At 57.6% G+C, this 68,520-nt stretch overlaps 2 protein-coding genes across 4 annotated transcripts; both read right to left on the bottom strand.

Moving 5' to 3' along the window:
- Positions 1-16,287: 16,287 nt before the first annotated feature.
- Positions 16,288-23,354, bottom strand: SLC22A6 (solute carrier family 22 member 6). 2 transcript variants are annotated; one of them, XM_036295902.1, is made up of 10 exons: positions 22,694-23,354; positions 22,292-22,395; positions 21,960-22,114; positions 20,688-20,856; positions 20,074-20,197; positions 19,827-19,942; positions 18,732-18,946; positions 18,497-18,605; positions 16,800-17,003; positions 16,288-16,532 (listed from the first exon to the last, which is right to left on the bottom strand). In XM_036295902.1, the coding sequence occupies exons 1-10, from the start codon at positions 23,060-23,062 to the stop codon at positions 16,442-16,444; spliced, it is 1,656 nt and encodes a 551-aa protein (XP_036151795.1). In that variant the 5' UTR covers positions 23,063-23,354; the 3' UTR covers positions 16,288-16,441. The 2 variants fall into 2 exon arrangements, 1 of the variants encoding a protein (XP_036151795.1); XR_004965552.1 differs by lacking the exon at positions 16,288-16,532 and adding an exon at positions 17,764-18,323 and having other exon boundaries at positions 16,898-17,003.
- Positions 23,355-31,776: 8,422 nt separating this feature from the next.
- On the bottom strand, positions 31,777-53,165 carry SLC22A8 (solute carrier family 22 member 8). Of its 2 annotated transcripts, XM_036295884.1 has the most exons (11): positions 53,033-53,165; positions 51,977-52,335; positions 40,523-40,626; positions 39,828-39,982; positions 39,188-39,356; positions 37,340-37,463; positions 37,016-37,134; positions 35,833-36,047; positions 34,632-34,740; positions 34,269-34,472; positions 31,777-34,186 (listed from the first exon to the last, which is right to left on the bottom strand). In XM_036295884.1, exons 2-11 carry the CDS (start codon positions 52,310-52,312, stop codon positions 34,087-34,089), a joined length of 1,635 nt encoding a protein of 544 aa, XP_036151777.1. In that variant the 5' UTR covers positions 52,313-52,335; positions 53,033-53,165; the 3' UTR covers positions 31,777-34,086. The 2 variants fall into 2 exon arrangements, with proteins under 2 accessions (XP_036151777.1, XP_036151778.1); XM_036295885.1 differs by lacking the exons at positions 51,977-52,335; positions 53,033-53,165 and adding an exon at positions 45,019-45,109.
- Between the last annotated feature and the right edge of the window lie 15,355 nt (positions 53,166-68,520).

Below are 68,520 nucleotides of genomic sequence, written 5' to 3'. Positions count from 1 at the left end.
TGGGTCCTGGAGACCTCCCGGGGAGCTGGCCACGAGGAGAGAGGGGGAGGCCACTGCTGGGCCACGCTGAAGCCCTGGGTGGAAGGCAGGCAGGCAGGACCGGGTCATCCATTACCCCCAGAAGGTAGATGGGGAGTCCGAGCAGCAGAGGTGTGACTGATGTGTGGTGGGTGAGTGTCCCCACGCGGGCCCTTAGCTCCAAGCCCAGGGCTCTGGAGTCCGATGCGGGGTTGGGACCTGCCCCACCACTTCCCCTCTGCCCATTCCCCACCAAGCACCCCTCTCAATGTTGATGCCCCCGGGTGACCGGGGGCTGGAGCCCCGTGGCCAGTGGAGCCAGAAACTGGAGTCCCTGGGGCTTGGCCAGCAGCCATGGGGTGTCAGTGGTGGGTGCACGTGGCAGCCACATGTGGGGGCATCTTTGCTGCCCAAAGCCTGCCCAGCCCGCGCCCGCAGCCAGGCCCCCTCCCTTCTGCGGTCAGGGGGATGCTGCGGCCTGGAGAGGCCTCTGAGCGCCCGGTCCATCCCCATCGGCCAGCGGGGCGGGGTGGGTTCGAACTCAGCCCGGCCCTGCCCCCGGGTGCGGGCTCGGGCTGCCCCCTGCCGGCGGCCCGGGTTGCGGCGGGGCTGCGAGCCCTGGTGCGCGTCCACGTGGCCGAGTGTGGGGGTGTCAGGCCTCCACGCTCAGTATCCATTTCCGAGTCTGAATCAGGCTCCTTGGCCCCCTCCCCCCAACCTCCTTGGACTCCCTTCTCTCTTCTCCCCCCGCCTCTGCACACGTCCCTGTAGAAATAAAAACACTTATTTTGTAGGCGGGAGAGGAGGGCGTCCAGCTCCCCCTCCCCCCGCCTCGGGAGCGCCCCTCTCGGTCCCCAGCGTCCACTTTCCAGTCCTGCAGCCCCGGGGGCAGGGATGACCCCCGCCCCCACCAGCCCAGGTCTCCGCCTAGGTCCCAAGACCAGACGGGGAAACTGAGGCAGGCAGCGCGGAGGGAGGCAGGGCCGCGAGCAGCTCTCCCCCCCAGCTCTCACCGCCCCCGCACCCGCGCCGCATTTAGCCGCGGGGAGGCTGGGAACATTGTCTTTATTTTAAGCCGCCGAGTGCCGCACGAACGCGGCTGCCTGCGACAAAGGGCCTCGAAAAGCAGCGGCAGGAGGCGCACGTGGGGGTCCGCCCCCCGTCCCCCACCGCGCGCCCCCGGCCGCCCTGACCCCGGCCAGTTCCGGCGGCTCCCCGGGCGGTGGGCCCCGGGCTGGCGCCGGGCACCGGGGTCCCCGCTCCGCCCGGCGGCTGAGGGTTCACGCCTCCCGCCCCCGCGCGGCCCGGCCCCTCTCTCCGCCTCCCCACCGCGGAGGGGTGTGCGGGGTGGGGGCGGGGGTAGAAGCTGCCCCGGGAGCGAATCCCGGTCTGTCCCTCCCTCTGGAACCGCCCTGGGCAGGTCCGTGGCCTGTGGTCTCCAGGTCTCAGCTCTGCGTGCTGCCGGGGCGCGGGGAACCCCGCGGCGCTGCCGGGGGGCGAGGCTGCACGTGGCGCTGGCGTTTGCTCGATGAGAGCCATGGCGGTGGTTATTGTCACCGGCACCGAGCACTCACCCGGTGCCCGGCGCTGGTGTGTCTTCCACAACAGCTGGGGGGGGGAGGGGGCTCTATTATTCCCATTTTACTGACGCGTCCATTTGCAGGGCTCCCGCAGGGTGCGGTCGGGTGCCCCGCGCCACCTGGAGCTGGGGTCGGGATGGCTGCAGTTCCAGGACGGCAGGACCCCCCGGGGACAGCGTTTTAACCTGCGGGGATCCTGGCCGAAGGCCGCGAGGGGGTGAAGGAAGCGCGCGCGCCCGCGCTGGGAGCCCGCAGCCCCGCAGTGGAAGGGCGCACCCTCGCTTGAACCCGCGTCAAAGGTCAAGCCCAGATCCTCTTGCCACGTCTCAGCGCTGCTTCCTCGGTCCTGGGAGCCGAAGGCCCCGGTGGGCGACCCTCCTCGCCCCACCGACCCCTGCGCCCAGCTGGGTGGTCCCCGGTCTCGCGCGGGAAGCGGTGTGAGTGGTTCTCACCTGCCGTCCAGGTGGCCGCCTTCAGAGCCAGGGAGGGAGGCAGCTGGCCATCCCGTGGGCATCCTTCCTGGCCGCCCTCCTCCCATTGCTGTAGGCCCTCGGCCTCGCACCCCCTCTCCCCGCCCCCACGGTGGGGACCCCCGGGAGAGACTGTTTGATTTAAAACAAGACGCTAAAATCCAGGCCATAGAAACGCTCCCCACGTATCCGGCGCTTTGCCTCCCCTGGCGAGGCTGTGCTAGGATCCTGGGGTGGGGGTGGGGGGGAATGGGGGGGCTGGAGGGGGCAGGTGCCGCACCGCTCCCCTCCCTGAGGACAGGGGGTTAGGCGGCCCGGAGCCGGGTGCCGGCGGGGCCTGGCCGGAGGAGCGCTCGGGTTCTCACGGCGGGTGGTGAGTGCGGGGAACAGGCAGCGCCTCCTGGACGGTGGGACCGGCGGCGGCGCGGAGCTGCGTCCCACAGGGAGTCCCTGCGCTTCCTGTCCCGCGGCGAGGGCAGGATCTCGGGGGTGGGACGCACCGGGGACTTGCGACGGGACGGAGGAAAGGGTCGCTCTCCTCTGTGCCATGGAGGCAGGTCTCTGTGGCCCCAAACAGCCCGAAACATCGGATTAACGGCGTCGACTTTGCTTCCCGCGGCCATTGAACAGGGGGTCCCAGAGTTTCAGGGCCCAGGGCGAGGCCCGACGTGACACTGCCGGAGGGCAGTCAGGGGGATGGAGGGAGCTTCGGGCGGATGCGGGGCCTGAGGTCGCGATTGCAGGCTTCGCCCGGACCCTGTCTCCTGGCCGGAGGCTGCGCGCCCAGGGAGGGACGGGGTAGGAGGGCCGATTCCGGGGTCCCCTGACTCCGGACCCGCTTAGCCTGCTTCCTTTCCTCCGAACAGCCCTTCCCCGGACTCCCGTGGGCGTGCACGCCTTGTCCTCAAGCCCCCGCCGAGGTGGAGACCGCAGCTCCAAGCCCACGACGGGGAGGAGCGGGCCGGCGGGGCGAGTGGAGCGTAAGCCCGATCCTTCTCCCATCTGCCCCCCGGGGGACCCTCGCCCCGCCAGGGGCTGCAAGTCCGGGGTGGCTGGGGCTGCCCCTCGCCTCTCGGGACTGCGAGGTCGCCAGCAGCCGCGCCTGTGCTCGCGGTGGTCCGCGCGGGCTGTTCGCGTTCGCGCCCGGGGTACCCACGGCCCACGGCCTCCGCACCTGCCGCCGCGCCCCCTGGTGGCCGTCCAGCTCCCTGCCCGGAGGGGCGTGGCCAGAGGCCAGGTGCCTGGGCTGGTGTGTGTGTGTGGGGGGGGGGGGGGGGGGCAAGCGTCCATTTTCCTCCGCAGATATGAGAATAGTGCACATTCCTGCAAGTTCTCATTTAATCCTCATCACTCCACGATGTAGGCACGATTATTATTATGTTTAAAAAATATTTTTATTGATTGCAAAGGGAGAGGGAAAGAGAGAAACATCAAGCAAAGAGGATTGGCTGCCTCCTGCACGCCCCTTGCTGGGGATCAAGCCAACCTGGGCATGTGCCCTTGACTGTAATCGAAACCGCAGGTCCAGGCTCTATCCACTGAGCAAACCGGTTAGGGCTGTAGGCACGATTATGATACCCATATTTTTTTTTAAAATATATTTTATTGATTTTTTTACAGAGAGGAAGGGAGAGAGATAGAGAGTCAGAAACATCGATGAGAGAGAAACATCGATCAGTTGCCTCCTGCACACCCCCCACTGGGGAAGTGCCCGCAACCAAGGTACATGCCCTTGACCGGAATCAAACCCGGGACCTTTCAGCCCGCAGGCCAATGCTCTATCCACCGAGCCAAACCGGTTTCGGCGATACCCATATTTTTTAAAAAATATATATTTTATTGATTTTTTACAGAGAAGAAGGGAGAGAGATAGAGAGTTAGAAACATCGATGAGAGAGAAACATCGACCAGCTGCCTCCTGCACATCTCCTACTGGGGATGTGCCCGCCACCCAGGTACATGCCCTTGACCGGAATCGAACCTGGGACCTTTCAGTCCGCAGGCCGACGCTCTATCCACTGAGCCAAACCGGTTTCGGCTATGATACCCATTTTACAGATAGAAAACTGAGGCCCAGAGAGGTTAGGGCCGCCCCTTGACTCCTTCACAGTTTGTAGATGTTGCCCCCAGCTTGGAGCCTAACCAGCTGAGACCCCTCTGAGCCGGTTATGAGACAAGGGGTATCCTGGGAATTTGCTAGGCTGTCCCTTGTATTCAACAAACACAACTGTATGTGGGCCTGTTCGGTGTTTTATGGGTTTACCTAATTTAATTTTTGTGATAACCCGAAGTAGGGAGAGTTGGTAGCCCTGTTTTATAGATGAGGAACTTGAGGCCCTGCGAGGTTTAATAGTCTGTCCAAGGTCACATGGCTGGGAGGGGCCAGCGCGGGGCCAGTTGACTCCTGATCAACATCAGTGCATTCACATCACCCCCCTTCATGGCTGGACTGTGGGGGAGGGGGGAATCGGCCTTTCTGCCGGGTCTAAGGCCCCCTCCCCGGGCCCCTGGCGCCTCCTGCCAGCCTGACCGGGGCAGGGACTGATGGGTTTGAGACCTCGGAGGCCGCCTGTTTAGTCTGCCCCGGGGCACTCGCTTGATTAACTGCACAATCGAGTTAGGGCCCAGCTCTGCTGCTGAGGCGGGAGGGGGAGGCGCTGGCGCCTGCGGCTAGTCCTGCCTGGGGTGGGGGAGGGCAATCCGGGTTTGATTGAAGCTGGAGCCTTCTGAGGAGTCGGAGAAGGGAGGAGAAGGGACTGTGGCAACCAGCAGCCAGCGGGCGGAGGTAGCTGGTGGGCCTCGGGGCGGGGACCAACCTTCCCTGCCCTTCTTGCCCTTTCTTCCCTTTCCACAGAGGACAGGAGGCTCAGAAATGGAGGGGCTGGGTGCGTATTAGAGGGGGCCCCTTGAAATTCTCCTAAAGGTGACCTCCCGGAAGAAAACGCCCCAATGCAGGGAGGATGCCAGGCTGGGTCTTAGGTCTCAGGCCGCCTCCCTTCTGGGGTGAGTGTGTATCTCTGTTTCTTACCAGGCTTGTGGGCATCTCCCTGAGCACGCGCCCAGCCTGCTCCAGCTTTCCTGCCACCAGCAGCCAGTGGGGAGACTGCAAACCACCTGGGGTCGGGGGAGATGGGGCCAGAGCCCAGCCCCAGCTCAGCCCCCCTCATGGGGATCCTTTGCTTCCTTGGCCGACCATTCGGGGTGAGGCTTCCAGAGTTTGCAATCAATAGACTTTGTTTAAAAACCACAGTGCAGCCAAAACCGGTTTGGCTCAGTGGATAGAGCGTCGGCTTGCGGACTGAGGGGTCCCGGGTTCGATTCCGGTCAAGGGCATGTATCTGGGTTGCGGGCACGTCCCCAGTGGGAGATGTGCAGGAGGCAGCTGATCGATGTTTCTCTCTCATCGATGTTTCTAACTCTCTGTCTCTCTCCCTTCCTCTCTGTAAAAAATCAATAATAAAATATATTAAAAAAAAAAAAAAAAAAAAACCCACAGTGCAGCCTATCATATGTCCTACTTCCTGCAGAGAACGCAGCCCCATCCTGGGAACTGTCTGGAGTCTGTGCCCAGCCCTGTGCTTGACACTGGGAAGGGAAGAGAGGAAACCAGCTCCCAGAAGCCGTGGGGTTGATAAGTGAGTTTAGTTGAAGGAACAAGATGCTCTTGGGAAAGGCACCGAGGCAGACCAGAGCCCGTGCACTTCTGAGCAGGAAAAAAGGTGACAAAAGATAGAGGGATGGTCGGTGAGAACTGGTCTTAGTGGGTAGGGTGTCGGCCTGGCTGGGGAGGGTGATCTGGTTCCAGAGGAGCTGAGTATGTCAGGGCACCAGACTGTTTGAGTCAAATTGGAGGCCCAGCCTAAAACCTGGTCGGGGAGAAGGAGCCGTGGCCTCACTCCCAGCCTCGTCTACCCGTCTATAAATGGAGTGGGGATAGATGCAAAGATGGACTAGGGCAGTGGTTCTCAACCTTCTGGCCCTTTAAATACAGTTCCTCATGTTGTGACCCAACCATAAAATTATTTTCGTTGCTACTTCATAACTGTAATGTTGCTACTGTTATGAATCGTCATGTAAATATCTGATACGCAGGATGGTCTTAGGCGACCCCTGTGAAAGGGTCGTTCGACCGCCAAAGGGGTCGCGACCCACAGGTTGAGAACTGCTGGGCTAGAGGGTTACAAAGGAATCTCCTGGCTCGGATGTTCTGTGATGATGGGCTGACAGATGTGGGAGGAAAAGAAGGGTGGATCTAGAAATGAAGACCAGGACCAAGGGTTCTGTTGGGCCTGTGGGGGCACATTTTTTGATGCTACTATAAATGGTATTGTCTCTCTCTCTCTTTTTAAAATACATATATTTTTATTGATTTTTTTATTGAATCCCTCTGAGATTCGTCAGTCTGTTCCATGTTCCCATGCCTCTGGTTCTGTTATTCATCAGTTTATTTTGTTCATTAGATTCCTGTTCATTTATTCTGATTTTTAGGTTCAATTGTTGATAGATATGCATTTATTGCCATTTTATTGTTCATATTATTTTATCTCTTTTTCTTCCTCCTCCTCTTCTTAAAGAATACCCTTCAACATTTCATGTGATACTGGTTTGGTGGTGATGAACCCCTTTAGCTTTTTCTTGTCTGTGCTCCTTTGTAGTAACTAACTGCTTTTCTTTTCTTTTTAAAAAATTTTAATTACTTTTATTGATTTCAGAGAGGAAGGGAGAGGGTGAGAGAGAGAGATAGAAACATCAATGATGAGAGAGAATCATTGATCGGCTGCCTCCTGCACACCCCCCCACTGGGGATCGAGCCTGCAACCTGGGCATGTGCCCCTGACCAGAATCGAACTTGGGACCCCCCAGTCCATAGGCTGAAGCTCTATCCACTGAGCAAAACTGGCTAGGGCAGTAACTAACTGCTTTTCTCTTGCTGCTTTTAAGATTCTCTCTTTGTCTTCAGCCCTTGGCATTGTAATTATGATGTGTCTTGGTGTGGGCCTCTTTGGGTTTCTCTTGTTTGGACTGTCTGCACTTCCTGGACTTTAAGTCTATTTCTTTCACCAGGGAGGGGAAGTTTCCTGTCGTATTTCTTCAAATAGTTCTTCAATATCTTTTTTTTTTTTTAATATATTTTATTGATTTTTTTTACAGAGAGGAAGGGAGAGAGATAGAGAGTTAGAAACATCGATGAGAGAGAAACATCGATCAGCTGCCTCCTGCACATCTCCCACTGGGGATGTGCCCGCAACCCAGGTACATGCCCTTGACCGGAATCAAACCCGGGACCTTTCAGTCCGCAGGCCGACGCTCTATCCAGTGAGCCAAACCGGTTTCGGCAATATCTTTTTTTTTTTTAAATATATTTTATTGATTTTTTACAGAGAGGAAGGGAGAGGGACAGAGAGTTAGAAACATTGATGAGAGAGAAACATCGATCAGCTGCCTCTTGCACACTCCCCACTGGGGATGTGCCCGCAACCAAGGTACATGCCCTTGACTGGAATCGAACCTGGGACCCTTGAGCCCGCAGGCCGAAGCTCTATCCACTGAGCCAAACCGGTTAGGGCAGTTCTTCAATATCTTGCTCTCTCTCTTCCCCTTCTGGCACCCCCTTAATTTGAATGTTGGTGCACTTGAAGTTGTCTCAGAGGCTCCACACACTATTTTTCATATTTTTGGATTCTTTTTGCTCTTCTGATTGTTTTTTTTAATAATTTTTATTGATTTCAGAGAGGAAGGGAAAGGGAGAGAGAAATACAAACATCAATGATGAGAGAGAGTTATTGATTGGCTACCTCCTGCACGCTCCACCCTGGGGATTGAGCCTGAAACCCGGGCATATGCTCTGACTGGGAATTGAATTGTGATCTCCTGGTTCATAGGTTGACACTCAACCACTGAGCCACACCAGCCAGGATGATTGATTGATTGATTGATTGATTTATTTATTTATTTATTTTTGCTTCCTCATATTCCAAATTATTGATTTGATTCTTGGAATCCTCTGCTCTACTGTTGAATCCCTGTAAATTGTTCTTTGTTCCAGTTAGTGTATGCTTAATTTCTGACTGGTCCCTTTTCATGTCTTTAAAATTCTCACTATGATCCTTGAGAGTCTCACTAAGTTCCTTGACACCCTCTTTGAGTCCCTTGAAGCTCTCATGAAGGCCCCTGAGCAACCATACAACCATTGTTTTGAACTTTGTATCCAGGAGTTTGCTTGCTTCCATTTCACTTATCTCTCTTGCTGGAAATTCCCTCCCTTTCTTTCACTTGTGACATGTTTCTTTGTCTCCGCGTTTTGGCTGCTTCCCTGTGTTTGTTTCTATGTATTAGGCAGAGCTGCCACGTCTCCTGGAGTTGGTAGAGTGGCCAGGTGTAGCAGGTGTCCTGTAGGGCCCAGTGGCTCAGCCTCCCTCGTCACCTGAGCTGGGCACTCTGGCTGAGTCCCTGTGTGGGCTGTGTGCACAGTGTTGTAGTTGAGCCTTGACTGCTGTTGGCCTCACTGGGAGGAGTTGACCACGAGGCCAGTTGGCTGTGAGGACCAGCTGCGACTACAGTGGGAGAGCGGCTGTGCAGGAGACACCCCTATGGAGCAGGACTTGCTTCCGTGGGGCTTTGGTGCTCACTGAGTCTGCCCCTCGAGTGTGTCTTGCTTGTGGATGTGCAGAGTTGAAATCTGGTGTGGTCTGAAGCTGTCCACCGGGTGCACTGGCTCTAGGGCCTCCTAGGAGGTGCAAAGTCAGCCACTGCCTGGGGCCACCTGGCAGGAGCTATCGAGTGATCTGCAGACGGCTGCTACTTGTATTGGGCTTGGAAGTGCCCAGCACTGGGACCCTGGGCGGAGGGTCTGGTGTGGGACTGATATCCTTCCCAATTAAAAACATGACACATGTATTTTTAAACAGCCTGTTCCATGCCACTGCCCCCTGCCCCCCACCAGTCTCGATGTGCTTTCTTCTTTATGTCTGTGGTTGTAGAACTTCCATTCAGCCAGCTTTCAGGCGGTTCTGAATGATGGTTATTCTGTATTTTAGTTATAAGTTCGATGTGGTTGTGGGAGGCGGTGTGTACCTGCATTTACCTGTGCCGCCATCTTGGTTTTCCTCTTGAGTGAATTTTTAAAGTGTCATTTCTCTTGTTAACCAAAAAAAGAAAAAGGGGTTAGAATGACCAAGACGATTACTGACTGTCCCCTAAGATGTGTTAATATAGATCCAAATGAATTCATTCTTCAAGTGTAGTTACTTGATAGTCTTGATTTGGTTGGAGAGAAATCCTTGTTTTTGAATAAATTTATCACTCTGTGGATGCACACACCAAATGGTGTAAAATTTGGGTTGTCAGCATTTGAACACTGTTTTCCAAAGAGCGATGGACTTCATTGTTGTTTTGTTCAAAGAGCTGTTCTTCTGTAATTCTGTGTGTTGTCTAATATACCTTTTTTTTTTTTTAAATATATTTTATTGATTTTTTACAGAGAGGAAGGGAGAGAGATAGAAAGTTAGAAACATCGATGAGAGAGAAACATCAATCAGCTGCCTCCTGCACTTCTCCCACTGGGGATATGCCCGCAACCCAGGTACATGCCCTTGACCGGAATCGAACCTGGGACCTTTCAGTCCACAGGCCGACGCTCTATCCACTGAGCCAAACCGGTTTCAGCAATACCTTTTAAAAATGTTTTAAAATTTATTGATTTTAAAGCGAGAGAGGAGGGGAGGGAGAGGGAGAAGCACTGATTTCTGTTGTTCCACTTATTTATTTATACATTCATTGGTTGATTCTTTCATGTGCCCTGACTGGGGATGGAACCCATAATCTTGTCATATCGGGACAATGCTCTAACCAATTGAGCCACCCAGCCAGGACTATAGCTTTTATTTGAAAACCAGAGGCCCAGTGCACGAAATCCGTGCATGTGTGTGTGTGTGGGGGATGGTCCCTCAGCCCAGCCTGCACTCTCTCGCAATCCGGGATCCCTCAGGGGATGTCTGACTGCCAGTTGGACATTCCTCTCGCAATCCGGGACTGCTGGCTCCTAACCACTTGCCTGCCTGCCTGATACCCCTAACTGCTTGCCTGCCTGCCTGATTGCCCCTGACCACTCTGCCTGCCTCCCTGATTGCCACTGACCGCATCTGCCTAGGCCTCCACCACTGTGGCTTCGTCCAGAAGGACATCCGGAATCACGTCTGGAAGGTTGTATAGCTGTCTGGTCTAATCAGCATATTACACTTTTATTATTATAGATGATTCTGGGGCTGCGTCAGACTGAGAATAGTAACAGTACTTTGATGGAAATATGTGAATGAAATGATATGTACGTGGGAAATGCTGAGGTGAGTGGGTTAAGGATATTGTAGACAGGAATGGAGGAATGGAAAGATAAGAAGCGGGGGGCGGGGGTTAGAAAGAGGTAAGAAAGGGCAGTGCAAAGAGAACAAAATCTGTGCGGTCTCATGATGAAGTCCGTATATGGTCCAGGTTGGAAATTGATCGAGGAATGCAGAGCACTCACAGTCTGCATGGTCTGCTCTCAGGCCCTGCCATCTGCCAACGCAAAGGCCGCCTGGGGCCTGTACCGCCGCCTGTGTTCTCTTCACGTGCACCTGGAGCCCCCGGGGATCGAACATGTCTGTGTGCTCCTGGGCCGCGTGGGTAGAGGATTAATTTATTACTAACAGGAACCAAGGTCTAGGAATAGAATTTGAGGGAGACTGAGAGAATCACTGCCTAACACAGCCCTGCCTGGCTAACGTGATAAAGGCGACGATAAAAGACAGATGTTATGAGCCTGGCCTGGCAGGGGGGGGGGGGGGGGGTAGAAAAAGAGAAAAAGAGAAAACAGATGGCAGCAGGACCAGAAAGCAGAGAGGTGAGATGGTAGCTCTTCCTCATCTGCCCAACAGGAAGGAGGAGGAGACTCAGGCTGGGTCATTCATAATAACCCCTGCCCGCCCTGCCCTGCAGTCATTGGACCAAGGGGTAGGCACATGACCCAAGCCAGGCACATGACAAGGTAGGCACATGACCCATTTCCTGGAATTTCTCAAATTTTAGAGCTGAGAGACAGAAAGCTCCCTTCTCTCTGGTGAAGGAGTTAGTAGGAGTGAGCCCACAATGGTCAGTGGCCGCCTCTGGAAGGATCATGTGTACAGTAGACATGCCCAGCACGCAAAGAAAAGCAGAGATGAGACCCAGCAAGGGTCCCGAGGACACCCCGGCCCTGGTGCCTGTGCGCGGTCCCTAGCGCCATTTCCACCGCTGTTCGTCTGGTGGTTTGGGTATGGGAGCCTTTATACATTCTTTTTATGCTCAAATTAGCTTGAGCTGATTATAGTCACTTGCAAATCAGAGTCCTGACGAATATAGTGCAGATGGAAGCTGCTAGTTACTGCTCAGGACATTTTAATCCTGAGAAAAAAGGGGAAGAGCTCGGGCAGGAGGGGTTGAATGATAACCTCGTTTGCCTGTTATAGTGATTTATTTTTCGCGTTGCATTCAGAGCGCAGAGGGATCCCTATGGGATTTGGGGCCGTTTTCCTTCCAAGGGGCGAGCTGGGACTTGCCTTTCCCAGGTGACCTGTGCTGTGGTGCCAACTGGACACAGCCACCTGGCCTGGGGGTGGGGGTGGGGGGGGGTGTCTTCATTGTGACCAAGCTTCTTGCTTCAGGAGCCCCCGTTCACTTGTGGGCTGTTGCATTTGCCTCACAAGCCAGAAGCCAGCTTCACGCTGGGTTCTGCACGGGAGCTGCCTGTGATCCTGCAGCCACAGGCTTTGGCATCATGGGTCCACGGAAGAGGAGTCCTGGCTGTGCTTATAAAACAGGCCTGTTGGTGTCGCGTGCCCATGTGTGGCGGCGGGTGGCCCTACGATGGTCCCGGGACATCCACAGTGCCTGTGGGAAGACGGTTGGGTTATTCTTGGCATCTCCGTACAGCTCAGGGAATGGAATAACCATGCATCTGGCCTTGTCTGTCATTAAAACAAACAACAAACAAAATGAGGAGGAGATCACCACCACGTCTGTAGTTAGAAGGAAATACAAGGTAATTGCTCACCCAGATTCTTTGCTCTAGTCAGTGGTCGCCAACCTTTCGGACCTCACGGACCACCATGGTCCGCGGACCACCGCTTGGCGACCGCTGCAGATGGCAAGAAGTCTGAGCTTTTGGATCCCGCTGCCTGCCATTTGAACAGAAAAGCAATAGCCAGGTTGATGGTTCCTGAAATATACTTGACCCTGGGAGGCAGAGTGTTAAGTTTTAAGAAGGGAAATGGGAAAGCAGATTTGCAAGGACTGGTGACATTCAGGTCAAGGTGGGTGGCTGCAGATGTCTCAGAGCTTGGCTGAGGCTCGAAAGTAATGAAGAAAGTCCCCCACACTAGGCATGAAGAAGGCATGAAGAGGCATGAAGAAGACATGAAGAGGCATGACAAAGGCATGATGAGGCATGAAGAAGGCATGGAGGGGCTGGCATGTGAAACCTGCCTTGGAAGGAGGAGGGCTAACCATGCTTCGACACCTGCTTCTGTCTTGGGTTTCCCTGGGGGGAGCATGGCTTGACTCTGATCAGTTCCAGAGGAGATGCTGCGTCAGGCAAGTTTGGGGGCCGTGGCTGACCACAGCCCTGACTGAGCGCAAGGGCCACGTGAGCCCACTCTGCCGCCCCTTCGCATGAGGAGTAGATGCAGCCCGGCCATGGGAGCCAGTTGTGGGAGGGGACGGGCTCATCCCCGTGTTGTGCTGAGCCAATCAGAGACTTTTCTAAGAATCGAAGATTCACAGAAACATTCTGGCTGCTGGGGGCCCTACACCTGAGCTGGGACGGTGGTCCTCTGCGCTGAGCACCCGGATGAAGGGGTTGAGAGGAGACAGGAGAGGAGTCAGTGTGTAGAGTTGCTGCTTGTGCTCTGGTTCCTGGTTCCAGTTTCCGTGAGGCCTGAACACACCCGTCTCCTGTCCTTGGATCCCCGGAGACCTCTGTATCCAGGCAGGGGCACCCCCTTTTCCCGTGAGCCTCATTGAGGGAGCTTCTCTTTCTTGCAACCAAAAGACCATGGACTAGAACAGATGCTCAGGACGCGATGATGCGACAGCTACAAGTGCAGATTTCAGCCGGGTGAGCCACTCAGCCGGCCGGGGTGGTCCTGCCGCTGGGTGTGTGTGTTTGGGTCGGGGGGCATTCAATCACTAGAGATGAAAGGACCCCCATAACCCTGTCCTCTTTCCTGTCCCCACCCACCCCCTTGGCTGCTCGCCATCTGCTGGTCCCAGCTGCTGTGGCTATTTCTAGACGAAGTCAGGAAACTGTTTTGTCTCTAGGACTCTGAGCCCAGAATCCCCTGCTCAGGAATGCCCCACAGCCCCCGCCACCTGCACACCTCCTCCCCCCCCCCCGCCCCTGTGCCCCCCTCCCCCCTCCCTCCCCCAGGGAAGCTACGGGGACACACTCACCCCCTGGGACAGTGTCTGACTGGTGGGGGGAAAGGGAGAGGGCAGCTCTCTGCAGGGGCTCCCACGTCTCTTCAACCCCAACCACTGCTCTCTCACATTCTGGGCAAAGCTCTTCACGGCTCCAGGGCCTTCCCACGTCCAGGCAAACTCAGATCAGGGTCACAGGTCTGGTGTGTGTTTGGGGATGGGAAGGTGGGGACGCAGGGGACGGAAGGGGCGGGGCAGGAGGCCCGGGCAGCCTCACCTGGTCACAGTGGTGGAAGTGGAGGTGTGGACACCAGGCTTAGGTGCCTACACTTCACGTAACCCTCAGCACAGGGCGGCAGAGTGGGCTGCTGTGGCCCTTGCCCATCAGTCAGGGCTGTGCAGCGAAGGCACCCTGAGCAGGGCTCTGTGGCTCCGTGCAGTTGGGAAAGGGCAGCCCCCAGGGCGGGAGGTGGAGCGGAGGCAGGACTCAGGCCGCCCCTGCCTGTCCCGGGGCAGCCAGGCCTCCAGCTCCCCCGTCCTGCTGAGTTGGCGCTGGCGGCGGGCAGCAGGGGTGGTGGGGACGGCTCTGCAGGGTGCTGTGGGAGGCCATTGGGACAGTGGAGGGAACACCAAGTTACCTGGACCTGCTGGAAGCGGCCGATGTCCCCCAACGGCCGCAGGGGGCCATTGCAGGCCATGGGGCAGGACCTCGCGGGAACGCCGGGCCGAGGCCTCCTGCTCCCACACACTGTCCCTTCTGTGGTGCAGGGGGAGGCGCAGGGCTGCCCCTGGGGCTCCCCCATGGGGTCCTGCGTAGCCCTGGGCCTCCTGAGGGCCCGTAGTCGTTTTTGTAACGACTCCTTAAAGGGATCCAGTTAAACAATGACTTGAGAGTAAGACATTCAAGGCGTCAGACTCCCTGGGTTAATGGTTTGTCCAGGGGCTCTAAAGGGCAGGTTGAGCTGACCGGGGGGAGGAGCCTGGGAAGGAGGGACACGCTCGATGCCCCGTGCTTGGCGTTGGCGTCCCCTCACTCGGTCAGAGCAGGCGACCCCTCCTTGGAGAAGATGGGAAGGTGCTCAGGTCAGGACAGGAGGCGCAGCTGTGTGAGCATGAAGCCTGGACCGAGTTCCCTTTTCTCAGTGACTCCGAGCCGCGCGGAGCGGGGAGAGACTGTGAGGAGGCCGCACGGAAAGGAGATGCTGGTCGCGCTCGTACCCCCATCCACTGCCCGCGTGGACCCAGAGCTGGGGCCTCCTTCCCCATGATGGTGCCCTCTACCAGCCACGCCCAGTTTCTCTCCTTCCCAGACCACAGGCAGACAGGCTTCCACGCTCTTCTTTAGGAGGCTGTGTTGGGGTCACACCATCAACAGGTCCAGGGAAACCCAGGTATTCTGACACCTTGGCCCCTGTTATGCACTGAATTCTGTCTCTCCCCTCCCCCCGGCCCCCAGTCATTTATTGAAGCCGTAACCCCCATGTGACTGTCTTGGGAGAGAGGGCCTTTAAGGAGGTTAATTAACGTTCAGGGAGGTCATAGGGTACGGTCCCAACCCAACGTGCCTGGTGTCTTTAGAAGCAGACGCCCTTTAGACACACAAGGGACATCAGAGAGGTGTGTGCTCACAGGCAAGGCCACGCGGGGACACAGTGAGGCGGCCGCCTGCAAGCCAAGGAGCGAGGCCTCAGGAGACACCAGACCTGCCGGCACCTTGACTGTGGACTTCCAGAGACTCCAGAGACGAGCTGAAGCCGCCCGTCTGTCGTGTTTTGTTACGGCTGCTCAGGTAGACTAATACAGCCCCCAAGGGTGCCACTTACACCCCTCGTGTGGCACAATTCCAGCCGAGAAGCAGGGCAGGAAGCCCGCTGGGGGGAGGTGGCTTTTGGGAAAGGCAGTCTTGCTCTTGGAAAGAGCGGTGTATGAAGAGTGACTGCCCTCGTCCGCCTGTGCTGCTGCCGCTGTGTGAGGAGGGGGTACCCGTAACCTTTGCCCTCACGGGGGTTGGGGGGGGGGGCGGTGGCTGCCCTGTTGAGGACGGAAGGGTAGCGGGTTGGAAGGAACCTAGATCCACGATGTTGGGCCTGAGTCACAGAAGCCTATACGTCCTCCTCTTTGCAACACGACCTTGTGTCTTGGTCTTAGTTCGGGCTGCCCCAACAAGAGACTGTAAGTGGGGTGACTTATCCATGACAGAAATCTATTCTCACAGTTCCGGAGGCTGCGCATCTGAGATCCTGGTGCCGGTGCGGCCAGGTTCTGCTGAGAGCCCTCTTCTGCTTACAGATGGCTAGCTTTTCATGTTTTTTTTTTTTTCTCCATTGATTTTCAGCCAGAGTGGAAAGGAGGGAGGAGGAGGGAAGAGAGAGAGAAACATTGATGCGGGAGAGACACATTGAGTGGTTGCCTCCCGCATGCACCCCAATGGGGGCCGGGGATCGAGCCAGCAACTGGGGTATGTGCCTTTGACTGGGAATCGAGCCCTCAACCCTTTGGTCTGTGGGCCGATGCTCTAACCACTGAGAACCCCCAGCCAGGGCTACTTTCTTTTTTTTAAAAGATTGGTTTGAGAGAGAGAGAAGCACCGATTTGCTGTTCCACGTATTGATGCATTCCCTGGCTGGTTCTTGGATGTGCCCTGACTGGGAATCGAACCCAAGACCTTGGTGTAAGGGGTCGTGCTCTAACCGACGGAGCAGGCCAGGGTGCTGGACGGTGTTACCTTCGGGCTGGAAGCTGGCTGATGGGGAGTGGCTGTTGCCTTTGAGATGAGACAGGCCAAGGGAGACGCTGCCCACAGAACCCTTTTAATGATGTGGTCTCGGTGGAATCTGGGAGGGGCCACCCTGAGCCACCGCCCCTGCTCCCTCCTTGTGCGGGTGGCCCAGGCCCTGCAGGATGGGTGCTCCCTGTGGGCTCTGTAGGGCCCGTTCTCCGTGCTCAGAGTCCATTCTTCTCTTGCGCCGAGGCCTGGAGCGGGACCATCTGCTTCTGCTGCTCTTGCTGCTGGCGCTGCGGTTTCCCTCTCCTCCTGGGGGGCAGGAGAGCGGTGCCCTCGGTATGCAGCCTGCAGCCAGGGCTGGGGCTCTCCGCTTAGCTGTGCCCAGCTACCAGCTCTCTGCCTCAAACACCTCCCCTCCCTGGAGACCCAGAAAGGACCCCAGGAGATAGCACACTGGGGAGACAGGGACGAAGAGCCGTGGCCTGGAAAAGGAGGCCTGGGTTTGAGCCTCAGCGCCACCCGGCCTGCGTGTGGGACCTGGCGTAGGTCCCTGCGCCTCTCTGGGCGGGAGCCCACCTGTCCTCCAAGTCTTGCACCGTGTCCGGCAGGGGATGGCCCAGTGTCTCCGGCAGGAGGGCGGCGACGGTGCTGGCGACCACGGGGACAGTGCCGTAGATGAAGAGAGGCATGGAGGGGAAGAGCTCGGCAGTCATGCTCACCAGGGGGCTCGCGATGCTGCCCACACGGGCCATGGTGCTGCCCATCCCCAGGCCTGTCTGCCTGTGGGGCCCACGGGGGGAGGGGCTGGTTAGTGTCTGGCATAAATGTGGAGGTGCTCCAGCACCCCTCGGTGCCTCCTCCATCCCCCATTTCATTAGCAACAAGCAGAAGCCGAAGTAACCGCTTGAGCTAAAGCTGACCCCCCCATTTCATTAGCAAACCAATTTGGCATTTGTTTTCGAGGTGAGAAGGAGGAGGAGGGGGAGAAGGGAGAAGGGAGAAGGGAGAAGAAGAAGAAGAAGAAGAAGGAGAAGAAGAAGTTGGGAAGGGCCCTGGCAGAAGAAGGGGAAGGGAAGGGGGAGGGGTAGGGGTAGGGGGAGGGGAAGGAGGAGGAGGAGAAGGAGAAGTGGTTGGGTCGGGTTCTGGCCTTAGAATCAGGAGATTGGTTTTGCCTCTGCCCTTAACCTGCTGTGTGACCTCGGCCAGTCCCTTCTCCTTTCTGGGCCTATGTTTCCGTGACAGTCAAATCCGACAGCCGAGTTGGGCCAACTGATCTCAGATCACCTGTGGGATTTCTGAGTTGTCCCAGCCCCACACAGACTGACCTATCAGATTAGAATCCCCAGGGGAAGGGTCTGGACTGTGCAGGTTAAGAATAGGTTAAGAACATTCTCTACGAGAGCAGAGGTTAAGCACATCGACTCAGGCGACTCACATCCAAGCTTTGTCACTTACAAGCTGTGTGACCCTGGGCAAGTCACCTAACGTCTCTGTGGCTCAGTTTTTTCATTTGTCGGGTGGGAATAATCATAGTACCTACCTGATGGGATTGTTATGAGGATTAAACGCGTTGATATTGGCAGAAGGTTTAAGACAGCGCCTGGCACATAGTAAGTGGCCTCTATGATTATTCTTTCCCCCGAAATCCCACGAGGGCTCCGTACAGTCCCAGGACCCCTCAGGGTTCCCCAAGTGGCTTCGGGGAGCCTGACGTTGCTTTGACATCTCATGTGAATTTTGCATCCCATTCTGAAAACAGACACGTGTTTCTTGCTTCTCAATTTGGAAATCCTCCCTTGGCCAAGCCTGGGCACTGGGAAAGCAGTGCTGTGTTCACCCCGACGGCTGGTGTGCGAGGTCCCACCACCAGCAAGTGCGGCTCCTGTGATGGGGAGGTGGTGGTCTTTGGCTTCAGACGGACCACCTGGCTTCTGGGTGGAATTTAGATTTGGTGTCGGATTCTAACTTGTGCTTTGAAGATCAAGGGGCGACTTCAGTTCATTGCCTTTGAGACGCATCTTCTTGGCTCCCCACCTTGTCTCAGCTGGGCCACCTTCCGAGGTCTTTGAAGGTTGGGAAGGGCTGAGCGGGTAGTCAGTCCTGTGTCAGCCAGGGACCAAGTGTGTATCCAGTGGCTGCTATGTACCTTGTGCTGGTGGGTGCTGGGAAGGACTTTTGGGCTGGGCATATGGACCATGCTCTGGGGTATGACCTGTGTATGCAGGAAATATTTTACCCCAGGATCCCCCCTCCCCCACTGGACTCCCACTCACCGGATCATTGTGGGGTACAGCTCCCCAGTGTATAGAAAGATGCAGCTGAAGGAGGCAGCCAGGCAGCCCTTGCCCAGCACAGCAAGGGAGGTTCGGACCGTGGACTGATCTAGAGAGAAAGGAGGGGTGTCAGCGGGATCTGGGGAGCGGGGGCTGGGAGGATGTGGCCTCGCTCCCTGGTGAGAAGTTGAGTCGTGTGGGGAGGAGGCCAGGGACGAAGGACCAAGGTGCTCACCCTGGGGTATCACCCCGTTGGCCAGGATGCAGATGCCCGCCAGCAGCAGGGCGGCTATCTGGGCCGGCCGCCGGCCCAGGTGGTTGATGGCCACGAAGCCCACAAACTTGGCAGGCAGGTCCACGGCTCCGAAGATGACCTGGATGAGGTAGATGCTCACCCCGAAGCCCTGCAGGTCCATGACCAGCCCGTAGTAGGCGAAGCTGGTGGCGAACCTGGCGGGGAGGGGGGAGGGGTGTGGAGTTTGTGAAGAAGGCTTCAAGGTGGGGTGCTCATTCCAAATAGGGGTGAGCTGCACCGAGTACCCTGCTCAAGGAGCTGGAATCTGCCTGGGCTCATCCTTCTTCAGACGTGAGTCTCCAGTTTAAATTTTGGGGGACTCCTGCCACACCCCAGATCATTTTTACCGGGTGGCTTTGTGGGATTCACATAGTTTCCATCTTTATCCTATGTATTGAAACTGGGCTGAGGCGGGGCACAGGCGAAGATCCAAGCCATGTCTTTAGGGCGAAGGTGTTGGGAGAGGCAGTGGCCTTCTGGGACCTGTCCATGAGGCTGGAATGGCTGCTGTTTCTTCTTAAGATGTCCAAAGCCCACACCGTGCAGCACAGGTTATTGGATAAAACACGCCACCTAGAGCAGCGGTCGCCAGCCTGTGGTCCGTGAGGTCTGAAAGGTTGGCGACCGCTGCCCTAGAGGAAATCCAGAACGGGTGACAAAGAGTTCATTGGTGGGGGTGCTCCGTTTGACAACGCCTTTGTGAACTGATGTGGGGTGTCTGGGGCGATGGGATCGGGAGGGGAGCTGTGAGAAGGGTGGTGGGGAATGTTGCAGTGGGAGCGGAAGACGCTGGCTGAAGTCGGCCGTAGCCACAAGGTGCGTTTGGAGACCAGCTGTCGGCCTCTGTGGCCTGTGCCCGTGCTTCTGGCCAAGGCCGGTACAGCCTCCCATGTTTTGCCAGCCAGACTGGTCTCTGCCCTCGCAGCAGGTCCGGTGCCCCTCCTCCCCCTGCCCGCCCCCCCCCCCCCCCCCGCATGCACTGTCTCCCTGGTCAGCGGTCAGCTGCGTGCCCCTGGGCCTGCCCGCCGGGCCTACCAGAGCACGGAGAGGCAGAGGAAGAGGCGGCGCAGGGCGGGGTGGCGCAGCAGCTCCAGGGCCGAGGCCGAGCCTGGGCCCATGGTCAACTCCTTCTGCAGACTGGACCGGAGGCCCTGCCAGGACGGGAGGGCTCAGGGCCTGGGCTCCCCAAGGAGCTCCTCCCTGCCCAGCCCCTTACTCAGGGAAGCCCTCTGGGTCCTGAGATCTGGGTTCTAGGCTTGGGGGTGGAGCCTGGGGGTCTCACCTCCATATTTAGCTTGGCCCCTTCTTCCCGCTTCCTGTTGATCTGGGCCACTCTCTGCAGGGCCTTCAGGGTGAGGTCCAGCCTCCCGGAGGAGGCGTACCAGCGGGCTGATTCGATGAAGAACCTGGCGGGGGTGGGTAGGTGTTGGCATCGCTCTAGTTCCAGGCGTCTGGGCTGGCGGGGGTGAGGTGAGCTTCCTAGGGGCCTGCGTGGGGTTCACTTAAGTCTGGGAACCCAGGGGCTTTGTCAAGGCCATCTGTCCGGGACCACAAGCTGGGGCTCGGCGAGGACTCATTGTGCGGCAGGAAGTCAGTTCTTGGGTGCTGGGGAGAGGGAGCCGCATGGGCAGGCTGGCGCCTGGAGGGGGGTGGGGGTGGGGGTGGAGGGGGGGCGGGGAGCCGGGGAAAGCTAAGACCTGGACGCTCTGGGCCAGATCCTGCCCCCACAGCCCCTTCCCTGGCTGTCAGGCTGAGGCATGGCCTGGCTTTGACCTTTTGTCTCTGACCTGCTCTGATTCTGTGGGGTGGGTGTTCGGCATGATCTGGGGGGTGTCTTGTCCCTGGCAGTCCTCTGGGCTTCGGGGGTGCCCCCGCCCCACCCTGGGCCCCACGCACCAGGAGTAGACGAAGGAGACAAAGAAGGGCACGGAGACCAGCAGCTGCAGGTAGCGCCAGTGGGGCACGGCGTAGGCCGCGCCCGCCAGGATGAACTGGCCCAGGCTGAAGACGTAGCCGGCCAGCGTGCTCACGTACGCCCGCGTGTGGATGGGCATCCACTCCATGTCTGGAAAGAGGGTTAGAGCAGCGTGTGTCACTTCCCGACTGCCAGGGGGCGGGGCCTGGGCAGGCAGGACCCTCTGCAGGCACACCTCGGTCTGGCCCCGGCTCAGGGAAGATGCGTCAGAGGAGGGCGGGTGCCGTGCGGGGGAGGGGGGAGACCAGTGGAGGTAGGGGTGGGGGTGGGGGTCCCCAGGAATTGTCCCCTCCTCTCCTCTGCTGGGCGATGGCTCCGCCCTGCGCTACAGTCCTGGCTGGGGCCTCCTTTCCCTCAGGGGGTGCCTGACCACTCAGTGCAGCCTCAGCAGCAGCGGCTCCCCTGGTTCTGCCAGCCTGGCCGGACCTCAGCCTCGGTGGCCAGAGCTGGGAGGAGCCGAGGCTTCCCTCTGCCCTGGGGAGCGGGTGGGAGTGAGGGCAGCCCTGGGTGATGGAAGGCCCCGCCCTTTGCTGGGCTTGGGGGCTGCCCTCTCCAGGTGTCCTGCCCCAGCCCTAGCCGAGTCCTGGCTAATTCCTTCCGTTCAGAGAACCCTAAACCCTTAGATTCCCTTCTGGGCTGGAGGGGCGACCTCGGGTAAGTCCCCTCCCTCCTCCCTGGCCTCAGGCTCCTCCTCTGGGAACCACGGGATGGGAGACAGGGCTATGGCCGGCCACACTCAGTCCATAAATGTCTGTTCTACATGAGGCCACCTCGCCCTGTCAATAATACTGGGATGAGTTGCCACATTGGGAAATTGGGATATTTTACATAATAAAAGGGGGTGGGGAGGCCTGTGTGTGTGGGGAGGACACCCCCGGGCTGGGGCCCTCTGGATGGTGTGACTCCTCTGGGTACAGTCCTCCCGGCTCCCTGAGGCCTCCTGCGTCTGGTCTGCTGCAGTCATCACGGGGCGGGACGGGGCGGGACCTGCCGGTGCCTAACAATGGCGTTCGCAAGCCCATGTCTGAATGGGGGGTCAGGATGGTGGGAGCCCCCGCACCCCAGAGGCTATGATGCTGTCTGGAGGGCAGACGCAGAGGCCAAGGCAGGCAGAGCTCAGGAAGGTGGGCTGGGAGGGGGCTGAGTGGCGAGAGGAGCGGGGGTAGGGACCCCGTCTTCCCAGCAGCCCTCACTCAGCGTCATGCTGTTGAGGATGATGCCAGATGTTGACATGCCCGAGAGCAGCCGGAAGGCACAGTAGACAGGGAAGCTGGGAGCGAAGGCTGTGCAGGTCCCCGACGCGGCCATCTGCAGGTGGCTCAGGATCAGCACTTTCCGGCGGCCCAGCCTGCGGGGAGGGAGGCCCTGCACCAGGGTCCTGAGGACCAAGGCGCGGGGCTGGGCAGGGACAGGAGTGCGGGGCCCGGAGGTCCTGTGGGGAGAATGCCAGCCTCCCACGAGGGCCCTCCGCCCAGCCCAGGGGCCCCGGTCCCAGCCCCGCCCTTGGGCCCTGCCCAGGACTGACCTGTCTGCCAGGTGTCCGAACACGATGGCTCCCAGAAGCACCCCCACCATGTACAGGGACTGAGCCAGCTGGCGCAAGGCCCTGTGCGAGCACACGAGGTCCCACTGGGGGAGGGGGAGAGGGGACAAGGGTCAGCACCTGCTCGGCTGGCCCTCCGAGGCCCGGCCCTCTCCCCTGACACTGCTCTTCACTGTGGTCTCCCGGGTCCCAGGAGCCGGCAGACTCATCTGGACCCCCAGTCCACCTTTTTCCCGCCCCCCCCCCCCAATCTGGAACGCCTTTCTCTGTCTTCCATTGCGGCCCCTGGCTGATGTGCGTGTGTGTGTGTTCCGTCTGCCCATCTGTCTGTCCCAGAGGGGAAGGCACAGTCTGGATGGTGCGTGGAGGGCCCCGCAGCCTCACCTCAGTCACGATGGTGGAAGGGAAGGTGCTGTTGTCGTAGATCCAGCCATTGGTGCAGGGCTCCGTGGCCTCCGTGCCGTTGGCCTCCGTGCCGTTGGGAAAGGGCAGCCCCCTTTGCGGGGAGGTGAAGCGGAGGCAGGACTCGGGCCGCCCCTGCCCGTCCCGGGGCAGCCAGGCCTCCAGCTCCCCGTCCCGGCTGAGGTTGGCGCTGGCGGGCGGGCGGCAGTGGTGGGGGGGGACGGCGGCGGTGAAGTTCTGCAGGGTGTTGTGGGAGGCCATCAGGAGCATGGGCAGGATGATGAGAGTGACCTGGGCCTTCTGGAAGCGGCCGATGCCCCCCAGCTGCCTCAGGAGGTCATTGAAGGCCATGGGGCCAGGCCCGGCCGGGTGGCTCGGGGCTGAGGACTTCCCGGCCCAGGATCCCCGTCTGTGTGTCCGTCCGCCTGCTGTCCTTCACCGGACGATGGGGCTGCCGAGGCTCCTGCAGCTGGGCTGCTCCTGGAGCTGAATCTGAGCTGGCCCCGTGGGGGGGACGCAGGCTGGTCAGCGCCCCTCCTTCCTTCTCTCTCTCCAGGCCGCCTGCCCCTCCCGTTCCCTCGCAGCCTCTTCTCACTTGGTGGGGGCTCAGCTTTTGGGGCAGCTGTGGCCCGGACCCCTCCACGGGCAGTATTTAATCCTTGGCCGGAGGGAAGCAGTTAAAGTGTGACTAAGTATCAGAAGGATTAATTAACCCTCCCAGCATCCTGGTGCCGTGGAATTCCTCCAAGTGGGTGTAAAGGGCAGGAGAGGGGGGACTGAGGTGGGGATGGTGGGAGGGGACGGACTTCGAGGGCCCATCTGGGCATCTGGGGGCAGGAGGGGACAGGCCAGGACCCTTTCGTCTTCCTTTCAGGGAGAAGACTGGGTTCTGAGGAGTGTGGTGGCCTCTTGAGGGGCGTCTGTCGTTTTTAGTGGATACGACCCGGTCTGTCCGTGGGGAGGGTTGGCAGCGTGCAGGACGCCCAGTTCACTTGAATATCAGATCAACAAATCAATCTATCTATCTATCTATCTATCTATCTATCTATCTATCTATCTATCATCTATTTTTTTTCACTGTAAGTATGTCCTTAAAATCACATAGGACATACTTATACTACAAATGTATTCATTGCCCAGCCAGCCTGGCTCAGTGGTTGAACGTCAACCTGTGAACCAGAAGGTCATGGTTCGATTCCCGGTCAGGGCACACGCCCGGGGTTGTGGGCTCCATGCCCAGTGGGGGGCGTACAGGAGGCAGCAGATCCATGATTCTCTCTCATCATTGATGTTTCTCTCTCTCTCTCTCCCTCCCTCTCCATTCCTCTCTGAAATCAATAAAAAAAAATATTAAAAAAAAGTGTTCATTGATCTGAAATTCAAATTTCACTGGGCATCCTGCCTTCTCATTTGCTAAAATTGGCAACCCTGGCCTTTGGTCTTCCGGGGCCAGCCCCCGTCTCCTAGGACCACAGCTTTTCCAACTGAAGAGGAAGTAGTGGGGCCCAAGACCAGCATCGTGCGTGACGTAGATCGACTCTTCCGGTGCCTCGGCGTTAACCGTCTAGTTTACCGGGATTCAAATCCCCCCACTTTTGTTGTGATGAGCATGAACGTATTTTTAGTCCCAATTCTAAGACACTCACTTGATTTCCTCCAACACTTGGCTCCTGAGTTCTGGTCACTCACGCTGGGCAGCGCCGAGCTGTGATTGGTTGGGTCGTGGGTTGGGTATCCCAAGAGAGCAGGTTGCAGCGTCTCGCTTTTAGTCCGACTACGACAGAGAACATGGACTCTGGAGGCAGCCCAGTTGGATCCACATCCTCACTCCACATCCTCTGGCTGTGCAGCTGGGCGAGTTGTCACACTCCTCTGATCCCAGCGTTCTTGGTTGCAAGGTGGAGCGAGCAGCCGTGCGGCCTCTGGGGCTGTTGGAGGGTTACCTGAGCCAGTCCAGGTACAGATCTTACAGCAGCTCCTGCCCAGAGGTCGGCGAGGATGAGCTGTACTTATCACTTATATCTGGTTTAAAAAATAAGACTTTCACGTTGATTTTAGAGAGGAAATATGCACCTCTTATCCTAAGAACAGCGATCCCCACACAACCAAGAATTGTCTGGACCTGAGACGTGAACAGTAAAGTGGAGAAACCCCAACCTAGAGGATGTCTTGGACGTAGGTTGCGTCGCGATCCAGCCCGTACCTGCTTGGCTGGAGATTTCTAGTCACACGGATGACTCCCGCCCACGCAATGCTGAGGTTGCCCATGGCTCGGCTGATGGGAAAACTGTTTGCGAGGCGAGGACGGGGGCTCCTCCGCCACCTTTTGCTTGAGTGAAGCCAAGCGGCCTGGGCTCCCCAATGCAGCAGCTCCTCCCTGCCCAGGCCTAACCTGGAGGGGCCGAGCGGGACCCCAATCTTCCTGGGCCCAGGCCGAGTTCTTCTCCGCCACCTTCTGCCCCCATTGTCAGGCTGGGGCCCCCGCTTGCCCTTGATGGGGCGTTTCCGTGTGGGGTCTCTGGCTGTCCCTCGCTCACCTGGTTCCGACTCACTGGCCCGCCACCCGTCTGCATCAGGTGCGCTGGCGGATGTCTGGACACGATGGAGGGTTCGGGTTCCATGGTTTTGCAGGAGGCGCCCAGGCCCTGAACAGATGAGCCGATGCAAAGGGCCACGAAGGGAAGAAGAATGTCTCGCTTCGTCTGGGCACACACCTCCACCTTGCTGTCAAGAAGAAGCAGTTTGCTTTGCAGCTTCTCCCGTAAGGAGTCCAGGTGCCCTGTTATCATCGTGCGGTTGACACAAACGGCACCTTTGGGTGGTGAGAGGGTGTTTATTGTCTTATTCCGTCTAACTTCAAGGCCAGGTTCTTAGAGGCGTGGACGGCCCAGCTGCAGGTCGTGGAGATGACCGGCCTCACGTGTCCAGAAGAGAAGAGGCCAGGCCCAGAGAGAGACGTGACTCGGCCCAGCCGCCCTCCTCCCACCGGTGCTGGTTCTGGGCTGGGACGCAGCGGGTGTCCAGATGCCTGACCACGCTCTCCAGGCCAAGGCACACAAACAAGAGCCCGTGGCCTGGGGGTGTGAGGACAGCTGCACAAACAGACGGGGGGCTCCGGGGCCAGCCTCCTGCCAGAGCCTGGTGCCCGCATGGGGGAGGGGGCAGTGCTGAGGGCAGTGGGGGAGACGGCGGGTCCCTCCAAGAGCCCTCCCTCTCTGAGCCTGAGCCCAGTGCCGCCTTGGAGAAGAGCTCCCGCCCTCCTTCCTGACCAGCGTCCGGCCAGGTGTAGTCTGGAAAAAGCGCAAGTGGCGACTCCAGGGCCTGGACTGTGGCTGGCTCCTGGGACCTCTTGGGTAACGGGGGGACTCCCCACAGCCTCCCAGCTCGTGGAGAGTTTTTAGATGGAAATGGCCACGGGGGGAATGCTTTGCAGAGCAGGGACAAAGGGACCCAACAGGGACTTCCGAGGGGCCGAGAGCCCAGAACCACATGCTGGCAGAGATGAGTGCCGCCCGCAGGTGCCAACACCTCACGGTGCAGGTACCGGGAGGGAGGCTCAGAGTCGACAAGGGGTGTGCCCGGCACCACACGGCGAGCGGCTCTAGGCCTGCGTTCTCTTAACCCCATTGCTCTCTCCACCACGCGGGCAGCTATTCCAGACCCCTGATTTTCGGAGACATCTGGATTTTGTCTAATCTATTCTGTTAAACAAGTGGGATTTAAGGAGTGCGACTCCATGTGATTTTGGTTATCTTAGGACACCTTTCAGTTAAATAACTTACAGAGCAAAGAAAACAGTCTTGCTCCTTGCTTATCACGGGGCCTAAGTGTGAGTTTGAAGACCATCGGCCGGGAGAGAAGCCTGCCAGGCCCATAGCAACGCTGTGAGCAAGGAGCCGCTGTGAGCTTTATGCCTGTGGCCTGGCTCCCCGGCCCGTGGACGGTGCCGGAACGGAAGACTGCCGATTGGAGGCTGGACATGAGGCCAGTAACCAACGAGGCGGCTCAGTACGAGGACTCTGCCCAAGAGAGGGGCGCTTAGTAAAGGGCAATTCACTGGGCCGTTTGGAAGCCCAGCTCAGGGGCAGGGAGTGGGGAGGTGGGGAGGCGGGGAGCAGCTGGGCTGGGGAGAGGATGATGGGGTCCGGAATAGGGCTCTGGGAACAGGAAGAAGAATGAGTGAGTCACGTGAAGGGTCAGAGCATCCTGACGGGCACCTCAGCTCACCTGGAGTCCTGATCATGTGACTGGGAAGTGCTTTCCTGGGCGTCTTCCCTTCCCTCCCTGTGTCTGCAGTATTTACTGCAGCAGCCCGGAATGGTCATGGCCAGGACTTCCTGGGAGCCCCCCCCCGCCCCCCCGCCCGAGTCCTGCATGGCTGGAAGGTGGAGGTGGTGTGAGGTGGCGAGTGTTCCTCGCTGAGCCCATTCCTCTTCCTCCACATCGAGACCTGGGAAAGCTCAGGGGAGGCCTTGGTGGCCCCATTGTCAGCTGACACTAAGCCAAGGCTGTGGGATGGGATGGGGGGAAGTCAGTGCGGGCATGTGTGAAGGGCAGGGCTAAGAGAAGGTTGGTGCAGTCCAGGGGCCGAAAGAACGAGGCTGGATTTAGGGTGCAAGGTCAAGGGGTAAAGCAGGCTGAGGCCTGGTCATGACAGGCCTCGTAACAGCATTTACACTTCACCCCGATGGGAAGCCACAGAAAGGTCGACGTGAGGGTGCACTATGATCTCTTTCCTGTTTCTTAGGCTCGGCCTCAAATATTTAAATATTGATGTGAGAGTAATTAGCTCTGTGGCCGATCAACACAGCCCTGGAGTGTCTGGGTTGTCCAATATGGCAGCCACTGGCTACTGCCAAGGGCCGAGCTGAGCGAGTCTGACATGAGATGTGCCTCATGATAACATACACGCCAGATTTTGAAGACTCAGTTGAATTGAAAGCTATAAGATATCTCATTGATAACTTCACATTGATTACATATAGAAAGGGTAACATATGAATATACTGGGCTAAATGCAATGTGTTATGGCAGTGGTTCTCAACCTTCTGGCCCTTTAAATACAGTTCCTCATGTTGTGACCCAACCATAAAATTATTTTTGTTGCTACTTCATAACTGTAATGTTGGTACTGTTATGAATCGTCATGTAAATATCTGATATGCAGTATGGTGTTAGGCGACCCCTGTGAAAGGGTCGTTCGACCGCTAAAGGGGGTCGCGACCCACAGGTTGAGAACCACTGTTTATGGTGATGTCTGATATACTATTATTAAAATCAATTTCACTTTTTCTAACTTTAGAAAAGCCGCTACTAGGAATTTTCAACTTACATTGGTGGCTTGCGTTATATTTCCACAGCCAGTGCCAGAGAGTTAGAGGAGGGCCCCAGGAGAGATGACGGAGGGAGAGGACCTGCTTGTTACAGGAATGGAAACCCTCGAGTCTAACTTTAACAAAAAGTGCTGGAAGCCGGTCCATCCTTGCTGCTTGACACAGTCGCTGCATGAAAGAAACATCTGCACAGCATATGTTTCAAGGGACCTGGCGTATATAGCATACTGTTCTTAATATGTTTGCTCCCCTTAGCGCTGTGTGTTTTAACCAAGGTCACCTCTCCGAGAAAGGTTGTTTCCCCAGGTAGGGATTTTCCCCTGAAGTCAGGGAGGGGATAAAACTCCTTAACTAAGTGCTAGGTGGGTAGTTAATCACTTTAACTACAAACAATCACGCTTAAGCTACATAATCTTTACTCCCTGGAATGGAGATAAGAAACGCCCTAACCTTTGCAATAGAAATTGACAGGATCAAAATCAACTGGTATAAATACAGATGTAACAAGACAATAAACACCAGAACTTCACTGGAGATCCAGACCAGAACTTGGCTGGAGATCCTGGCTAGAGATCCTGGCTAGGCTGCTGATCAACTGAACGCTGTCTCCATGTCATTCCTTCTTCGCCGACTCCATCCACACCTTTGGGGACCCCTGGACCTGCTGGGGTTGGACCCCAGCAAAAAAGGGGGATTTACTCGGCGAATCCAGGGATATCTGCTAGAACCCAGGCCCAGAAAGTGCATCCAGGGCTGATCCCTGGCACCTACCTGGCACCAAGAGGAATCAGTGCAAATAGACTGCTGGTTGTCCCTCGGGGCCCAGGCAGGCTCTTGTCCTCCTCCCTGTGCACATGCCCTCTCCTTTCTCTGCACCTGCTCCACCTGCTCCACCTGCACCTGGACCAGCCCGGCTTCACACTAACAAGCCTTCCCAAGACCAGGACCAAAGGACGGACTAGAACAGGGGTGGGCAACCCCGGCACGCGTGCCAAACATGGCACGCCAGTAACTTTTGCTGGCATGCGAAACCCTCTCTTATAATCTTCCATTTACAATTTTTTTCTTAATATTGACTTTTTTATTTTTCAGATAAATTCAGTGTAGGTGCATCTTAGATAAATAAATAATTTTACATAACAAGTTATCTTAAAGACCATAGACATGGCTGACTTTGAAATGCAGTTGATTGAATTTCAGAGTAGCTCAATTTGGAAGCAGAAATTTGTTGACCTTAGAGTTGACTTGGAAAACATTGAAAAAAATGATTAGTGACAGGAGTACCAGAGAGAAGTGTCAAAAAGGAACTATTGAGGACTTGGAATGCCATTCCAGAAATTTTTTCTGTTTAAAAAACTTTGCAGCAGTGTTACTCTCCATGTTTTCATCCACATACGCTGTGAATCTTTGTTCTCAGTGATGAATTTTGTTAAGTCTCTTAATAGGAGTAGCCTGACGGATGAAAATAGTAGCTCGTGCATATCTTTGAAGGTCACGAAATATAAACCTGATGTAAAATCTCTGTCATCAGTGATGCAGCAGCAAAAGTCCCACTGATAATATCAAACGGAGTCATAAAGTTTTCTGTCGGACTATCAGTGTACATGTATACATTAAAAAATAAATATAGGAGAAAACCAAGATGGTGGCATAGGTAAATACCCGAGATTGCTGCCTCACACAACCACTTCAAAACTACAACTAAAAGACGGAATGGACATCATCCAGAACCACAGGAAGGCTGGCTGAGGGGAAATTCTACAACTAGAAGGAAAGAGAAAAGCATACCGAGACTCAGAGGAGGCGCAGTGCTGAAGTAAAATACTCAGGTGCGGAGGTGCGTGTGGAGCAGGCTGGCGGCTGAGGGCACGATTGTCTGTTTCAATTGGGAGGGAGTCTCAGGCTCTGGGCTCCAGTTCCGGGTCAGTCTCTGGGGACCCAGACTCAAACGGGAGAAGAGGGACTGTCTGGCATCAGTCGGAACTCGAGGGAAGCTTTCTCTCCGAGGGGCTTGCAGCAATTACCGGGACACTGAGAGGCAGAGCCTCTGGGGACGGGACTGAGAGCAGCCATAACTGCTCGCTCCGCCCGCCCTGTTGATCCCCTGGGACCCGCCCCGCCCAAGCCTTGCACGGAGGCATTTGCAGGATAGCCTCAGGCAGAGGCTAGATTAGCACCGTCCTAGAGATCCAGGACAGAAGTTCTCCCACTGAAGACACAGCTGATTCTCACAGCCAATTGGCCTGGAGGTCAAATCCCTCCCAGTGTTACCTACAACAATCAAGGCTTAGCTACAACAAGACTGTGCACAAAGACTACAAGGGGGTGCACCAAGAGTGTCTACCTCAGGTAATTGGGACACTTAGCAGAGAAGGCCACTCTATTGACACAGCGAAGCATAAAAAATGCCGAGACAAAGAAACAGGACACAAATGACAGAAATGGAGGAAAGCAGGCTGCTGGATATAGAATTCAAAACCACACTTTCGAGGTCTTTCAAGCATCTTCTAGAGACCGCCGATAAACTTAATGAGATCTACAAGAAATCTAATGAGACCCCGGATGTTGTGATAAAGAACCAACTAGAAATTAAGCATACACTGACCGAAATAAAGAATATTATACAGACTCCCAACAGCAGATGAGAGGATCGCAAGATTCAAGTCAAAGATGTGAAATACGAAGAAGCAAAAAACACCCAACCAGAAAAGCAAAATGAAAAAAGAATCCGAAAATACGAAGAGTGTAAGGAGCCTCTGGGACAGCTTCAAGCGTACCAACATCAGAATTATAGGGGTGCCAGAAGATGAGAGAGAGCAAGATATTGAAAACCTATTTGAAGAAATAATGACAGGAAACTTCCCCTACCTGGTCAAAGAAATAGACTTACAAGTCCAGGAAGCGCAGAGAACCCCAAACAAAAGGAATCCGAAGAGGACCACACCAAGACACATCATAATTAAAATGCCAAGAGCAAAAGACAAAGATAGAATCTTAAAAGCAGCAAGAGAAAGAAACTCAGATACCTACAAGGGAGTACCCATACGACTGTCAGCTGATTTCTCAACAGAAACTTTGCAGGCCAGAAGGGAGTGGCAAGAAATATTCAAAGTGATGAATACCAAGAACCTACAACCAAGATTACTTAATCCAGCAAAGCTATCATTCAGAATTGAAGGTCAGATAAAGAGCTTCACAGATAAGGAAAAGCTAAAGGAGTTCATCACCACCAAACCAGTATTATATGAAATGCTGAAAGGTATCCTTTAAGCAGAGGAAGAAGAAGAAAAAGGTAAAGATACAAATCATGAACAACAAATACGCATCTATCAACAAGTGAATCTAAGAATCAAGTGAATAAATAATCTGATGAACAGAATGAACTGGTGATTATAATAGAATCAGGGACATAGAAAGGGAATGGACTGACTATTCTTGGGGGGGAAAGGGGTGTGGGGGATGCGGGAAGAGACTGGACAAAAATCGTGCACCTATGGATGAGGACAGTGGGTGGGAAGTGAGGGCGGAGGGTGGGATAGGAACTGGGAGGAGGGGAGTTATGGGGGGAAAAAAGAGGAACAAATGTAATAATCGAAACAATAAAGATTTAATTTAAAAAAATGCATTTTTCATCATCATATACTGTGTTTTTGTCGTTCGAATGAATTTTATTATTTCTTCAAGGTTCCTCACATACGTACACCTTAAGAGATATCAAGTAGGCGTAACATGTTCTCAAAAAATTAGGGTTGGCACGCAGAAGACTTTTGAGTCAGAGATTTTGCTGGTTTTCGCACGCACTCACAAAAAGGTTGCCCACCCCTGGACTAGAAGCTCCACGCTCAGATCCGGGCCCAGGAGGGAGCAGGGGATTAAGGAGATTCGGGTCAGCAGTGGTCTCGGACCATCAGAGGTGTAGGGTCATGTAACTGTTTAGTTAGCAGATTCTGGGGTCCTAGACTGTGCCACGCTCAGCGCGGCCAGGGGTGAACCTGGGGGTGGGGGTCGGTGAAGGATTAAAGAAGACAGACAAGAGAATGAAGCTGGGGCTAGGTGGGATGCTGCTCTCAGATGGAGAGACAGTGCTACGGCCTGCAAACCGAGTCTTTATTTTATAGCCAGTTTCCACGAGGCAAAGTAAGGGCGTGGTCAAGATGTTTTTACAATATTCTCGCGGGTTTCCAATCTACTCAATCACATGCCCCTGAACTCTATCAAGCTTTGTTTTGGCAGCACTTGCTGCACCTCCCGCAGCCCACATCTCTCAACCACCTGGGACCACGGGTTCTGACCATCAGGTCAAGCTCACATACAACCACAGCCTTTGGCTATAATTGTGCTGGGACTTGCACGTGGCTTTGCCACGAGAGGACCGTGCCCTCTCATTAGTCTGAGGCTTGAACCTGTCCAAACGCTGTGGCCGCTCTCCACACGAGACCTTTGAGGAGACCCCACAGGAGACAGAAGGAGCAGCCAGAGTGTGGGAGGGAGCTGGGAAGGCGTGGCCAACAGAACCAAATCTGCCGAGAGTCCAAGTGAGAAGGAGGGACGAGAAGTGACCTTCGGACTAAGTGCCCTTGGGGTTTCAGGGAAGGGGTGGGAGCAGAGTGCAGTACCGACAGGCCTGAGGGGAGTGGAGGCAGACAGCTCCTCCAGAAAGCCTGGCTGCGCACAGGGGAGGAGACAGTGTGGTCTCTGGAAGGAGATGCGGGCGGGAGGGTGCCTTTGCTTGTTTGGTTTAAGATAGCAGAGGCTTGAGCTCAACTGGTGATGGGAGGAGCCAGGCGGGAGGGGGTGGGCGGGACCCAGGGGGAGGGCTGGACACAGGGCCCCAGGGAGGACGGGACTGGTAAGGGACAGGACGGGGGCGGACACGGCAGCAGACATGGAAGGGGGCAACTCTGGCTGAAGATTTCACAGCTGCCTGGTGGGCGTGGGGCTGGGGCCTGGACCAGAGCCGTGGGGCGAGCAGGGCAGGAAGATCTGCCTGCAGCCCTCTGGTTCGTCCTGCCATCTGCTCACACGCGCTGTGGGGCGTGTGGATACACACGTGCTACCCCACGCACAGGACTGGCTCTGAGCGGCACAGTGTCCCTGCCCAGACTCACAGGGTGAGGCCCGCACTTCCAATGCGATGGTGATTGGAGCCGGGGCCCTTGGGGGATCATTAGGGTTAGATGAGGCCCTGGGGGGGAGGGGGAGCTCATGATGAGGTTAGTGTCCTTGTAGAAGAGACCCCAGAAAACATGCCTCCTCGCCCCTCCTCCACGTGAGGATGCAGTCAGAAGGTGGCTGGCTGCAAGCCAGGAAGAGAACCTGACCGGGAAGGAACCGTGTCTGCCGGCTCCTTGATCCTGGACTTCCCAGCTTCCGGAACCTCACGAGAGAAATGCCTGTGCCTTAAGGGACCCGGTCTGTGGCGAGTTGTTACAGTAGCTTGAGCAGACTGATATGTAAGGCTTGGAGTGTGCATGCCTCGGCGTACTGACACGTGTCTGCATGTGTGCACGTCAGCCCAGCTCACGTGTGCCCGTGTGCCCGTGCTTCCACGTACATGCAAGTACAGACGATGGATGTGCAGCTCACGCGTCCGTACGTGGCCGCCCCCGTCTCCTTCCCCTTCCTGAGCGGCAGTTTTTCTTTGGCGTTTATTGGAACTTCCCCTTCAAGGCGGGTGGAGGGCGAGAAGGGGAGGGAGGCCGCCCTTGTTGGGATGGAGCCAGGGGCCCAGGGCCTTCAGGGGAAGGGCGCTGGCACAGTGCGGGAGAGTGGCAGTGGGGAGGGGTAGGCAGAAGAATGGTAGGGCCTGGGCTGCAGGGAGGGCGAGGCAAGGCGGACGGGCAGGCTGGGGGTCGCATCTTTGCCCTGGTCGGGGCTGGGCTGGGAGATGAGGTGGTGGAGGTACTGTCCCCAAGCTCTCAGGGGACTTGTTCTAAGAGCAGGGACCCGCCCAGGCCCCCAAGATGCCTGTGGAGCCCCGAGGCAGGCAGGGACCTGGCTGGGCCGAGGCTCTGGAGGCGGGGAAAGGGGGTTCTGTTGCCCTCAGCTGGGGCCCAGGTTCGGTCCGCAAGGCTGCAGGGGGATCCTCTGGGAGTCTTTTTCGGCTTCCGGCTCCGGCTTGGGCTCCTTTGCCAGTGGAGACCTAGGGGAGAGAGCTCAGGGGAAGCCCTGGGCTGGACCGGCTTCCCCGGGAGGAACCCTGTGAGGCCAGGGCGGGGACTGACCGTTTCTCCACGTCCTCGATGGTCTCCGGCAGGGCCTGATGGAGGGTCTCCGGCAGGAAGAGGGAAGCACCGCCTCCCAGGAGGGCGGTGGCTCCGAAAATGAGATTGGGGACGAAGGGGTGCAGCTCCCCCGTGATTCTCACCAGCGGGGCCGTCATGCTCCCCACGCGGGTCAGCATGTTGCTCACACCCATGCCTGTTTGCCTGGGGGAGTTCAGAGCAGGGATGGGCAGCCTGTGCGTGGGGTTCTGAGAGGACAGCGAAAGGACAGCTCCGGGGCCCCGGGCAGGGGGCGGGAGGAGCCACCATCCCACCGGGCCCCGATCCTGTGGCTGCACCGCCAGCCTCCGGCCCAGCACCTACCGGATGACCGTGGGGTACAGCTCGCTGGTGTAGAGGAAGAGGCAGCTGAAGGAGCTGGACAGGCACCCCTTCCCGAACACAGCCAGCACTGTCCTCAGGGCCTGCAGGTCTGTGGAGGGGAGAACACGGGCGGCCTTGGGCTCAGGAGCTCCTGCGTGCTCTCCTTCCTCCGCAGAACTCGCCTCCCTTTTTGCCTTGGCTGCCAGGAAGCTCAGTTCCAAACGGAAAGCTGAGTAACAGCCACTCTGCTGTTCCCAGGACTTGGCGGGTGTGTGTCCTGCTGTATTCCTGTCTTTCCCCAGCTCCGATGCCCTATTCTCATTTACATTTTGTTGCACATGTTCTTGTCCTAAAATATCTCAAGTTCCGTTGGAAGGATCTAGGTGCATCAACACAAACTCCCATAAAAAATGAAAGCAACTTTTCCAAGGTCATGGTGAGGGGGGGTTGTGGGGTCTTCCATGAGCCCTGGCCTGTTGTGTCTCCATCCCAGCGTGTTTTCTCCAGCGATGCCCAACCCTCGAAAAATCCTGCGCGCTGTCCGGAGGCAGATCTGGAAAGGACTCTGACATCTCCTAGCCCAGTGGTTGGCAAACTCATTAGTCAACAGAGCCAAATATCAACGATTGAAATTTCTCTTGAGAGCCAAATTTTTTAAACTTGAACTATATAGGTAGGTACATTGTTATTAACTTAATTAGGGTCCTCCTAAGCCGGCCTTTGCTAAAAACCTCCTCCATCTGATTGAGGTACGTTCGCTGAGGTCGACCCCTTCCAACTCTCCCATCCACACCCGTCTCGTATACTCGTTTCGTCCATCTCCTTTCCAAAAACCGACTTCTGCGCATGGGCCACGAAGTTTCAATCGCACTGTACGTGCGCGCCCGCACGTGGTATTTTGTGGAAGAGCCACACTCAAGGGGCCCAAGAGCTGAATGTGGCTCGCGAGCTGCGGTTTGCCGACTACTGGCCTAGCCCAACTGAGTTATTTTCTACTAGTAGGTGCGAGACCTGAGCCCCAGCGAGCACAGGGACCTACTCAAGGTAACACAGTGACTTAGAGCCAGAAGCAGCAGAACTGGAGCGCCTGCCCCCCCTCCCCTGCCCCCCAGCCCGAGGCAGCCTGCGGCGCCCGCGGACACACGGGCCTGATGGGCCAGCCTCTTCCAGAAGGGGCTCCGGGGAGCCGCCAGCTTCTCACCCGAGGGCACGAAGATGAGGGCCAGGATCGACGCCCCTGCCAGGAGCAGGGCGATGACCTCCGTGGTGTGCCGGCCCAGGTAGCTCATGGAGAGGATGGTGATGAACTTGGCTGGGATGTCCACCCCCCCAAAGATGACCTGGAGGAGGTAGAGGTTGACTCCGAAATCTTCCACACCCATTGCCAAACTGTAGTAGGCGAACCCAGTGGAAAACCTGAGGGCAGGGAGGCACCGGTCAGCGCCGATGGCCCGCAGGCTGGGCCTCGCCCCACACTGGCCCCTGCATCACCAGGACGACGAATAGTCTCATTTTCGTCCTCCACAGCCGATGGGTAGGGGCTGCCACACGGGAGGGGCTGTTCCAATGCCGTCCTGAGGTCTCTGAGGCTGTGTCTGCGGTCAGTGGGCCAGTGCTGGGATCGACTGGTTATGCCTAACACGGGCACGGTCTAGGATGGGGTGGCACAGATGCCACATAGCTGGCTCCAGGGAAGGTCAGGGCTGGAGGACGCGGGGGCCACAGGAGGCAGGGGATGGAGATAGTTTAACCTCCGGAGCAGCGGAGGCGAGAGCTGAGCTGTGTGCATGGTCAGGTGCCGCCCCTTCCCTTCCCAGGAGTGGGGGTGGCTTCTGAGGGGCTTCTGGACCCGTGGAGCCCTATTTGGCGATGGCGGGGATGGAGGAGGCTCGAGAACCAGGGCACAGGGAGGGCTTGGAAGGGGCCGTGGAGTGCCCGGCAGGAGACTCGGGAGAAACCCAGTGTCTGTCCTCAAGTCCGAACCCCCAGGGCCAGCCTTGCTCTGTGGGGTCTCAGGACAGACCAGACCAGTGTGTGTGTGTGTGTGTGTGTGTGTGTGTGTGTGTGTGTGTGTTGCGGGGGTGGGGTATGACCGGGAGGCACAGCATGGGGGGGGGGGGACTGTGGGTAGGGATGTGAGAGCTGCTGAAGGGATGGAGTGTTTGCCCTGAGGGTGGGGGTGACCCCAGAGGAAAGCAGAGCTGATGGCCAGACAGCACGGGGCAGGGGCACAGCAGTTTCTGGGGTGGGGGCTGGGCCGGGGCGGCCCAGGGGAGGGGCTCCTCACGCAGGTGCCCTTGGCTTTGCCCACCCGGAGGCCTTGCTTCTCACCCTGTGGTGGCAGAGGGGCCAGGGTGGGCGGGGTGGGCGAGGAGGGCGGTTACCAGGCCAGGGAGAGGCAGAAGGTCACGCGGCGCAGCACGGGAGTCCGGAACAGGTCGGCCACGCTGTAGTGGTGGGCCTTGGCCAAGGAGATCTCCTTCTGCAGGTCGAGCTTGAGCTCCTGGGGCAGTGGGGGTGGGTGGGGGGGTGCATGGTGAGCCGCTGGCAGGAGGGAGAGGGGAAGGTGCAGGCCGGGTGCCTGGAGAGGAGCTTGTGAGCAGGGGACACAGAGCAGGAGGAGGGCACAGCCCCAGAGCAGAGCCCAGTGTCCTGCTCGGACTATAGGTCACCCCCCTCCGCCTCCCCCCCCCCCCCCCCGCCCCTACCTCCAGGCTGAGTTTCTCTCCCGCCTCCTTCCTGCCGTTGAAGGCCGCCACCCACTGGAGGATCCTCAGGGCCTTGGGACACTTTCCAGAGAGCACCATCCAGCGGATGGACTCTGGGACCCACCTGCAGCCGGAATAAGACCCCGGGGCTCAGCCCGAAGCGCCTTGAGAGGCTGGGCAGCTGGGGCCGAGGGGTAGGAGGCCAGGAACCTGAGCTGCCTTCCCGCACATTCCATGGAATGTACCCCTGGCCAAGCTCTGCACCGGGGCTGCCTGCAGCCACCACCACCCGCCCCCCCCCCCCCCCCCCCGCTCTCCTTGCCCCTTCCAGGGAGGCTTCCTCTGCCCCCACCGGCTGCTGGCTCCCCTGGGGTGTCCTCCTCAGCTGGGAGCCCGGGGCGCTAGGCCGGGCAGCGGGCCTGGGGAGGGGATGGCGTGCTTGCAGCCGCTCAGCTGGCGGGTCTGCATGTCCACCTCCCCGCCTTCCTCGGGCTGCATTCCCGGTCCTGGGTGAGGGCAGCTTGGAAAGGGAGCTAAGGTTGGGGTGTGGTCTGGGGAATGGGCTGGAGGACCTGGATTCTCCCCGCAATGGACCCGCTCTGCTGGGGTGTGTGTGGGGAGGTGGGGGTGCGAGTGCAGTAGGGTCCTGGGATGGGCAAGGGGGTGCCCTCACCTCCGGGCTGTGCTTTGGGGCTGGCTCGCCCTGAGCAGTCCCGAGAGTCACTGGGTGTGGGAGAAAGGAGTGATGCTTGGGAAAGTCTGGTCTGAGGTGAAGTCACCGGCGGTAGCCCTGCAGGCACCAGGCCTGGCCCCGCGCGGCCCGGGGGAGTGGCCCTGGTCCCCTGGCCTCAGCTGAGAGAGGTGGCTCCCGGGCCTGTTGCTACCTCCTCCCGCCTGTGGGTCTGTGTCTGCCCTGACAGTTTTCTCAGCCTGCTCTCCCCAACATTGTCAGCGCCCCCCCCCCCCCCCATCACCAGGCAGGGCCTGGCCCCCACCCCCTCTCCCTGAGCATCATGTCAGCGACTCTCCCCTTTAGTGTCCCTCCTGGGGCCAGCACATGCTTAGAAGAACCTTGAGGCTCAGAGGGGGCGGGACTTGTCCCAAGTGTCACAACAAAGGGGCGCAGGCTCTCGACCGCCCCCTGGTGATCCCGCCGTTATTTCAACTCTTGGCTCCTCTGCTCCCATCCCAGGCTGAGGACATTTCCTGGCTCCACCCTGAACCCTCTCCCCACCCCTCTCACCCCAAGATTGCCCACCCCTCTAGAAGCTTCTATTTCTCATTTGCAAATGGGGGTCCCATCCCAGCTCTGTATCTTTTTGTGTAACCTTAGGGGGATTGCTTCACTTCTCGGAGCCTCAGCTTCCTCATCTGTGAAATGGGAACAATAATGCCCCCTCCACACGGAGATGCTGTGAGGATCGGAGACAATACAGGTCGAAGCCCAGAACAGGGCCTCGCACATACAGTGACCTCCCTTCTGTCTCTTGTCCCCACCCACTGGGAGTCTGTCTTTCTGTGCTATTATTTCACAAAGGAAGCTTCCAGGCCTCTCAGCACCGCAGACCCCTGCAGAGGAGGTGTTCTGCCATGCACTGCTGAGGCCTCCCGGCTTTCTGTGTCCTCCGCAGCCTGGCCCCATCCTGTCCATCTCAACCGACTCTTCTCTGCTGCAGACACAGACATGCTCCCTCCTGCGCCGTGCCCGTGTGCAGGGAGGTCCTCCTCCCCCAGTGCCCTTCCCGCTGGGACAGGGACAGACGGGGCTGGCCAGCCTGGTCGGGCAGGGCTTCCCCCGTTCGGCTCAGGTGGGCCGAAGGAGGGCGTGGAGGGGAGAGGACCACATACCAGGACAGCAGGAAGAAGGCGAAGAAGGGAACGGACACGGTCAGCTGCAGCCAGCGCCACTGGGGGATAGCGTAGGCCAGGCCGGGCAGAATGAACTGGCCAGCGGTGTAGAAGTAGCCGATCCCGACCGTCATGACGGCCCGCAGCTGCGTGGACATCCACTCGACATCTGCAGGAGGAGCCCCAGGACCAGGTTAGGGTCCTTCTGGGCCCTGGGCACCTCCCTGACACCGTCTCTGACCCTAAGGATTCCCTGACCCCATTTTACAGATGCTGCAACTGAGGCTCAAGAAGGTAGGGCTCCAGCTGAGGTCTGTCTGACTCCCAAGCCCATGCTCTTGACTGCCTCTCCAGTAGCAAGTGACCTCCCTGGTTTTGCCTCAATGTCCTCATCTGTATAATGGGGAGAATGGTATCACCTACATATGTGTGTAGACTGATGAGATCAGGTGCCTGGCGGAGAGCCAGGCCCAGGGAAAGGGCTCAGTATTGGCAGCCGCTGCATAGTGTCGTTGTGTTCAGAGGGGGCTCCCGAGGGCCTCTGCCAAGGCCATAGAGGGCCCGTGGTCGAGCCAGACCCAGACCTAACCCCTGGCTCAGCGCCAGGCCGGTGCCCCCCGCCCCCTTCCCCGTGGCTCACTCAGGATCACGGTGCTCAGGGTGACCCCGGCCATGCTGAAGCCACACAGGAAGCGCAGGACCATGTAGACGGCAAAGGAGGGGCTGAAGGCTGCGCCCGAGCCGCTGGCCGCCAGCAGCAGGTAGCTGCCCGACAGGATGGGCTTCCGGCCAAACCTGCAGCTCAGAGGAGAGGGGGCCGCGTGAGGCAGCCAAGGCGGTGGCCGGGCCAGCCTGGAGCCAAGGCTGGTCTCCCGCCCCCCAGGGTGCCAGGCCGGGCCTGTCACTCCCTCCCCAGACAGGGCCTGGCTTGTAATTGCTTCCTTATGACCAGGTTTGCAAGGAGAGGTTTTAGTTAATGAGTGATCTCCACCTCCAGCTTAGCTGCCTGAGCAGGGCCAAAGGGTCAGCCCATCTCCAAGCAGCCCATCCCCCCACCTCCATCCCCCCACCTCCACCGCTGCCCTGGGTCCGCAGCCCTGGCGGTCCCCCCGCTGGGTCTGTGGAGGCTGGAAGACTCAGCTCGCTAGGGCTTTGGGTCAGAGAGAAGACTGTGGCCCAGAGAAGGACTGGGACTCGCCCCAGGCTGCACAGCCAGGACCACCCCCACCCCCCGCCTCCCCCGGCTCTTTGCCTCTTTGGGGGTCCATGGCTGGAGCAGGGGGCAGGGTCGTCACCAGGGGCTGTGCTGCCCCGTGGGAGGCCCCGGGGTCTCACCTGTCAGACAGGCCTCCCAGCACGATGCCCCCGACCAGCGTGCCCGCCATGAACACAGACTGGGCCATCTCCTTCAGTTTGTTCGAGTCGCACACCAAGTCCCACTGCACAAGGGAGAGGAGCAGCCTGCTCAGCCCCGCTCGGCCTGGGTGCTCGCTCCCTGGCGGCCCCCCACCTCCTGCCTGGCCTGAGCCAGGTCCCTGCCCCCCAGGCACCCTGTCCCCCTCCAGGCTCCCAGGTCTGCCTGTGGCTCTTCGGGCCGGGGCCTGGGGTTTTCTAAGGACAACAACCCTCTAGCATGTGTGGCCCCTCATACGACTTACAAAGGCTGCTCGCCTGTCACACCCCGTCTATCCCCTGCCCCTCTGGGCTTGCCTGCACCCCGTGGCTCCCCAAGGCCAGCCCCTTTGTGTGCGCTCACCCCCTCTCCTCCGTGGGGACATCCCTCCGTGGATGCGCCTCGCTCCATCCACATCCTCACTCTCACTCTGCCCTGACTTCTCCTCGTTGGCATTTGCCCAAATCTCTCCAGCTTACAACCTCTTTCCCCCCAAGCTCCCCCCATTCCCCCTTCCCTTGGCCAGGGACTTGCTCTCCCGCCCACCTCCTGCTTCTTCCCCCTCCTGCCTCTGCTGCTCTGACCTGTGCACTGCCTCTCCCAGCCGTGGCACCCCCTCTGCGAAGCTGTGCTCCCCCAAGCCACACACCGTCTTTCCCACCAAATCAAGGGAACCACCTGACTTGTCAGTGTAGCCCTTGGCCCTGCCGACCCCTCTCTCCACCACACTGCCTCTGTGGGCTCCTCTCCCTCCATCCCTACGTTTCCCCACGCCTCTCTCCCTTTAGCCACTTTGCCCAAGAAACGCCACCGGCTCCTATGGCTTCAGTGACGATTTCATGGCGAAGACTCCGAAGCCACCTTTCTTCTGGCCTCGAGACCAGGAGGTTCAGCTGCCACCTTGACCCTCAACCCCCCCTGATGGCCGTCTGTCTCGCGGGCATCTCAGCGTCTGTCCATCCGCTTGTCACCCCTGCCTGGAGGCCTCCGTCTCAGCGCTGGCGACCCCTTTATTTCCTCCCTCACCCTCTCCACAAACACTCAGCCCTCCGGCTTCTAACTGTTTAGTGTTTCTTGAATCTGGATTCTTCTATGTCCATGATGGCTGTCAGAGTGCAAGTCTCGCCGTCTTGCCCTTGGATTAGAGCAGTGGTTCTTGACCTTCTGGATCAGTGGTTCTCAACTTTCTGGCCCTTTAAATACAGTTCCTCATGTTGTGACCCAACCATAAAATTATTTTCGTTGCTACTTCATAACTGTAATGTTGCTGCTGTTATGAATTGTAATGTAAATATCTGATATGCAGGATGGTCTTAGGTGACCCCTGTGAAAAGGTCGTTCGGCCGCCAAAGGGGTCGCGACCCACAGATTGAGAACTGCTGGATAGAGCAAGAGCCGATATGCATGGAGGGTTTGCCATGCACCAGGCGCTTTCCAGGCCCTCACTCCTTCTGTCAGCACGACGACCTTCTGATGGTGCACTGTCACCCCAATTTGCAGATGAGAAAACTGAGGCCCAGAGCGGAACACAGCAACGTCCCCTCCTTCGGGCCCGTCTCCCAGCCTCAGATCTCAGCCCCTCCCAGCCATCCCAGCCATCCTTTCCCCAGTGATCCCGCTACAAGGCCTCTCACCAGAAAAAGAAACCATCAACAAAACAACAAGAAAGCCCACTGCATGGGAGAACATATTTGCCAATGATATCTCCGATAAGGGTTTAATCTCCAACATTTACAGGGAACTCATACAACTTAACAAAAGGAAGATCAACAACCTGATCAAAAAATGGGCAATGGACCTGAATAGATACTTTTCGAAAGAAGACATAAGGAAGGCCAAGAGACATATGAAAACATGCTCAAAGTCACTAATCATCCGAGAGATGCAAATCAAAACGACAATGCGGACCATCTCACACCTGTCAGAATGGCTATTATCAACAAATCAACAAACAACAAGTGCTGGAGAGGATGTGGAGAAAAAGGAACCCTCCTGCACTGCTGGTGGGAATGCAGACTGGTGCAGCTACTGTGGAGAACAGTATGGAGCTTCCTCAAAAAACTAAAAATGGAACTCCCATTTGACCCAGTGACCCCATTTCTAGGAATATATCCCATGAAACCAGAAACACCAATCAGAAAGGTTATATGCACCCCTATGTTCATAGCAGCACAATTCACCATAGCTAAGATTTGGAAACAGCCTAAGTGCCCATCAGCAGATGAATGGATTAGAAAACTGTGGTACATCTACACAATGGAATACTATGCTGCTGTAAAGAAGAAGGAATTCTTACCATTTGCAACAGCATGGATGGAACTGGAGAGCATTATGCTAAGTGAAATAAGCCAGTCAGAGAAAGATAAATATCACACGATCTCACTCACTTGTGGAAGATAATGAACAACATAAAGTGATGAACAAAAACAGATCCAGAGACAGAGAAGCATCGATCAGACCGTCAAACCTCAGAGGGAAGGTAGGGGAGGGTGGGGGTAAGGGGGAGAGATTAACCAAAGGACTTGTATGCATGCATATAGGCCTAACCAGTGGACACAGACACCAGGGGGTGAGGGCATGAGTGGGCGTGTGTGGGGGGCAATGGGGCGATAAGGACACACATGTAATACCTCAATCAATAAAGAAAAAACATTATTAAAAAAATAAAATGCCTCTCACAGCAGGTTCCTGTCTTGCCTCAAGTACTCACGGGCTTCCTCTTGTCCCTTTGGGTGAAGAGAAAGCTCTGTGAACACAGATTTATAAAGCCTCAAGCCCTGGCCCCTGCCGACCTGCTTGGCCTAATCTCCCGCTAATCCCCAACATGCACCCTTTGTCCATTACTTGTGTAATGAAGTGGAGAGTCTGATTCACTAGAAATGCCTTGCAAGAATGTTCCGAAAGTGAAACAGAGCCGGGGAAGCACCACCCCTTCCTCTGCTGGAAGTCAGAAAAGAGGGGGCCATGGGGACAAGCCTGCAGGTCCTCCCCAGCCTCAGAGTGGCCCCCTGGGCCAGCAAACCCACTGGGCACTCCGCTCCCGTGGGAGAGGGAGCCTGCGTGCTGTGCGCATGGGGTGGGGAGAGACCAGGGTACAGGAGGGAGCCGGGGGGTGTGGGAAAAGCACACAGGAGCGTCTAGAGAGACTTCGGTACTTTGTGGCATGCTGTGCAAAGCGGGTTTTCTCCCTTCCTGTTGGTGGCGATGGTGACGACAGAGTGACTCGGGAAGCCGTGTGTTGAAGGTGGTAGAGCTGCTGTCACGCTGGGTCCTGGAATGACCTCATGGAGCAGAGTCGCCCATTGGCCTGAAATGCTCATCCGAGAACTATTGCATGAGAAAGAGAAACACTTCTATATCTTTGAAGCTGTTGAGTGATTATTTAGCTACTAGTGGCCTGGTGCACAAAATTCGTGCACATTAAAAGGGAATTCATTAGAGGAAATATTTTAATATTGCTATTTGCCCTTTCTCTATAATAGAAGTGTTAGAGAGGAAAGAAAATTAGTAAAATGTATATGAAAATCTCCCTCCTGTCAGAGTCTTGGGCATGCCTTGGGACCCAGAATCCAGTCCCTGCCCACACTTGTGTGCCTCGAAATTGCACGAGACCCAGACCCAGCTGGCCCCACCCCCATCAAGCCCCGCAGGGCAGGGGGGGAGCGGCCTCAGGTCCCCTGGCCCGGCCTCAGGTCCCCCAGCCCCTGCATGATGGCGTGACATCTATTTGCATATTAGCTCTTTATTATATAGGATAGCCACCTAGCCTCTCCTGATATACCACACATGATGGAAATTTGCAAATGGAAATTTGATCTTCCCCCACCCCCCACACCCAACCTCCATGCTGTTTAGTGCTTTAAGAGATCAGTGTGTTTGGATTGCGTGAGGGTCAATGTCAGACACGCTTGGGTTAGTTTAAGGCTGTCGCCTGCTCCACGGCCAGAGACCAGACCTGCGGGGTCTTGGTTTCGGCCGTGGCACTGGTGGTGATGGAGGCTTTAGAGTACCTGTTGCAAGCCAGTCTCTTCCATGAAATTGGAAAGTCCTGGTTGGACTTTGAGCCACATTCAAACATGCCATAGTCCTGCTAGGCCCTGTGGAGTCCGTTCCCATTGCTACCCTCATCGCCTCTCTGATCTCACTCCTACCATCTCCCATGTTCTCTGCTCCGGGTGCACTGGTTCCTCGCTGTCCCTTAACCAGGCACCCAGAGCCTTGACTCATGGTATTCTCTGGGCCTGGAATGTTCTTCCCCCAGGGAGCCACTGGCCTGCTCACTGAGCACGTCCTGCACCGCCATGTTTAAGATGGTAACTAACCCCCCTCAGTGGACACCCCTCCACCCCACTTTATTTTCCCTATAGCACTTATACCATCAGACATATTGCATGTTTTTCCATTTTTTGTTTGTTTGTTTCTCTCCCAAGAATGTTACCTTGATGAGGCGAGGTGTTCAGCCTGTTTGGTTCCCTGTGTCACTCCTATTGCCAGAACAGCACCCAGCGCCCAGCAGTCACTCAGTAAATACTCGCGGAATGGAATGACCATCCCCCAGAGAGAACAGGGGGATGGACAGCCTTAGCGATTTAGAGGCGGGCTGCTGTCTCCACGAGAGGTCAGAGGGCCCACCGTCCGAATGCCAGGTGGAGGGCTGCCTTGCGCCACCTGAATGAGGGTGTGCCAGGACGGGGAGTGTCCGGGCTGCGAATATCAAATTCACCCCCACAGGTTAGCAAGACGGACCGGAATCGTTTCGCAACCAGACTGGAAAATGTCTCCGGGAAATGGTCTACTGGGAATGGTGAATGAGGCCTGGAAGCTCATCGCCCTGTTCTCTCTGGGGGATGGTCATTCCATTCCGCGAGTATTTACTGAGTGACTGCTGGGCGCTGGGTGCTGTTCTGGCAATAGGAGTGACACAGGGAACCAAACAGACTGAACACCTCGCCTCATCAAGGTAACATTCTTGGGAGAGAAACAAACAAACAAAACATGGAAAAACATGCAATATGTACTTCGTGGTTAAACATTAAAAGGGTCTTGGCCTTCCTGGCACCCTGAGTTGCCTTTAGAGATTTCACGACCAATGCAGCCCCTCAGAGCCGATGAGAACCACGGGGCCATGGCCGCCCTGCAGATCAGCACCACCCCGTGGGGATCAGGTCTGGATGTGCAAGTGGGACGGGTCGGATTGTGTCCCCCCAAAAGACAGGTCGAAGTCCCCACTCCCAGCACCTCAGAACGCGACGTATCTGAAAATAGGGTTGTTGCCGATGCAATTAGTTAAGATGAGGTCATACCGGGGTCGGGATGGAGCCTCCATCTAATCTGACTGGTGTTCTTGTGAGAAGAGGAGAGACAGACACACAGGCAGGACACCATGTGGCAGTGGGGGCAGAGGCTGGGGTGACGGGCCCGTAAGCCAAGGATGCCAAGGATTACAAACAGCCACAGAAACTGGGAGAGACAAGGAAGGGTTCGTCCCTGGAGCCTGGGGCCGAGCATGCCCACACCGTGACCTCTGGCTTCTGGCCTTCGGACTGTGAGACAATATATTCCCACTGCTATACACCCCCCCGTTTGTGGCGCTTTGTCACAGGACCCCCGGGAAACGCATATACTGACTGACTCCTGAGTGTCTGACGCACCTGCTGGCCTGGTGGGTGGTGACGGGGAGGGGCTGGGAATAGAAGAGCATGGCCATGAAGGAACCGATACAGCGAGAACTGGCGAGACGTTTACAGGCGTCCTTGAAGGTTGGGGGTAGGGAAGGGTAGGCATTTAGAGAGAGTTTGGGCGTGCTTTCTGTGTGGTTAGCTGTGTTAAACTCTTCAGAAGGCCCTGGTAACAAAACCTAAAGCTGGCCCTGGCTGGTGCGGCTCAATTGGTTGGGCGTTGTCCTGCACCGAATGGTCACGGGTTCGATTTGATTCCCGGAAGGGCACATGCTTGAGGTTGTGGGCTTGATCCCCGGTAGGGGGCGTGCAGGAGGCAGCCGATCAATGTTTCCCTCTCACATTGATGCTCCTCTCTCCCTCTCCCTTCCTCTCTCTCTAAAAATCAAACTATAATAATAAAAGCATAATGTGCTGATGAGACTGGACGGCCGAACAGCGGAATGACCGACTGGACTGCCTTCTGGACAACCATCTGGACGACCACCTGGGACGATGCTATGACACCCACTGGCGCCAGGCCAGCCAAAGCGGGTGCGATGCGATTGGTCAGGGGCCCGCCCATCGCCCCATGATCGCCCTGCCGAGGGGGCCCAGGCCACTGACTGGTGGGCTGTGGCGGGGCCTCCCTCTGTGAGGGAAGCCCGGGTCCCAGGTGCCAGAGGGAAGCTGGTGCCGGCAGCCGGGGGGCAGGAAGGCCTATTCTTGCATGAATTTCATGCACTGGGCCTCTAGTATATAATATATATAAATGTATGTACTTTAAAAACACCCTAGAGCTGAAGGCTCAGTTATCTCCAGGTGTTGATGGTGTGGTTTATGTTCCCTTTGACTTGGTGCATGGGCTGTGGTCCTAATCAGGTTGACTGTGAAAGCGCCCACTACCATCTTCCCTTTGCCGTTGTCACCATTCCCTTCCTCTAGCACTGCTGCCAGTCCTCCTAAACTCATGCCAAGGCCATCCCTTCTGAGTGCCAGGAACATCTGTCCTGGGCGCCTGGCACAGGCGGGTGGCCAGCAATATGTGTGAAATGGACAAGTGGCCGAGAAGCACGGCCAGATGCTCACGGTCACTCCTCGTTTCTTCTCCCACAGCCAGCATCCTCCCTGACGCCAGGAGAGGCGTTCTGTTCTAGCTGCTCGTTGATCCCCCCCCCCCCCTCTCTCTCACCTCACTGTGGGCAGAGATGTCTCCAGACTCTGTTTCTCTAACAGCTAACAGCGTTGGTCCACCGTCAATGGTAATGTTTGTTCAATGACTAACGAATGAATGAGCAGGGCTGGGGTTAATAATATTCCCATTTTACGGATGAGGCCCAGAGGGGGAAATAACTCGCTGGTTGGACGGAGCTTCCCGGGCTCCCATCTAGCCCTTGGCATGGCCTGGGCTGACCTCCCCCTTCAAGTTTGGCAGCTCCACATAGAACTCTAGCTCCCCAGATCCTAGCCCCGTGCTCTTGGACCCTGCTTTCCTTTCCGGGAGTGTTTACTGAGCCCCTGGGAAGCTGGTTCTGGGAGGGGAGGAGGGGACGCCACCCACATCTCCCCGGGGAGAGCCAATGCCCCGGGCGGCGGCGGTAGCGGGGAAGCGAGGGTTTGCGATGCGTGGGAATAGCTGTGCCAATGGTGCTGTAACAACCTCAAGAGGTAGGTATATGCCATTATGATCTCCATTTCACAGGCAGAGAGACTGAGGCTCAGAGAGCAAATAAGTTGCTAAACAGTTCAGGTCATTTCGAGGCAGACTCAGACTCAGGTCTGCGGGACCCCAACTAATGCTCTTGACCCCGGCTTCCCGAGGCCTCGCTGTGCTCAGCTCTGAGCCCTGGGCTGCAGGAGGGAAGGCTGAGTGTCTGAGAGACACGTGGCCGGTTAGAACCAGCTGGGCCTTGGGGAGAACCACTGTAGCCCTGGCCGACTCTCAGCTCCCTGATGGAGCCTGTGCGGGGCCCAAGGGCAGGGAGGAAATGCCAAGTACCGGGAGAGTCCAAAGGGCATGGATCTCAGCTCTGCTGCTTAGTGGCTGTGTGTGCCGGGGCTAGTTCCTTAACCTCTCTGTGCCTCAGTCTCCTCGCCTGTACTCTGGGGGTGACACCAGTCCCCGCTTCTCAGGATTGGAAACAACATACAGACTCGAAAGCACCCAGCACCTGGAAAATAGTCGGCACCCATGTGCAGCAGCTGTTTTATTGTTGTTGCCACAGGGACGGGCGAGTGGGAGAAAGGGCCTGCCTGGCCTCGGGAGCCGGGGTCCCCATCCCTCCTCCTATGAAAGTTTGACTTCACCTTCTGGACCTGAGCCCCGGGGAAAAGGGGAGCGATGCTCTCAGTGCCTGATTCACAGGCTCATGAAAGAGGTGCACAGCACCAGCCCAGGGCCCTGCGCACAGTAGGTGCTCACTGAGGGAGCCCCTGACCTTGGAGGGCCCAGAGGACAGCCCCAGGCCCCGCCTGCCACATGACGGTGGCTATGCCCGGGGTCAGGCTGGGCCAGAAACATGGCCGAGGTGGGCCCCTCGGCCCTTACCCAGGAGTCAGATGAGAGACGAGGGGGGAGAGGGTGGGACTCAGACCCGGGCCAGGACTGAGGTGAGCAAGGGGGATGTGCAGCTGGGTAGAGCTGGGTAGGCTCTCTGCTTCTCCAGCAGCTGACTTGGGGCCTCCAGGGACGTGTGTGTGGTGGGAGGAGTAGACAGGATTCTTGTGTCCCTGGAGACAGGAAGGAAGGCTCAAGGCCCAGAGAGGAATTGCAGGGGATTTAGAGGGATGGGCTGGCTCACACAAGGTCCACAGGTTTGGGTTCAGGGCGCCCAGACCCAGCTAAGCACCCACAGGGCCAGGGTCCAGGGGGTGGGGGCTGTGGGCCATGGCTCCTCTCCAGGGAACCGGAGCCCTGCTGAGACGGGAGTGCGCTGACAAGGGTGTGAATGGCCGCACAATGGGGCACAAAGACCCGCACCCTCTGCTCTTGGCCAGGCTCCCTGCACCTGGGGGTGAGCCACCTCTGCAGCCAGCAAGGCCCTGTGTCTCCCGCCCGCTGGGCTCGGGCTCCGAGGGGGCCTGGCCTCCACTCACAATCCTGCTCCCCGCACTCTCCACTGAAAAGAAAGTTTTGTTTCCTCTTAACGTCTTAGCTCCTTCCGAAAAATTCCAACCTCAACCCGTCTCTGCTGAACCCAGAGAAAGGAATGCGCGGTCGGTCACCTCCGCCAGGGAAGCTCAGGGACCCGGGGGGGAGGGACCCAGGGCTCTGTGCTCACTCAGACCCGTAGCACAGCCCTCCCCCGGCCCCCTGGCCCCCTGGCCCCCTGGCCCCCTTCCCCGGCCCCCTGGCGCCCTGGCCCTCACTGTCCCATCCTACAGACGAGGCCCCAGTGGAGAGGGGAGGGTTGGAGCTGGGACCTGCGCTCAGGCCTGCGCTGTTTCCAGGCGAGGGGGCTAGATGGGGCCGCAGGGCGAGGCTGGGAAGAGCTGCGGCAGCTGAATTCTCCTTTACGGGGGGGCCCCCTCCCCTTCTGGGGACAGTTCTAGGCCATCTCTATCAGCAACAACAGTAACAATGATAATAGCGACAGCAAAGGGGACCATTGCCCAGTGCTCTGGGGGTGCCGGCCCTGTGCTCCTGCTGTCCTCGCGGGACCGTCCACACGCACCCCGGCCCTCTGCTCCATGTCACGGGGCAGGAAGCTGAGTTTCCGGGGTGTGACAGCCCTAGAAAAAGGCCGAGTCAGGATGTGAACTCTGCCGCTTGGCCTGGCTCACACTCCACACCGTCCAGCTGGGATCAGCCCCCGCCTCCGAGCCCCGCTGCCCGCTCCTCCCACCTCCCTCGGTCCCTGCCGTCCTGGTCCTGACCTCAGGGCTTCCTTACACTCCCAGGGCTGTGCCTGTGCGTCCACCAATGTTCCTCTCTCCGCCTCAGCCTGCCGCCCTCCCGCCCCCTTCACACTCGCACCCACGCTGCCGACTCAGAGAGGCCTCCGGGCCCCTCCGGGCTGGTGGCGGCCCCTCCTCTGGGCCCCAGAGCACTCAGGGTCCATAAAACTCCTGTCTATCCACGCCCCAGGCCTTCATTTCACAGCCCTCCCCGCACCAGGCGCCGCTCCAGCTACTGGGACGCAGCAAAGCCGCTGCCCAGCCCTGCCCGGCCAGCTTGCACGCCCCGTCCTCTGGCGGAAATCCTGGAGGACTCCCCGGCTCCTCAGCGGAGGTGGGCTCCTGACCGTGCCCACCTCACACACCCATGAGGCCCTCAGTAAACCTCTGTTGGAGACGGGGCGCACTTCAGGCCCCGTGCTCGGTGCTGGGGAGCGAAAGTGCACATGCCCGGGAGGAGATGCAATCTGGGGGATGCGGGCGCCAGCGACCGATAGGTCAGGAGCACAGGCTCTGGGGTCAGGGGGCGCGACCTCGCACAAGCTCCTTAACCCCTCTGTGCCTCAGTTTCCCCATCTGAGAAATGGGCTTGTGATACGAACTTCCTGCTGGCCCTGGCAGGAGGGTGGAGCGCGTTGATATCTACGGAACACTGAGGCCAGGCCGCGTAGCAAAGGCTTTATGCAGCACTACATAGTCCCGACACACATGAAAGGCAGCCGCGGACCACACGCAGGGCGTCCTGGATTCCGATCCCGGCTCCGCCAGGTCCCAACCCGGTGGAACCCTGGGGATGTCATGGGCCGAGGCTGAGCCCGAGTTTCCCCGGTGGAGAACCGGAGAGACTCATAGTCCTTCCCTCGCAGAGATGCGTCTCCTGAGATCCCAGGAGCGCGCCGGGCTCAGGCCTGGCCCCGGGAAAGACTGAAACACAGTCCTTCTAATGAGGCAAAAGCAGGACCCTGCCCTGGAAGGAGAAGGAAACAGTGGCCTCGGCTGCTGCTCAGATGCCACCTCCTCCAGGAAGCCCCCCGACATTCTGGGCTGCCCCCCCCCCCCCCCCCCCGCTCTGAACTGCTGGGACACTTGTTCCCGTGCCTCTAAGGGGCCTTGGCTTTTCATTCCGGCTCCTGAAGCCGGCCGGCTGTGGGCCCTGCACCTGCACCTCCCGCCTTGGAGTCTAGTTTGTTTGATCTGCAAAGGAGATCAGATCACCCTCAGTGAGTGTCAGTGCGGATGAAACTGGGAGACAGTGTCTGCCTGGCGGTTGGCAGATCCTCCGTCAACGCCAGTCCCCGCCCGGCCTGCCAGCCCATGAGGGTCTGATTTAGCTCTCACTCCCAGACATCGGGCGGCAGGCGAGAGGACCACTGGCCGGTGACGGCAGACATGAAGGGGGGACCCAGGTGTGCCTCGGGCATAAAGGAGACGTTTTCCAGGACGTTTCCACCCTCCACGCTGCCCACTCCCTGCCCCCTCACCTCCCACCGCAGGGCCTTTGCACAAACAAGACAGAATTCCCTGCGTTCCCTCCCTCCTGCCTCCAGCGCCCCCTCCTCCCTGCAGCCAGCCCCCGTGCAGGCCCTGGTCTAAGGTCGCAGCCCACAGTCCTTGGAAGCACGTTTCTGTGGGGGGCGGGGGGTGCTTTCTGCAGTTGCTGTGACCCCACTCTGCCGTGGGCCCGTGGGAACAAGGACGGGGCGTTTTGCATCCCCAGGGCTGGCTGCTGGCTGAAGAAACCGGCACTGAGAGTGGGGAGACCAGCTCTGGTTGGTAAGAGCTGCACCCGGCTGCGGGGTCCTGCCCTAAGCCGCGCAGAGGGCTGCCTCGGGGCGTACGTACCTCAGTCACAATGGAGTCCCCGGTGCTGCTGTTGTAGGCCCAGCCGTCCAGGCACGGCTCGGTGGCCCCCCGGGTGTCGTTGGGCAGGCTGGCGTTGGGTGGGGACACGAACCGGAGGCATGGCTCCGGCTTCCCGCCGGGGCCCACGGGGAGCAGCCAAGGCCCCGCGGAGGCGTTGGGGGGCGGGCGGCAGTGGTGGGCGGGCGTGGCGGCCGTGAAGATCTGCAGCAGGTTGTGGTTGGCCATGCCCAGGATCGGGAGGCCCAGCAGCACCACCAGGAGGAACTGGAAGGGGCCCGTGCTGTTCACACTGTCCACGAGCTTGGAGAAGGTCATGGCGCCGAGAGGACCAGCCAGCGCTGCGGGCGGGCGGGGGCCGGGAGAGGGACGTGCACGCGGGTGAGGCGGGGGCCTGGGGGTGGGTGTGCGGGGCAAGTGGGGTGTGCCCCGGTGTATGTGTGTGTGCAGCGTCTGTGTCAATGCATGGGATGTGGGGCTCAGCTGTGTGCACCCACAGGCGTATGAGTGGCTGCGTGAGGACGTGCCAATCGCACGTACACATGTGGGGTCACAGGTGCGTGCCCACAGGGGTCTCCGGGGTGTGTGTATTCAGGCTGGAGCTGTGTGCACTCGGGCATGTGGTTGTGTGTGGATCTGGGGGCGCAGGTCTGTGTGACTCGCCCAGGCTGGTCACACGTGCTGCGTGCACGGGGCAGAGCGGGTGGCGCAGCTGGGGCCAAAGGGCAGTGGGGCAGCGGGTGGGGGTGGGGTGGGGTGGACAGTGGGCGAGAGTGGGGGAGGTCCCTGGTTGCTCCGAGCAGACACGCAGGCTTCCTCGGCCTGCCTGCTGGGAGGGGAGTCCCCAAGCCCAGCGTCCCCTGGCTCCTGCCTGTCCCCTGGGGCTGGGCCCATGGACTGAGGTGGCGGAAGGGCCAGGGCGGTCCGGAGGGCAGAAGAGACGTGGCGGGCGCAGTGCGGAGGGCCGAGCCCTGGCGGTTTCCCGGGATTCCTGGGGGCAGGGCCCAGGGGCGGGGGGCTCCCTCCCTCCCTCCTCACCTGGTGGCCGGGGCCTGGCTCCCTCGGTGGGGCTGGTGGGGCTGGTGGTCGCTGGGCTGAGGCCCTCGCTCTGTCCCGGTCCCGCGGCCGCTCCGGTTGGGCCTCTCGGCTCCCACAAGCTGTGTTTGTGCCGCCCGGGGGGGCTTATATAAGGCATAAGCTGTTTCCCGGGCTAATGTTTGACTTTCTTTGGGGGATTATCGGCCACCCAGCAGGGAGAGTGTTGTGGGCCCGGCAGGCCCCGCTTCCTCAAAGGGCTGCCTCAGCAAAGGCCGGCTGGCCGTGTGGCTGAGCCTGCGGGACGCTGGCCGGCCGGCAGCCTCCCTGGGGGCCCCAGGCCATCTCTGAGCCCACGCCCTGGGGCTCAGAGCTGAGAACAGCCAGAGAGCGCGCCCCTGTCCCCGGACAGACAGCATTCTCGGGCCCATTCCTTGCCCGGGGCCTCTGGACAAGGCGCCTGGACACTTGGCCGCCAGGGAATGGTCCGCAGGCCCAGGAGAAACTGTCGCCCGCGCCGTCCCCAAGGGCTCGGAGCTGCCATCCCCGGGCCCTGGGGCAGCCAGGGTTCCCTGTCTGAGCCTCAGACCCACCAGCTCAGCCTCCCCCTCCAGCCCTCTCTGCACGGACGGGCTCCTCGTCGCCCACTGCTTCCCTCTGGGGACAAATCGCAGTCTCTACTCCTCCGTTTCCCCCCTGAGTATTATTTTAATTCTGTAATAATGCGTTTCATGCATAAAATACGGGAAACACAAACACGCTACACAAAACAGAACACCCAGTGTCACCCCGAGCCAAGCGGGGAGGGTTCCCGCGTGCGTTCCTCCGGCCCTTGCCCGTGGGGGACTGCGGTCTGAGCCCCATTTCCCAGCTGCCAGCACGAGGCTGCTTTGAGCCTCACAGCAGCCCTGACACGATTCTCGCACGTTCCATGAGGAAATGCGGCACAGAGAGGTTAAGGAACTTGCCCAAGGCCCCCCAGCCAGGAAGTGGCAGGGCAGGTGGCGTGCGGCACTAAGCTCACTTCTGTCTGGTAAAGGTAACTCTTTTCTTCTTTGTTTAAAAATATTTTTATTGATTTCAGAGAGGAAGGGAGAAGGAGGGGGAGAGGGATAGAGTCAGAAACATCGACGAGAGAGAAACATCGATCAGCTCTGCCTCCTGCACACTCCCCACTGGAGATGTGCCCGCAACCCAGGCACATGTCCCCGACCGGAATCGAACCTGGGACCCTGCGGTCCACAGGCCGACGCTCTATCCACTGAGCCAAACCAACTAGGGCTCTTTTCTTCTTTTTTTAAAAAATATTTTTGTTGATTTCAGAGAGGAAGGGAGAGGGAGAGATAGAAACATCAAGGATGAGAGAGAACCATGGATCGGCTGCCTCCTGCACGCCCCCTACTGGGGATCGAGCCCACCACCCAGGCATGTGCCACGTGCCCTGACCGGGAATGGAACCGTGACTCCTGGTTCATTGATTGATGATCAACCACTGAGCCACAGTGGCTGGGTGGACGTCAACCCTTTCTACAAAGTCTAGGGGCCTTGTACTGACTCTCTGTTAGCGGTCCCCTCTCCCCCGCCCCCCGCCCCGCCCCCAGGCCTTCAACAGCCCTGCCTGCCACTAGCTCACCTCTCTGCTTCTCCCTCCGGAGATCCCTGGCAGCTGCTCACCCCCGCCCCCGCCCCCCCACCTGCTCTGGGGACAGGGTGGGCCCCCCCAGAGGCCCCCTTCCTGGTGAGGGAGGGGCTTCCCATTCTTGAGCTACGGGGCTCCAGCTGGGCTCCCCCACCCCCCAAGTCTCCTCCCATCCCCCCACCCCCCAGGGCAGGGTCAGCCAGTTAGCCAGGCCCAGCCCCTCCTCCCGGCTCCCACCTGGGCCCAGCAGCGATGGATGTTCTCAGAGGGGCCCAGGCAGGGCCGGATCCGGAGTCATCAAAGAATCAAAGAAAGATCCCCCCCCCCGCCCCCCCCCCCCCCCCCCCCCGGCAGCCGCAGGGCTGTTTTAGGAAGGTTTTCGGCTGTGAGGCTACCGGGAAGCTGGGCCATTGCCCTGAGCCCCCCTGTCCTGGGCCTGCTCCCTCCTCGAGACTTCTGGTTCCTCGTTGGGCCTGGGTTACCCTCCTTCCTGTCCTTGGGGAACGTGGTTTAAAAGAGCCTGCTGACCACCCCCCGGCCCCCCCCTCAAGGCTGCTGGAGGGGAGCCGGGCAGGGATGTCGGAGCTGCTCAGTAGGGAACCCCCCCACCCCCCATTGGAGGTGCTTGGACTCATGATACCTGAGCTGAGGCATTCTGTTAACTCCGGCAGCCGTGGGGACTGCCCAGGCTTCTGCTGTGTGACCTTGGGCAGATCACCTCCTCCGAGCCTCTCGTTTCTCTTCATTAGTTAAATAGCTTAAAAAAAGAAAACACAGCCTTGGCTGGTGTGGTCCAGTGGATAGAGCGTCGGCCTGCGGGCCGAAGGGTCCTGGGTTCGATTCTGGTCAAGGGCACATGCCTGGGTTGCGGGCTCGATCCCCAGTAGGGGGCCTGCAGGAGGCAGCTGATCAATGATTCTCCCTCATCATTGATGTTCCTACCTCCCTCTTCCTTCCTCTCTGACATCAATAAAAATATATTTTACAAATAATAATAAAATAAATAAACCAAACATTAAAAAAACCACCCACCAGGAATCTTTTATTCAAACAATATATTGGGTTCATAAGATCATTATGTAAGGCAGATACTAGAGGGGACAGTCTGGCTAAAGTGTGGGGGGGGGGGTGGAGAGAAAGTGTCCCCCCACAACCCTAACCACCCCTTCTCGTGGCATCTCCCTCCCCAGGCCACCCCTGCATTGTATTAGAGGATCCATCACGCCCCCATGCTGTGATCCTAAACTCAATATGGTGAAATTAACTTTTAAAAGAAATGATGCATTTGGGAAAACGTATGTGCTAAATGCATTTTTTATTTGAAACATGGCAATCCATTTTCTTCCTCCCTCCCTCCCTCCCTCCCTCCCTCCCTCCCTCCCTCCCTCCCTCCCTCCCTCCTCCCTGCTTCCCTTCCTCCCTCCCTGCTTTAAGCTGGGAGTTTCCTTTAAGCTGAACTGGGCGCAGTCATGTCCCCTGTTCTGCTGCTCAGACCACGTCCCCAGTGGGGACGGTGAGGCCGGAGCTGTCCCTCCCTGGTGGCCATGCTGAAGCCCTGAGCCTCCGTCACTGCTCGGGGACCCGACTCAGCCCTGCCCTTGGGAGGCCCCAACAGAGTAGGCGGCCTGCGTGGGTGGCGTCGGGCTGTACTGGAGCCAGGGACTGTCCTCTGCCCTCAACCCTACCCGCCCCCCCCCCCCGCCCCCCATGGGCCGAAGCTAAAGGTCCCTGTGGGAACAGGCTGTGCAGGGACGAGGGTCCTGCAGGCCTGGACTTGGATCTCGACTCCACCCCGTGCTACTTGTGTGGCCTTGGGCAGGTGATGTCACCTGTTTAAGCCTCAGTTTCCCCACTTGTAAAGTGGGGATCAGTGCCTTCTTTGCAGGATTGCTGGGGCTGTATTTATTCGTTTAAACATTCCTAGCTTTTGCCCTAGTTGTAACTGGCACACTTTTATGTTTGTTTTCTAAATTGATTTCAGAGAGAGGAAGGGAGACGGAGAGAGGGACAGGAGCATCAGTGACTAGAGAGAATCATTGGTAGGCTGCCTCCTGCACGCCCCCTCCTGGGGACCGAGCAGGTGCCCTGACCGGGAATCCCACCGTGACCTATGACCTCCTGGTTCAGAGGTCCACGCTCAACCACGGAGCCACGCCAGCGGGCGGATTGTTGGCGTTTTAAATAAAGTGCACAAAGCCCTGAACACAGTCCCAGCACAAAACTTAACTGAGGGCCAGCCCTGCGGGAACAGGCCCGACGGCTGAGCAGCCCCGGAGGAAGGAGGGAAGGCGGTGGGAGGCGGGGCGACAGGAGGGGCCGCTGGGTGCCTGGGGCACAGGCTGGAAGGGCTTGAGGAGGCCGGCGGGCCCTGGAGGCTGTCCGTGGCCCCGGGAGAGCGTCCAGGCCCAGCCGGTCACTGCCCAGCCACCATGCTGCAGACAGGCTGGCCTCAGGTGCCACCCAGGCACAAAAGGGACACGGGGACCGTTCCTGGGCGGACGGAGCCGCACCTGGGAGGGTGAGCTCACACAGCGGAGGCCGGGGGGGCGGCGCCCCCTGCCTCGATGGAACGGTGAGTTTGGGGGCCCTCTGGCCCCCTGAGCCCAGCACAGCCAGCGGACTTACGTGGGTCGGAACCCCGCACAGAGTCCAACTGCCATAGGACCGCAGTCTGACTCTCCCGCTGCAGGCTGACGGGACAGACGCCACGGTGCCCATGTCCCCCATGGCCTTCTGCCCACCCAGTGCCTTAGGCAGGGCTGGCCGGCTCCCGCGGTCCCGGGCCGGGGATGGGCGGCGGGCGGGCTGGTGTGGGCGACAGTGAGTGGTGAGCGCAGGGCCGTCCAGTCTGCGGGCAGCGGCGCCGCACCAGCTGGTGTTGCCATGGGGACATGCAGGCTCGGGGCTGCCAGATCTTCAGAGATTTTTAAAAATAGCTTGAAATCTGGACTCTGTGTGAAATTCTCCGATTGTGTAGGCGACCCCCCTCCCACCTTCTGGAATCCCTTTGTCTGTTCTGCTTCCACCACCTCCGGGAGCCTCAATTCCGGGTGGGAGGTCGGAGCCCGGGGGTCTGGCCTCGCCCAGCTCCTCGCCGGCCGGCAAACCTCCGCCCAGCACCGGCCTAGGGCTGGGCCCTGCGTGGAGGTGTGAAGACGGGGCGGGATGGGGGGGGGGCGGGGGGGATGAAGGAACACGGAGCCCTGCTGGGGGGGGGGGTTCGCACCCCTAGAGGAAGAGAGGCAGGGGCAGGCGTCCGTGCAGCCGGTCCACGTGCCAGGCGCTCTGAGGACACGGCCCACACGCTTCCCCTCTGAGTCACATCCGCCGCGTGGTCCCCCTGCAGCCACCATGGCAGGTGCACGGATTGGGCCACGCTGCTCTCTTTCTCTCCCAGCATCGTCCCCCTCGCTGCTCCCCAGGCCGCCCCTTCCCGGGTCCTCAGAGGACGCCCGGGACCAGGCGAGTCCCAGTGGCCCCATCCCCTGGGCTCTAGCGACGCCCTCTCTGCCCGGCGGTGCGCCCTCCGCAGCCCTCGTCACGGCCTGGCACCGCGGACTTGCTATTGCCTGTCTCCCCTGCCCCGACTGCAGAATGGGCGTCCTGCCCCGTCCCAGCCTCAGGAATGGTGAGGAGGGCGGGCGTGGGGCCCAGGAGGTGGGCAGCCCAGGCCCTGCCGTGGGGTCTGGTGACCTGGGTCCTGGCGGGGAGCTGGGAGCCAGCCCCTCCTGCCCACTGCACAGAGCATCTATCCTGCTCGCCTGGCTTCCTGCCCCCCCCCCCCCCGCCTGCCCTGCAGTTGGTCCCCCCACTTGGCAGGAGAGCTGAGTGGAAACGATGGGCGAGGCCTCGGAGCAGACGGCGCAGGAGAGAAGAAGCCGTCCACGGGGCGGCGGAGGGAGAGGCGGAGCCGGAGAAGTCCCCACTCGCCTGCCCCTCCGGGTCCGTGGCCGCAGGTCTCCCGCGGGGGGACAGGGCTGAGGCGGGGGCACCGTGAGGAGAGCCTGGCTGTGGGGACCGCTGTGGTGGTGGAGGGGCCAGCAGCCAGACACACAGCTGCTGGGGCAGGAGCGTGAGCCCGGCGGGGCTGGGCCGGGAGGACGGTCGGGTCAGGCGGTTTGCACCTGCTGAGCCCACGGGGTGTGAAGCAGAGACGGGTGCCCCGGGGCGGGGGTGTGGGGGTGCGCCCCGGCTCTGACCTTGTGTTACTTTCCTCGGTGCTGTTGATGGAAGTGGGTGAGTTGGCAGAGAACCCAGAGCTAGGACACAGGGCATCTCCATCGGAGGACATAACCCGAGTCCAAAGCGATCGGGGCCGGGGGGCGGGGGCCGAGCTGCCCTTCCTGGGTGTGCGACTTCAGACAAGGCACATGGACTTTTTGAACGTTGGCTTTCCGATCTGCAAAAGGGGCGACACCACCCGCACTGCAGTGCCCTGAGGTGCACGAGACAACCCAGCGCAGTGCCTGGCACCCAGCGCACAGTGCCTGGCACCCACAGGCCCTCTCTACCAGGAGCTGCTCGAGGAGCCACAGTGCGAGCTACCGAAGGACAGGGGACGAGTCTTTCAGGGCTGCACCCCCCGTGCCTGGCACGGCGTGGGCACCAGCAAATGTCTGCCAGATGAATGAACACGATGAAACTTGACAGGGATAAATGTCAGTTCCTGGACTCGGATCCAAAGACCCAGCTGCACGCGGATGCGGTGGGGGGAGAGGGCTCAGCCGCACACAGCACATGCCGGATGGAACGTCGAGGTGTTTAAGTGGACGGGGATTCTGGGCGCCATCGGGCGGCTGACAGCGCCGGCCAGGACAGACTCGGTGGCGTGAGCAAGCCCAGTGCTCAGAACAAGGAGGCCCTGGCGGTCAGGCTGGCCTCAAGCGCCCCACAGCTTCGGCAAGCCCCGGGGAGAGGCCAGCCAAGGCGAGGTGGGAGTGAGGCCTAAAGACCACACGTCCTGACCAGCCGGGTATGCTCAGTGGGTGAGCGCCCACCCAGGAACCAAGAGGTCACCGGTTCGAGTCCTGCTCAGGGCACATGCCTGGGTTGGGCGTGGAGGAGACAGCTGATCAGTGATTTTCTCTCTCATTGATGGTTCTATCTCTCCCTCCCCTTCCTCTCTGAAATCAATAAAAATATATTAAAAACAAACAAACAAAAAAAACCCCCAAAACCCCACACGTCCTGAGGTATGGCTGAAGAAAGCCGGGCGCTGAGCTTGGAGAAGCTCCAAGCACCACTTGGGGGCGTGCAGATCTTGCCTCTTCCACCTGCTCTGGGCAATCAGCAAACAGTTTCAAGCCTCAGTTTCCTCATCTGTGAAATGGCAAGCCACAGCCTGGAGGCCGCTCAGCTGCTGGAGAATGGCAGGGGAGGGAGCCTTGTCTCGCTGGATGCAGTCGGGCGCCTGCCCCTCAGCTCCCAGCACCGGGGAGGACAGCTGGGGGGAAAGCTGTGCGTGGTGTCTGTGGGGGTTGGACCAGGATTACGGGGGGTTGGGGAGGCTCTCCCACCCTGACCTACTCCCTTTCTTCTATTCGAGGCTGATCCTGTAGGCTGGTTGCTCTCCCCACAGCCAGCTTCCCTCTCATCTGCATGTTTCGGGTGGAAGATGGTGTGTGCAAAAGGCTGGGCTCCAGCTTCCTGTTCAGCCCACCAACCATCCCGGGCAGCGGGTTGCCTGCAGTTCCCTTGTGCCCTCTGGTGGCCACCGGGGGCACTGCACTGGGTTCCGTGGCGGGTCTTGGAGTGGAGGCCACCGGAACTGGGTTGGAATCCGACAGCTTGGTAACAATGCTGGACCTCCATCCATAGGGGAATGGTAAGCACAGTGCGATATCGAACGTTATTAACACTAGGATATGACTCAGCCTTCACAAGAAATGAGATTCTGACACGTGCTACAACCTGGGTGAGCCTGGAAAACATTATTCCAAGTGAAATAAGCCAGACACAAAGCAACAAACACTGTGTGATTGCATTTATAGGAGGCATCTAGAATAGGAGAATTCACATCCATAGGAAGTAGAAGAGAGGCCATGGGCCTGGGGGAGGGGGAGGGGAGCTATGGTTTCATGGATACCGAGTTTCTGTTTGAGATGATGCAAAAGTTCTGGAAATAGTGGTGATGGTCGCATAACATTGTGAATGTTCTTAACACCACTGGGTCGGGCACTTACACTGGTTAAAGTGGTAAATTTTATGTTACGTACATTTTACCACAATAAGGATTTTACCCCCTCAAAATAGATTCTGGACCTGCACTTAAAGGCTGCATGGCCTCGTCAGGCCCCTGAGCGTCTCTGAGCCTCAGTTTTCTCGTCTGTGAGGTGGAGGGCAAGGATGGCCACTGCCCTGGCCCAGGCCCCCATCCTCCCTCACTCTCGCCCCTCCTGGCCAAGTCCTCTTCAACCAGCAGCCGGCGTCTCTAAAACTGTCAGACCAAGTCACTCTCCTGCTGAACACTCTCCGAATTCCTCCCCTGGGCAGACGAGGCCTGGCCCACCACGACCTGTCCTCGCTGGGACTTTCTGCCCCTCTCCCCACGCCACCACCTGCCGGGAGCCGGTCCATGCTTGCTGTTTCAAGGGACCTGGCATATATGGCATACTGTTCTTAATATGTTTGCTCACCTTCTTGGCACTATGTGTTTTAACCAAGGTCTCTGAGAAAGGTTGTTTCCCAAGGTAGGGATTTTCCCCTGAAGTTAGGGAGGGAATAAAACCTCTTAACTAAGTGCCAGGCGGGTAGTTAATCACTTTAACTATAAACAATCATGCTTAAGCTACATAATCTTTACTCCCTGGAATGGAGATAAGAAATGCCCTAACCTTTGTAATAGAGATTGATAGGATTGAATCAACTGGTATAAATACAGATGTAACAAGACAGCAAGAGACAGAACTTAGAATACAGAACTTAGAACACAGGACTAAGAAGACAGAACCTACACAGAACTAGAGACAGAAGAACTTCGCTGGAGAGAACATGGCAAAAGATCCTGGACTGAACCTGACTACAGAAATGGGCAAGAGAACCTGACTAGAACCTGGTGACTGAACCTGGCTGGAGAACCTGGACAGAACCTGGCTGGAGAACCTAGCGAGGGAACATGGCTACAGAACCTGGCTGGAGATCCTAACCAGAACTTCGCTAGAGATCCTGGCTAGGCTGCTGATCAACTGAACACTGTCTCCGTGTCCTTCCTTCTTCGCCGACTCGGACTACGCCTTTGGGAATGGGGTTGGACCCCGGCAACCACCCTCTCCTCTCTGCCTCCAGGCTTTTGGTCTTACGGCTTAGACTTCCTTGAACATCGGATTCTTTTTTTTAAAAAATATTTTTATTGATTCCAGAGAGGAAGGGAGAGAGAGATAGAAATATCGACGATGAGAGAGAATCATTGATCAGCTGGGGAACAAGCCCACCACCTGGGCATGTGTGCCGACCGGGAATCGAACCGTGGTCTCCTGGTTCAGAGGTCAGCGCTCAGCCACCGAGCCACGCGGCCGGGGACACCGTCTGCTTGACTGTCGCGTGTTGCTGACGCCCCTTTCGCTCAGGTCTCAGCTCAGATTTCCTCCCGAGGACGCCACGCCTCACCCCGCTCCCGTGCTGTCTTGCCTCCTCGTCTTCTTGTGTCGCCGCCATCCTGTTTGATGCCCTTTCTTGCCGGCCGCCTTCTCCTCTGAAGGTTTTATCTTTTTTTTTTTTTAAATATATTTTATTGATTTTTCACAGACAGGAAGGGAGAGAGATAGAAAGTTAGAAACATCGATGAGAGAGAAACATTGATCAGCTGCCTCCTGCACATGCCCCACTAGGGATGTGCCCGCAACCCAGGTACATGTCCTTGACCGGAATCGAACCTGGGACCTTTCAGTCCGCAGGCCGACGCTCTATCCACTGAGCCAAACCGGTTTCGGCAGGTTTTATCTTCTTTATGGAACGTTGCCTCACCCGGCCGGACGCACGCAGACGGCCTTTTCTCCGCCATCATCCACGCACTTGCTGTCGCCTCCCTCTTCCCGCTTCGGGGACAGCGGCAGCTGAGGGAGCCCTGCGGGTTCCTCCAGGCGTCAGACCAGCTTCCACCGCAGGCACTGCCAGGCCACTGTTCAGGAGGAGAGGGCACGGGAGGGTGCGGAGTCCTGGTGCCGAGACTCGCTGTCAAATGGTTCAGCCCAGCCCTGCGCATGCCCATACCCACCCACCCACCCACACACACACACCCCAACACACACACACACCACATACACATACACCAACACACACCCAACACACACACCACATACACATACACCCAACACACACACACCACACACATATACCCCAACACACACACCCCAACACACACCCCAACACCCCCCCAACACACACACCCCAACACACACACACACCACATACACATACACCAACACACACCCAACACACACACCACATACACATACACCCAACACACACACACCACACACATATACCCCAACACACACACCCCAACACACACCCCAACACACACACACCACATACACATACACCAACACACACCCAACACACACACCACACACATACACCCCAACACACACCCCAACACACACCCCAACACACACACACCAACACACACCCAACACACACACCACATACACATACACCCAACACACCCCAATGCACACACAACACACAACACACCACAACACACACACACACACCAACACACACAACACACACACCCCAACACACACCCAGCACACCCCAACACACACCCAATACACCCCAACACACACACACACCAACACACACACACCACACACACCCTAACACACACACACCAACACACACACCAACACACACCCAGCACACCCCAACACACACCCAATACACCTCAACACACACCCCCCCAACACACACCCCAACACACACCCAATACACCTCAACACACACACACCCCAACACACACCCCAACACACACCCCCCAACACACACACACCACATACACATACACCCAACACACACACACACACACCATTACATTAACAAATGATAAACCTGCGTGGTGAGTGAAATGGTTAAGGAGAATAAAACGGGGCAGAGAAAGACTTGTGCTTAGCAGATATCTTGCAGACAGCTTGCAGCCTTGAGCACAGCACAGCTCAGAGAACCGGGAGACACCTGGCATGGGAGGAACCAAGGACGGACCAGACCCCCACGTCAGCAGAGCGGCTTGCAGCCACCAAGGATCAAGAAACCCGTCTCTCCCTGCTCTCTCTGCTGATGCCTTTCTCGGTCTCAGCCCACCTGCACCCAGGTGTCGGGAATCAAATCTCTTTTGATCCATTATGGCCTCATGTCATAGGTGCGCGACCCCGGCCCACACGGAACCTTTCAGTGAGTATATGGCTGTTTATTGTGCTAGTCTTGCAACTTGTCTGCGTGTTTGGAAATTCATATAAAAAGTTGGGCAAAAAAGAAACTGCTTTGCCAAGTTGAAAAATGAGCCCGGCCCTCTCTAAATAAAACATTTATCTCCCACCCGCTGTGAGCTTCCCCTGCTCCAGCCCCCAGGTTCCCACAGGGGGGCGGCGGGTGGTGGTCTGTGGGTGTCTCGCTCTGTGGTTCACCTCCTCGGCCACTGCAGCAGCTGCTTCCTGGCCCTCCAGGTGCAGAGGGGAGGAGGGAAGACGGGCGGGGAGGGTTCCCAGCCCGCTGAGCCCCACCTGGGGGTGCTGCGGGTGTGCCCTGCAGGCCTCTGCCCACACCGTGCCCTACACACTTGGTGCCTGAGTATCATCGGCTGAGCCAGCGCTCAGGACAGGGGGGTGGGGTGGGGACAAGGTGCCCAGGTCCCTTCTGGCAACCCCTGCCCTCCAGGGGTGCCCCTGAGGCCCCCTGGCATGATTAATTTGAGTGTGTGAGCCCCGCCCCTTCCTCCCCCCCCGGGGCTGACCGGCTCCAGGAGAAGTCCTCACTGGGATCAGCCTCTGGGTCCGCAGCCTCTCACCTGGCCTGGGGTGTGTGTGTGTGGGGGATGGGCCAGGGTGGAGGGCCTGGTGTTTCCTTACAGCACAGCCAGCGGAGCCTCTGTGCTCTGGCTCCGGGGCCTCAGCAGAGAGCCCGAGGGCAGGAGAGGCGCCTTCCCGGCTCCCTGCTGGTTACAGGCCCACAGCAGGCGCAGGACCAGGACGGTGGCCGCCGTGGTTATGGGTGAAGGTGAAGCCAGGCAGTCTCAGGGCTCTGGGAGGGCAGGGTCTGGACTCGTGGACCCAGAGCTCCCAGCAGAGAAGCCAGGTAGGCCAGGCCCTGGCCCTGCCCCAGCTCCGCCCTGGCCGCGCCTCACCCCTGCTCCTTCCACCTGCAGAGCAGCCAGACGCCAGCGCATCTTGGGAAGGAAACTGGTCCGGAAAGCAGAGCCAGAGCCAAGGCGGAGAGGAGATGAGGCAGAACAGGGCCGCGTGGTGCCCTGTCGGTGCGACTACGATGCAGACAGAAACTCAGGGCCGTTCCGCACTCAGCTGACATCAGGGGTTTCACCCCAGGAGAGCGAGGTGAGTGTCCGGAGCCAGGAGGGGGAGACGGGGGTCGGGCCTCTCTCCTTCTAGGTGCTGCCCAGACCCCTTTGCCTCTCCCCTGCCCCTCGGTGCCCCGGTGGCCCTCTTCACACATGCCCTCCGCTTTGCCAAGGCGACTGTGCCAATCCCAGGTGGCTCCGCTAGAGGGCGGTAGAGCACAGCGTTAAGAGTCGCATCTGAAAGCCGCTTCTGTGGGTGCCTCCTCCCTTCCAGGTGGCGGTACCAACTTCCACTCCCACCAAGGGCGCTGCCAGACCCCGAGGGACCACGGAGCACACGTGTCCCTGCAGAATAATGACATCCCTTCCTGCCATTTGATGAGCAACCACCATCTAGAACAGTGATGGCGAACCTACGACAGGCGTGTCAGAGGTGACACGCGAACTCATTTTTTGGTTGATTTTTCTTTGTTAAATGGCATTTAAATATATAAAATAAATATCAAAAATATAAGTGTTTGTTTTACTATGGTTGCAAATATCAAAAAGTTTCTATAGGTGACACGACATCAGAGTTAAGTTAGGGTTTTTCAAAATGCTGACATGCCAAGCTCAAAAGGTTCGCCATCACTGCTCTAGAAGTTTTCAACAATCGTTTCCATGCAGATCATTCCCCGCTTTATTGACACCCAGTTGCCATGTGCCATTGTGTAGGTCTCAGAGGTGCCGTGTGATGACTCGTGCCCCTGTATATTGTGAAAGTTACCAGAAGGTTAGTTCACATCTTCTTCACCTCATGCACTTACTACTGTGTTGTTGTTATGATGAGAACAGTTTTCTTTTATAAAATTTATTTTTTAAAATATTATAAACTATCAGTAAGTGAAAAAAAAATCGCTGAGAATCCTGTTGCAAAATGATGACCAAAGAAATATTAACCAGGTACTTGAGGAATGTTTGCTGCTCCCCGAAACATGGGCCACCTTCTCACCACCGTGGAATTCCTATACCTTCAATCACGATGCTTCTTCACCACGAATCCTTGCTTTTTGGTAAAATATATATATATATATATATAACAAATTTGCAGTTCTGACCATTTTTCAGTGTACAATTCGGTGGCATGAATTGCACTCACAATAATGTACAATCATTAACATTATTGATTTCCAAACTCTTTCATCACTCCAAACAGGACCTCCGGACTCATTGAGCAATAACTCTTCCTTCTTCCATGACCCCACCCCCATCTCGTTTATTTGACCCCAGCCTCTTTGCAAACTTCCCTCTAGACCAGTGGTTCTCAACCTTGGCTGCACATTAGAATCACCTGGGAATCTCTTTAAAATCCTGATTTCTGGGCCTCATCCTCCAGAAACTCTGTTTCTTTGTTATGGGGTGGGGTCACAACATTAGTAACAAAGAAACAGAATTTCCGGAGGATGAGGCCCAGAAATCAGGATTTTAAAGAGATTCCCAGGTGATTCTAATGTGCAGCCAAGGTTGAGAACCACTGCTCTAGAAAGTAACTGTTAATCTACTCTCTGTGAGTTTGCACCTTCTAGGCATTTTCTGCAAGTGCAATAATACAGTATTTGTCCTTTTGTGTCTGTTTCCCAGGCTCATGAATGTTGTCGCATGGAGCAGAGACTCACTCTTTAGGGATGAATACCTTCACATGGTGTGTAGAGACCACATGTGTCTACCATTCACCTGTGGATGGCTACTGGGTCCACTCACCCCCTCAGGTTAGTGATTGCTTTCCTTGACTGCTGGCTTCTTAACCTGGGTCAGTATTTGATGCCTTCTCTGCATCTCCTGGTGCAAATGCTCCCATTCCAGATGCAAAGTCCTCGATACAAAGACCATTGTAAGGTATACGACTGTCTCACCACTACGCTGTACGCCTGAAACGAGCACACTTGGTAAGCTATGTTTGTTCGCGTTCTCCAGAGAAACAGACCAAAGGAGAATTTTTTCTTAAATTAATTTACATAAGTTTCTTTTAAAAATATATTTTATTGATTATTTAGAGAAAGGAAGGGAGAGGGATAGAGAGATAGAAACATCAATGAGAGGGAACTACCATCGATCGGCTGCCTCCGGCACGCCCCCCACAAGGGGGTCGAGCTTACAACCCAGGCATGTGCCCTGACTGAGAATCCAACCAGTGGCCTCTTGGTTTCTGGCTCAGTGCTCAACCACTGAGTACACTGGCCAGGCCCAAAGGCGATTTGTTAAAGGAATTGACTCACACGGTTAGGAAAGCTGAGAACTTCCATGAGCTGCTGCCTGCACACACAGGAAAGCCAGTGCGGGAGTCCCAGTAACTTTTGACAAGTGACTTAATGTGCCTTTTCTAGAAATTTCTCTGTCTCAGATCTCACTGCCATAATTTGGCTATATTGGCTGTCTGATACAGCTACCTCCCCTATAATGCAAGAGCATAACTAGCCGGTTTCTAAGTTAAACATGCACATCAGAGCCCTAGCCGGTTTGGCTCCACCTTTCAATGCCCAGGCGGGGTGACGCAATCACCGTGGACTGACATGACTTCTTGTTGTTCAGTTGCTACTGTCTTATCTCAGGTGAGTGGATGCCTCACCTTTTATGGATTGTTACAGGCATTACTTCTCCAGGGCAGAAGTACATACACTGCAAAACAACTACTCTTAGGTCCACGGGAGAATTGTGGTCAAGGGCGTCCACTGCCCCTAAAACTAGAGAGACAGAGAGCGACACGGACTCACAGCTTCCCTGGAGCAGTGCTGGCAGGAACACCTGGACTTAATCGAAGGTCATCAGAGTCTCAGTGGAGGCTAGTTTGAGATTTAAAAACTCTGGGAAAGTGAGGCTCCCACACATTCGTGGAGCCCCACCAGGTTCTCAGTATGAAGATCAAAGAAAAATGCCTTCTTCCTTCAACAGGAGGAGAAGCAAAGTAAATATTTTAAGCTTTACCCACAGCCAGGATATCTGCTCTCGCTCTGTGCTCTGTAAGGCAGGCCAGACCGTGAGAGAAGCTGCATTACCCACGTCTTGTCTGACACGGAGAAAGGTGATTAGTCAGCGCCACTCCCCTCTAGAGTTTCTGTCTCTCAGCTGAAGATCCCAGTGCAGGGATGTCCACCCACCACAAAGAAAAGAAATTTAAACATTCTTTGTAATATTATAGAATGTTTTTCATTCCCAGGACCCAACCATCACATCAACAGGGCTCTGGGACAATAACAGTAAATTACAAGGGAGAGAGCTGCAAGACACAGATTCCATACAAGGACTTGCTAGAGATTCCATATAAGAAGAACCAAGGACAGTAGGGGAGAGACAAAAAATACACTCGAG

Source organism: Myotis myotis, unplaced genomic scaffold, assembly GCF_014108235.1.
Source record: "Myotis myotis isolate mMyoMyo1 unplaced genomic scaffold, mMyoMyo1.p scaffold_m19_p_27, whole genome shotgun sequence".
NCBI lineage: Eukaryota > Metazoa > Chordata > Mammalia > Chiroptera > Vespertilionidae > Myotis > Myotis myotis.
The sequence above is the reverse complement of the archived record's forward strand: the minus strand, read 5'-3'. Positions and strand labels throughout refer to the sequence as shown.

Excerpts from the sequence above, each read along its gene's own strand:
- SLC22A6 (XM_036295902.1), bottom strand. The coding sequence starts at position 23,062 with ATGGCCTTCAATGACCTCCTGAGGCAGCTGGGGGGCATCGGCCGCTTC. Across the intron at positions 20,857-21,959 it reads CCTCAACAGCATGACGCTGA|ACATGGAGTGGATGCCCATC; the intron begins GTGAGGGCTGCT and ends CCCTCTTTCCAG. Across the intron at positions 19,943-20,073 it reads GGGCCAAGCTAAATATGGAG|GGCCTCCGGTCCAGTCTGCA; the intron begins GTGAGACCCCCA and ends CCGTCCTGGCAG.
- SLC22A8 (XM_036295884.1), bottom strand. The coding sequence starts at position 52,312 with ATGACCTTCTCCAAGCTCGTGGACAGTGTGAACAGCACGGGCCCCTTC. Across the intron at positions 39,357-39,827 it reads CCTGAGCACCGTGATCCTGA|ATGTCGAGTGGATGTCCACG; the intron begins GTGAGCCACGGG and ends CTCCTCCTGCAG. Across the intron at positions 34,187-34,268 it reads ATCGAGGACGTGGAGAAACG|GTCTCCACTGGCAAAGGAGC; the intron begins GTCAGTCCCCGC and ends TCTCTCCCCTAG.